The 72,089-nt window shown below is 34.6% G+C and overlaps 2 protein-coding genes and 3 long non-coding RNA genes across 5 annotated transcripts; 1 reads left to right on the top strand and 4 right to left on the bottom strand.

Moving 5' to 3' along the window:
* Positions 1-19,018: 19,018 nt before the first annotated feature.
* WRKY43 (WRKY DNA-binding protein 43) lies at positions 19,019-20,847 on the bottom strand. Its single transcript, XM_090307546.1, has 2 exons — positions 20,496-20,847; positions 19,019-19,371 (listed from the first exon to the last, which is right to left on the bottom strand). The coding sequence occupies exons 1-2, from the start codon at positions 20,825-20,827 to the stop codon at positions 19,176-19,178; spliced, it is 528 nt and encodes a 175-aa protein (XP_090163672.1). The 5' UTR covers positions 20,828-20,847; the 3' UTR covers positions 19,019-19,175.
* A 1,737-nt stretch (positions 20,848-22,584) lies between these two features.
* On the bottom strand, positions 22,585-26,676 carry LOC150038210 (alpha/beta-Hydrolases superfamily protein). Its single transcript, XM_090318006.1, has 10 exons — positions 26,311-26,676; positions 25,092-25,228; positions 24,824-24,997; positions 24,326-24,559; positions 24,090-24,190; positions 23,886-23,958; positions 23,740-23,808; positions 23,538-23,645; positions 23,160-23,285; positions 22,585-22,975 (listed from the first exon to the last, which is right to left on the bottom strand). The coding sequence occupies exons 1-10, from the start codon at positions 26,633-26,635 to the stop codon at positions 22,781-22,783; spliced, it is 1,542 nt and encodes a 513-aa protein (XP_090174132.1). The 5' UTR covers positions 26,636-26,676; the 3' UTR covers positions 22,585-22,780.
* A 9,195-nt stretch (positions 26,677-35,871) lies between these two features.
* Positions 35,872-46,079, top strand: LOC150038209 (uncharacterized). The gene is made up of 3 exons (XR_016527810.1): positions 35,872-36,562; positions 36,632-36,667; positions 45,772-46,079. It is a non-coding gene; the product is annotated as an uncharacterized LOC150038209 (long non-coding RNA).
* A 2,015-nt stretch (positions 46,080-48,094) lies between these two features.
* LOC120082010 (uncharacterized) lies at positions 48,095-48,897 on the bottom strand. Its single transcript, XR_016527388.1, has 2 exons — positions 48,594-48,897; positions 48,095-48,532 (listed from the first exon to the last, which is right to left on the bottom strand). It is a non-coding gene; the product is annotated as an uncharacterized LOC120082010 (long non-coding RNA).
* Positions 48,898-65,538: 16,641 nt separating this feature from the next.
* On the bottom strand, positions 65,539-71,125 carry LOC150038208 (uncharacterized). Its single transcript, XR_016527389.1, has 2 exons — positions 70,758-71,125; positions 65,539-66,220 (listed from the first exon to the last, which is right to left on the bottom strand). It is a non-coding gene; the product is annotated as an uncharacterized LOC150038208 (long non-coding RNA).
* Between the last annotated feature and the right edge of the window lie 964 nt (positions 71,126-72,089).

Here is a 72,089-nt window from a genome sequence, read left to right as displayed (position 1 = left end):
TTCTTTTTGGGACGGACATCTAAATCGTGTAATATTTATAATACTCCTCCTTAGATACCTATTATATATATATATATATGAAATATGTCTCGTTAAAACTTTACTGGAAAAAGTTCAATTGGAAAAAATATTAGTGAAAGAAAAAGGAGTATATATTTCATATAATCTAATAATTCTTAAAGAATATAATATATTTGCTCCTCCTCATGGAAACATCACTTGAGATCTTCAAGTCGCATATTCCAATATTGTGCACCAATTTTTCAAGTTGCAATAGATAATGCGTTTTTAAATAAGTTTGTTAAGTTATCTTTCGAACAAATTTGTTGTATAGTGATGTTGTCATTTTCTTCAAGATCATGAGTGTAGAAAAGCTTTGGTGAAATATGTTTTGTTCTATCTCCTTTAATATATCCCTATTTGATTTGAGATATGCATTATGTGTTGTTTTCGTATAATATCATTGGAAGATTTTTACTAAAAGATAAATCACATGTTCCACGAATGTGCTGAGTCATTGATCATGATTTGAGGAAGTGGTTGTTATAGTATGTTTCATCGATCACCATGTTATAGCAGTTTCTCCTCATGTGAACAGATAGCCTGTTTGAGATCTAGTTTTGTGTGGATTAGATAAACATATATCCAAAATCTACAAAACCATCTAGATCATCACAATTTGATTTATTTGAATAAAACAAACTCATGTCAATCGTTCTTCGGTGATAATGGAGTATATACTTAATTTCGTTCCAATGCCTTTTTGTTGGAAAACAACTATATCTTGCTAATAAATTTATTGAAAATGCAATATCTGATCTTGTATTATTAGCAACATACATAACTGCACCAATTGCACTAAGATATGATACCTCAGGATTAAGAAGTTCTTCATTATCATCTAGAGGTCGAAATATATATTTCTTCATATCTAGTGAATGAACTTCCATTGGAATGTTCAATGGATTTCTTTGTCCATATAAAATATTTTCAAAACTTTTCCTGTATAAGTTGACTGATGAACAAATATCTCATATGCCAAATGCTCAATTTGCAAGCCAAGACAAAATTTTATTTTTCTGAGATTTTTCATCTCAAATTCTTTCTTGAGATGTTCTATTTCCTTTAAAAAAAATTTAGGAGTCCCAATTATATTTAAGTCATAAACATATACAGTTATAAGAGCAAATTATGACTGTGATTTCTTTATAAAGACACATGGACATATTGGATTGTTTTGTCATCCTTCTTTCAATAAATATTTACTCAAGCGATTGTACCCCATTCATCCTGATTGTTTCAATCCATATAATGATCTCTATAACTTTATTGAATACAATTTCTGGGAATTTGATTTATATATTTCAGGTACCTTAAATCCTTATGGGATTCTCATATAAATATCATTATCAAGAGATCCATATAAAAATGTTGTGGCTACATCCATAAGTTACATGTCCAAACTTTCATACACAGTTAGACCAATTAAATATCTTAATATAATTGCATCTATCATCGGAGAATACGTCTCCTCATAATCAATACCAGGTCTTTATGAAAAGTCTTGTGCAACTAGTCTTATTTTGTATCTTGTGACCTCATTATTTTCATTTCTTTTCCTAAAAATACTCATTTGTATCCCATAGGTTTGACACCTTCTGGTATTCAGACTACTGGTCCAAAAACCTGACTTTTTGAGAGTGAGTTTAATTCTGTCCCGATTGCTTCTTCCTACTGAAGCCAATCTTTTTTATGTCGACATTCTTCAATAGTTTTTTGTTCAGAATCCTCATTTTCAAATATAATATCAAGAGCAATATTATATGTAAAAATGTTGTCAATAACTACATGAGTCTGGTTCCATCTTTTTTTTTGTCATGACATAGTTTATCGAAATCTCATTATTATCTTTAGGTATTTTACCTTTTGAGTCACGTCATGAATTTCTTCATGGAGATTTACATCCTTAACCAGATCTTCATGACTATTAATCGTTTTTCTTTTTCGAAGTTTTTTATCTTTGGAACTCATTGGTCTACTATGCTTCTGATGTGTTCCAGACTTATTAGTGATAACTTGCTGTGTTGGGATATCAATTTTCAATGGAACATTTGCAGCTGATATATGTGACTTAGTTTCTTTCTTTGCATTTATAAATGCATCTGATAATTGATTTGCTATATTTTTCAAATCAATTATCTTCTTAACTTCAAGTTCACATTGATTTGTATGAGGATTTAAATAGGACAATCACGATGCATTATATGTAATTTCTTTTTCCAACTTCTTAATTCCTCTTCCTAATGTTGGAAATTTTGATTCCAATATATATTTCTAACCTCATTTGAGGACCCATCTTAGTACGTTGTGGTTGAGCAATTGAAACATATATTGCACATCCAAGAATTCTCATATAGGAAATATTTGGTTCCCCAATTTATTTGTCTTTTATCATCAAATTTGATTATGTTAAACTAATTTTCAATTTGTTCAATCGTTGTTATATATTTTCATTCCTCTTCTTTTTTAGAGTAAGTAGAGAATATAGCAAAATTTCAAGTTTTATTTGGATATTTGGAAAAATAAAAAATTAACAAGAATTTTAGCAAATTGGTTGGAAATAGGAGTACATATACATATAGTGTAGTTGTTAAGCATTAGTTATCAGATTTTAACCAGCTTCAATAAAATCTCAATAAACAAAACCCGTCTCTAATTTATCTCCTAAAGATTTTTTAATTAATCCTTTATGATTTATCTTTGTCACACCCTGCCCCGTGCCCGTACTCCTAAGTCCGAGGAGAGGCGTGAGGGACCACATATACCACCCTTTTGTGATATCTACTGTCCATCTGAACCTCTTTAATATACTGAGTAAACTTTAAGTCAAGGAGATAACAACAACTGATTTAGTAGGCCCATTTTATTACTGCAATGTAATGTTTATACAACTCCAAGACTTAACTACAAAGTTTACAACAACCACTCTTAAAACCCTCCAGAAGTGTAACTGTGGCTTATGGTAGATCTTAACCTTAGCAGCACCCTGGAACTCCTCACCTTTTGCTACCTGGGAAGAAAACATTTGAAAAACGGGGTGAGCTTGCTAGCCCAGTGAGGGACAAGAAAATTGATTCTTATGTAAAAGAAGTACCGTCATGCCTTAGGTACTTTTACTCAGATACCTTGTCAAAATGTCCTTCAGTATCGAGTTGCTCGGATACCTTCTCAAATGTCCTTTGGTATCGAGTTTCAAGCAAAACTAGTCATACAATGACTTTCTTTAAAAACATATAAAACATGTCTTTATCTGAAAGATCTTTCTTTAGAACATGGTTTCTTAAAACATTATAAATATTTAGTCACTCACCTTGATCGTTTAGGAACCTTTCTCTCTAGAAGTTCCTTAATAACCTTGGGCTCCCTTTTGAACACTAAGATCCAGATTCAATTTAAAGTTTAGATTACTCACAGTTCTAAGCTCTATCTTGAGATACTTCCTTCTGTAAACATGCTCTAAAATGTCTCATAAAGCTTACCTTAAAATATTAGATTAGAACTTCTCGTGGTTTGGCCGGAATCATCAAATCCTCAAGACTAGCCCAAGCTTACTCGACAGTTTGACCTTTATGTTGTTTCCTCACTTTCCAGCCCGATTCCTCAAAGATCCTTCTCCTGCAGCCCTACTCTGAAAACTAGACTCTCAAAGCTTTCAGGTGGCTTTAGAATCACTCCAAACACACGAGTATTCCGGGAGAACTCCTCGTTCCAAATTGATGCTACTTCCAGACTACTGTCCAACAACATCTCCTCTTCTTGGAACTTCATGTTAGTTTTGCTACCAACGCATGCGTTCCTTCATCAATGCATAGTATCCTCCCAATTAGTCCTCATATCCTCTTCCTAATGTCCTTTTGAAGAGAACTCGAGTTATGATCTGAAGAGAAGTCCTTGGTCTTATTTATAGGCGTCCAAAATCTCTCTAAGGCCGACACCTCCTACTTGGCCACATGTCCAAGTGTCTTTTCCCCACATTATCAACACAACCTTCATGCCATTGCAATCTAAGGTGTCCTCTTCCTTAGCCAACACATAATGCTTAAATTTACATGTCTTCTTATGCATCCACCTCATTTTCTTAAGCCCTAAGATTTCTCCCCAACACGCCACATGTCCAGATGATGACCTTGAATGCGTCCATTCAATCTCATATGCGTCCATCCTACCTCAATACGTCCATCTACCGCAAATGCATTCATATGCGTCTATCTACCACAAATGCGTCCGTCCAACCTCATTTGCGTCTATCCAATTGGCGCAGCATACCTATGTCCGGACACCACCAGTTGGCGCATACGTTTATTCAATCTTACCTTGTGCATCCAATTGACGCAACTTGGTCACATATGCTAGATGCTCGCAAGGCTCATTTTTGGCCGCATATCCTTCTCTTTCGCATGGCTTACCTTTGCCCTATGCGCTCAACTAAGATAATGACCAATAATCTTCCAACGCATACTATTAGCTTTGTCCTATGCGCCCACATGCCCTCGGATGTCCAACGCATATAGCAGGTCGCATAGTTCACACCATGCATTCAATGCCAACGCATAGTATTAGCCTTATGTACCGCAAGCCTTAGCAACGCAAGACGTTTCACTATGCGTCCACCATGGCTTGTCTCATCGCCGCATAGCTCATCGTCTAGTACCGCTGTCGCATAGCACCATCACATATCGTTGCCGCATAGCACCACACCGCATAGCACCATCGCATAGCATTACTGCACAGCTCCATTCTACCGTATAGCTCTTGCTCATCGTGTAGTGCTGACGCTCATCGTTTAGCGAAGCACGACTATCGTCTAGTACACACGCCCATTGCGTAGCGCCATCGTCTAATGCTGATGTCGATTGTATAGTGCCAATGCCTCATTGTCTAACGCTATCGCCCATCGCATAGCATTATCGCCCATCGAATAGCGCTATCGTTTAGCGCTGCTCATTTGTTACACGATTGTATACCCTATTGTGTAGCACTACTTATTTACTACACGATCAACCAGCGCACACAACTCCAACGCCCAGCACCCATGTCCGCACAACTTGAGGCTACCACATGCTTTGCCAACCTCTCAAGACATCAACTGCCACATGCTTGTCCTCACATAGCCTTTCCTCTCGGCCACACTTTAGCCTCTTTCAATACCCAAGTGACCTCTTAAATTCTAATGGCCAATGCATGACACAACACCAACGCTTAGCACAAGGCCAACATATTGTCAAATACTTAACCATTTTTCTAGCTTCCAACACATGGGTTATACTTAACCAAATTTCACTAGTTAAAGCTTATTTCAAAGCTACTAAACAATCCATTTAAACATTTGGAATTTTCCTACTCTTTAACAATAGGATTTAACTTATACTTAGTTAATTCTTTTTATTTCCCGCTTAAGTAGGGAAAATGGAAATCTGGGTTTCACAATCTCCCCCAACATTGCTTCAAATTTATCTTTTAATTAACTAATATACATTTTACACATACAATGTAATGGTAATAATGCTTGTGATAGTAATATAAAACTATAAGATTTAACTAATCTACATTTATGAATACAGTGTAATTATAATATAAATTATGAAGTTTTATGTAACGGCCTGACTTCTTTAGAATAGTTATTTTTCATCAAAAGTTTAATTATGGATTTCTGTCTTCATTATTTTGTGATAAGTTGTAGGTGGAATGAAATCAAATTTCGGTCTAATTTGTCTTTAGCCTCATAAGTTATGATTTAGCATAGTTTCAATAGTTTCAATTTTAAAATTTCAAATTAATTTATATAGTTTGAACTTAACTTCAATTTTGTACATATAGATAATGTACGAATTAAGGTATTTTTAAATATGTGTTTGTTATAAATAATTTGGATTACATTTTTCAAAACTTTTTTTCAAATTTCATCATCTAAAAGGATGGAAATTTTGAAAAAACAATTGTTTTACGTTTTTTCATGTATCTAGGTTTTGAAATGGAATGAAAATTATATTTAAAAAAAAAAAAGATAAAGATAGTTAATAAATATATTATTTTTCATATTGTAAATTCAATTAATTTTTGATAAATTAACAAATGTATTATAAATTATATGATACTATAGATAATAACTAACCAACCATATTCATAAATTAATTAATAGTATTTATAAACAACACTGGTATAATTAGTTTATGTTATAAATATTTGAATATTAGATATAGATGTGGATAGATGATATATCTCCAAATATATATTATTTCCAAATATCCCATTATCTTTTGTATATATTTATATTTTTATATATTGTAAACTCTATAAATGGTGATCTTCATTGGGACCTTTCTCCCTACTTTATTCTTTGTTCTATTGTTTCATAACACGTTATCAGGAGTCAATTAATTGGAATATCAAGAATGTTAGAGATCCACCATACTTTTCTCCCCATTCTTCGAAGTATTTATAATTTTAGTTTAAATATAGTGAGTATTTTAATTATGGTGATTTAGCTCCTATATAATCTTTATTCGTTAATTAGTTAATTAGTTTCCTCCCATTAATATTCAGTCTATTATATTAGATGCTTTGACAAAATTCTCTCTAAAATAGTTCATGGTAGAATTACACAAGCTTTTAGTTTTATTCTTTAACGCCTCATCACAATTTTGTTTTGCCACAATAATGATGAGCTAGTAAAAATTATTTTGTTGGGAGGAAATATGCATTATTTTGGTTTTTCTCTACCACTAGTTTTAATAATGCATGAGATAATTAAATCAATTGTTGCTAGATTTGAGATGATGTTATCCTAATTGGTTTATATTTAGAAATTTATTGGAAAATTAAATTAGTATATTTGCTTTGCTAATTTGATTGACTTTCCTAATAAGATTTTATTCCAATATAATATTAAGAGTATTCCATTATAATATTATCTACTCTTATTTTTAAATATAATCTTATATTTGAAAGATTTGTTTGAGATGTTTTTATAATTACTTTATATTTTTCTATAACTTGTATATATGAAAAATTAAATTAGGATATTTGTTTCTTTAATTCGATTTGAGTTCCTTTTAAATATAGTTAAAGATTCTCTTCTATTAGTATCATCTTTTATTAGTTAAGATTATTTTCTGATAATATTGTTTTTTATTCAAATATGAGAATAAATATGTAGAATTATCTTTATTTTTAATTTTAAAGGTAAGTATTGAAATTTATTTGATTGTTAAATGTTTAAATTATTCTCATATGGATAAATTTGTGAGCTTTAAACATTTTATATATTGTGATTATATATATTTGACTAAATTCTCTCATGTCAAAGTTTGAAAGTTATGTATAATAATCAATTACTCTTCCTAAAGCTAATTTTGATTTTATGCACCTGAAGTTGCAATCAATTAGTACTCATTGTTTTTGCCTTACATTTGTAGTTGTACACATTTTAAATAGCATATATTAACTTTCATATATCAAACATGCTTTGCTCTTATATTAAAATTTTGATAAAGTGAGTTTGAAACATTGGGATGAATATTTATCTAATATATTTTGAGGTTGAATAAAATATATGAGATCTCTTCTATGGAAAAAAAAAAAAAACAAGTTTCGACCATATAATTTAATTTCATTCTCTAAAATGAATATTATAATATTTAATAATTGGGGTCGGAATCATCTTAATAAAGGAAGAGGTATTTATTCTATTAGAACCACAAATATTTATATGAAAATTTTATTTTTCAAATGTGATGTAAAGAGATAATGTCTGAGACAACTTTGAGAATTTATTTGAATCTAGCCCTTAAATATGATTTTATTTGGATGCTACAAATTTCTTAAAATCTCCTGAAAGAATGATTACTATTTTTCACCCACTTGTATATGAGGATATTTGGATTTTTTTTAAATATCTTGAAGAGAGTAAGAATAAATAATATTTATGTTTTGCATATAATATATCCATGCATATTATACTAAGCGAAAAATCAAATATGATATTAAGTCCTGTAGACTTGATTAAAAATATTGAAAAAGAATAATATTTTGCCAAGCAAAACTGACAATTGATATACTTTATTCTCTTGAAAATCAAAGAGATTTAGTAAATTTGGAAGGTATACATAGTAATAGATATCATATAGAAAGATTGATAATAACAATAATCTATGATATTTATATACTATAATCTATTGTTTTCTATGGGAAATGCATATAGAAAACTTGCGTTTTTCCTTCTAAATTGTATTCACACATACTTGTGTAGTTGTAATATATGCAACAATAAACCTGAAGCTCATTGATCCAAATATATATTTTTTTACATGATGAGCCATTTTGGGTCAATAGTAGAAATAATTATTGGAAATATATGTTGCCATCCATTAAAGAACTAGAAAATTCTTCCCTATAATTAATTGTCAGGATATCTTGTTCTTAAGATATTAACTATCAAAATCTCAATTGAACCCCTCCTATTTTTAGAACGAATTCATGGTTGTATATCTGGATTTATTAATCCACCAAGTGAACTATTTCAATATTTTATGATTTTTGTTAGCGCATCCAGTTGATGGTCACATATATACTTATTATTTTGTTTTGATACTGCTAGTGAGTTTGTATCTCAAACATGTGATAATTGATTGGAATAAGTGTTGAATATCCTATAGCTTATATGTTTAAATAGCAAACTTCTAACATGTTATTGTATACGCTCTAAGTCAATGGCTTATAAGCTTAGGACCAAAAGCCAAATATATTTCATGTTTGAATTGTTCCACAATAATAATTAAAATCATAAAACAATTCAAATTAGTCTTCAAAAGATGTTATGAATCTATGTTGAAACTGATTTCTCATCAAGTAATAAATACTTATGTATTTATTATACAATTTGTTATTTATTATTAATGGAGAAATTTTCCAACGTTAAGGGAGGAATTGAAAAGAAGTTTGAATAATAAGTTGAATGAAATGCATAAGTACTGTCTCATAGTGATCATCATACAGATCAATTTGAACATAATTCATTTGCAAAATATTACAAATTAAATGCTAGATGCATTTGCAAAACATTTATTGTTGCAAGAAAGTGACTAAATTATATATAATGGTTGCAAATACACCATATACAATTGATATTCGAGTGCAACAGCTGTCAATACTAATGAGTTTGTAACATACCTGAAGCATGATAGACAAATGGGTTCCATAAATCCTAAAAAAAAGTAGTCAATAATTAAAATGAGCTAGTTAAGAATATAGATATTTTAGAAGATATCCTAAATATGAATACTCATAAGAATCTTGAAGTAAAAAAGGATAATAAGGAGATTTCAATAAACTATAAGTCATGACAAGAAAAAAATGGAACTAATAGTTAAATAAGTTGACAACATTTTTGCACACGATGTTGCTCACAATATTATTTATGAAAATGAGTATTATGTACTCAGATATATTTAAAAAATTGTCGCGACATAGAAATGATTGGCTTATGTGGGAAGAAACAAACCAATACAACTAAACTTCTTTTTGAAACGTGAGAACTAGTAGTTCAAATATTAGAGAATGTTAAACATGTGGGGTACAAGTGAATATTTGTAAGAAAACAAATAGAATGAGGTCACATTATATAATGCGGGTAAGTTCCACAATAATTCTCACAAAGAAATGATATTGATTATAATGAGACATATTCTCCTATGGTGGATACAATACCATGGGATATCTAATTTATATGGTTGTGTATGAAAAACTTAACATACATCTTATGAATGTAGTCATTATACATTTATATAAATATCTTAATAATTAATCCCTGGAGAATTAAATGTACCAAATTCATATAATTCAAATATTAAAGAATTATATATATATTAAAAATTCTTATAAAACATTCCTGACGAATGTGATATAATCATTTTATTAAATATTTGTTGATATGAAGGTATAAAAATGACCCGTAGTTATCCATATGCTTTTATAAAGAAACCACAATTTGAGATTTACTATATATTATTTATATATATGTTGATAATTTGAGCATAAACTCCTAAAAAGATTTTAAAGAAAAATAGAATTTATTAAGAAATAAATTTAGATGATAAGTTTTGCCTTAATTTGCAAATAAAACTTAAAGCAGATGGAATTGCATCAATTTATACATATAAGATAACTTATATGGACTAGGTTTACCATTAAACATTCCTACAATGGCTCATTCACTTGATGTGAAAAATTTATATCATCTGATATCAGAAAAATAATAAAGAACTTTAGGTCTCGAAGAACTATAATTTTTGGAAAATAAGTGCATTTATATCTTTATTTGTTTATACACTACCTGTCGTAGCATAAATATAATATTCCTCTAAAAAAAGATATTGGAGTAGAGTTAAACATGTCATGTTTTTACTTGAGAATTAGTTTACATGAATTTATTTTAAGAATTAGTTTACATGAATTTATTTTATTCTCATAAATCTAATTATGATCTAGTTGGTTGTGAAAATACAGGTTATTTATTTAACCCATAAGAACTAGATCTTAAATAGGTTAGTTAGTATATGGAGAAAATTTTCTATTATGGCAGCTTATGAGTCTAGGAGTCTTCCAATCATTCCTCCTTTCTCTCTGGGCTCTCTTCTCTATTTATAGAGTTGCTTTGTGAGCTTGGGCTTGGTTGGTCCATAGGCTTGACCCTTGGGCCCAATTGGTTGGGCTTGGACCTACTTTGGCTTTTGGGCCAAATTAAGCCCATTTTTGGGCTCAACTGGACTTTTATATAAATAATTATATCAAATTTGGTCAAATTAATCTTATCCGATTCAATGATCATAATGAAACCATGTGGGATCATTGGAATTTGTCTTCAACTTCAATTTTAGACACATATCAATTCCTAATTGGTCCCAAATTTGAAATTTCGTCATTAATTTAGTAAACGACGAGATAATTTGTGATTGGTCTAAAATTTCTTATTCAATAATTATATATCCCTAAATATTATTTCCAAATATCTTTCACATTATTTTTTTCTATATATTTACCTTTCCATATCATATAAACTCCGTAGATAGTGTCATTGGGACTTTTGAGAAATATAATTGAACAGAAAATACATTCACTCTACTTTCTCTTCTCCCTACTTGTTTTTTATTCTCTTGTTTTATAAATGTTTAATGATTTATAAATATAGGTTAAATTACCATTTTAGTCCCTATATTTTAAAATTTGTTTAAGTTTAGTCTCTATATTTTCAATTGTCTAATTTTTGTTCCCATACTTTCAATAAATTTTAAATTTAGTCCCTCAATTTTTTTTTTATCAAAATTGGTTAGATAATATTATAATTTTCATGTAAAAAAAATATAACATTTGAATATATTTTAAAATTTTATTGTAAAACTGTTAATAAATAACAAAAAAAAAAAAATCAACAATCAATTAGCTTTGGGGACTAAAATTAAACTATTGCAAGTATATAGACTAAATTAAATAAATTTTAAAGATGGACCAAAATGGTATTTTAACCATAAATATATTATCAATCACATTTTGCATAATTATTTAAATTTGAATCTAATTTCTGAATGTGATACAAAATATATAAATACATCCCTTCAATTTCTACAAACATTTAAAAAATTAAACTAAAATTTGAAAAAAAATTATTAATTTTCAATTTTTTGTTTTTGTTTTTTTAAGAGAATCCGACGAAATTCAAGTATTGTTTTAAGATGGGTGAAAGTCATAATAAAGAAGTTAAAAGGAAACAAAAAGAATATTAAAAATAAAATCGTAGTCAAACAAAACCTCATTTTGAAATTAAAAATTTTAAAGTGTCTATATAAAAAAAGACGAATATAATTTGACCAAAAAGTTATTGTACGTATGGTGTCCACAAATTATGGTGAGAAAACATTTAAAGCAACGTCCAACTTTCTCACATTGAAGTCAAGATAATAATAACAATTAATAATAAAAATAAATCCCACGTTCACCTTCTTCAATTATTCTGGAATTGTACTAAATAATAATAACAACAACTAAATAAATAAAAATAAAATAAAATAAAATAATTATTGAATTGTTATTTCTTCAAACGTCCCCAGCTACATCTTCTTCATTGTATGGGCCCTTTCCATGTCCATTCCCTGTTACGTGTTTGGGCCGATCATTTGAAAAAAATGAATGACAAGAAAAATAACAAATTTTAAAGTTTCATTTGAAAAAATAAAAAAGAAGGTTTTAAAATTATAAAAATAATAAAACGAATTTATATAATAAAAGATACTAAATAGTAAATGACAAAACTATCATAAAATAACAAATTAAGAATAAACGAGAATGCAAAGATACATTGTTTAAAAAACAACTCGAATTCCATAAATATACTTTACTTAAACATTTTAGAACCACAAATACACAGTATTTAAATATTTTAGAAGCAAAAATTTAAAATCACCAAATATGGTTCTTAATGGTTCCAACTGCCTATAGAACATGTGTATGTGATAGAAGATGACGACTAAGTGGTGGGGTCATTAGAAACTTATGGATGTCTACAACGATGGACTTCCTCTAAGGTGAGAAAGAGCAAAGTTGATTCTATTAGTGAAGTTGTTAACAAGTGAGTATTTGAAAGACTTACAACTTCAAGACGATATGACTATTTGAAATATTATTGTGTTTGACATCAAACCAGTTGTAGGGAGTTTTATCGTCTTCATTCCATGTGACCATTTTGCTCATAAGATCTTGAAAGTCAACTTTAAATACTATCAATCCCATAAGGTCATTGTTGAAAGTGTGATGTTCAAAGTAGAAACAAAAGTTGAAAGTGATGTTCAACTTTAAACACATGTGTGCGAGCGAAAAAGGTTGTCGACCTGGCAAGGATGGTCATTAAAAGCAAGCCAAGACGATGAAATTCAAGAAAGGGTTGCTAAACCAACGATCCTAGACATGAGATTGAAAATGAGTAAAATAGATTTTGGGGGTGACTAAGAGAAGAAAATGAAGGATATGAGATTTAGTGTCTTTTAACCTTATAATAATAATAATAATAATAATGATAATAATAATAATGATAATGATAATAATAATGATGTTGATGATGATGATGATGATAATAATGATGATGATAAAATAATAATAATAATAATAATAATAATAATAATAATAATAATAATAATAATAATAATAATAATAATAATAATAATAATATTATTATTATTATTATTATTATTAATATTAATATTAATATTAATAATAAACTGAACAATATATATGTGTATATATATACATGCACATGTTTCAAACATTTAAAGTTTAATTTTGATTTATATGTTTATTTTTAAGTACAATAAGTTATTTTTACATGTTTCTAAATGAAAAATTAAAAATATCAAAAATATGAAAAAAAAAAAAAAAAGAATCAAATTAATTTGATAACAATATGTAAAAAATAATGAGAAAATATTTAGATACAATTGAATTTGTAATAAATATTTAAACAAACTGAGAGTTAGTTTAGATAAAATCAAATTGATAATAAAATATCAACTCAAATACAAATTGGAGAGAAAAAATGAGGAAGTTTTTGTTTATTGTGATTAATTCAATAACTAGTTAGATAAAATATAATTTGATAATAAAATATAAATTCAAATATAATTCGGGAAAGAAAAATAAGGAAGGGAGCTCATTTATTTACAATTACACTGTATTCATAATTCCATTTTTATTTAAGTTTCATCAATTACATTGTATTTATAACTCCATCAATCACAAAACCTACAAAAGAAGCCTATGTAGAGGCATAATAAAAATAGCAATATTGCAAAAGTGAATACTTATTTGTTTGTCAAAAAAAAAAAAATTAATGGTATAATAATATAATAAGATGATAATGAATACACTAGAAGAATTTCAGGCTTTAATGTCGGTTTAAAACCGACATTAAAGGGTTTTAATGTCGGTTGAGATAGTGTTATTAAAGCCCTTTAATGTCGGTTGGACTTTAATAACACTGTCTTTAATGTTTGTTGAAATTGACATTAAAGCCCCTTAATGAAATTTGTAACCGAAATTAAAGCCCTTTAATGTCGGTTGCAACTGAAACCCAAGTATCAAATGAAGCCCTTTAAACCGACATTGAAGCCCATAATCTATCCGTTTTATCAATTATTGTCCATCTTTTTAAATTCCATTGCCGAATCCATTTTTTCGGTCAAAAAGTATAACATGACACATCATCATCGAACATTGTGGTTATGACATATTATTTATGTATGGATTGCAAATCTATTACATTTAATCCACAAATTATGCTATAAAATTATAATTTAAAAAGCCGTACGATAATTCAGCCCTTGAAAACACAAATTACAAGTAATACAAACATTATGAGTTTACTGTCCCTCTCCACTTGGTAAGTATGGATCCCTTTATAATTCTTCTTGAATAGACCCCCCAGCTTCAGCAGTGTCTGGTTATAGGCATCTTTGTCTGACCACTATTGTTCAAAGGATCACAAACAAAAAAGGTTTAAGATAAAGGATTGAAAGTGAAAATGTGATGAGAATTCATATTCAACTAATCGTGTTTATTGGAAATGTGTATAAATGGTACATTCAAGGCAAAATTCTTTACTAGAGTTCCCCAAGGAAAAGCATAAAGAGGTTGCGATACCAAATCTATACTCCTTTGTTGCACCTGCAAAACAAGAAAACTCAATAGTTGAATAAATGAAAGAATCTTCTTTTTCAAGATCTTGAAGAAGAGAAGTTTGGTTACCTAGATATGAGATACAGAGGCGATGGAAAATTTTTGGCAGCATAACAATGAAGTTGGACTCATCAACTAAAACTTATTAAAACTGTGAGTCAAACATTCTTTTAGAGTATTTAATTAGCATAATGCACATGTTCTCAAACCAATCAATCGTTTAGTTCCTGCATCTATCGCTTAGCTCCAGCGGCCCATCGTGTAGCTCAATCGTTTAGTAAACGATCTCGCGCATAGGCTATCGTTTAGCTACCGCACCCATCGCTTAGCACTGATGCCTTATTGTCTAACTCATCCGCCTATCGCTTAACGCCATCGCCTATTGCTTAGCATTCTACTAATCATGTAATGCGTCTGCTCATCGTCTAGTGTAGCACGACTATCGTCTAGCACTCACGCCCATTGCATAGCGCCATCGTGTAGTCTATCACTTAGCACCCGCGCATCGCTTTAACGCTCAACGCTATCGTCTAGTGCTATCGTCCATATTCTACGCTTATCGTCTAGTGCTTACACTAATCGTGCAGTACTTTGCCTATCGTATAGCCCGATCGTCTAACGCGTCACTCTTCATCGTTTAATGCCGCGCGCATATCTACACGATCGTTTAGTGCATTGCTTAGCTCCGTGCATCTGCTATACGATTTTCTACCTCATCGTTTAGCTCCCCGCATTGCTACATAATCGTTCAGCGTCCGCCTACACGATCGCCTACCTCATCGTGTAGCGCCGCTCACTTATTAGACGATCGTCTATCTTATCGTGTAACGTCGCTCACTTACTAGACGATCGTCTACCTCATTGTGTAGCGTTGCTCATTTGCTACACGATTGTCTACCCAGCGCCTTGTGCTCAACATTTCGCTTTCACTGCTTTTGCTCACGCATACCCAACGCATGAGCAACTATTGGCAACGCCTCTTACCAACACTTCAACAAATATATCATATACAACAAAACCATTAATCAAATCGAATTTCAAAGGTCAAAGACACATAAAAAGGCTCAAATCTAGGAGTAGAGAGATATATTGGAGTGAAACCGCAACTGGCTTTCATTGAGACATTTACACAAATAGTTGAGAGGCGTAAACGTAAGAACAAAAATTGCTTGTGAGTTTAAGAGAAGAAAGAGAAGAACATACTGATCTGGACGGCAGCGCGGTGGACAAAGATGAATGGTGGCAGATCTGGAGACACGCAGCGAGGGAAAATCGAATGACGAATGGCGACACACACCACGTGGGAATATGAACTTCAGATTTGGAGACACATGATTAGCGTATCAAGTTTGGGTGCTTATTTATCAAACTGAGAGTATAAGACACAGAAAAATAACTGAAGAGAAAGCAACATACCAGGCTGTGGCGCTTCGACAGAACGAGCAGCAGATCCGGGCGACTGGGTGTGGCGACGCAGGCTGCACGACGAACATACCTGCACGGAAGCCAGATCTACACCACGACAGACTCTTCACCCACGATCGATGGACGAATGGCAAGGTTTTGGAAGAGAGAAGTGAGAAAGAAGAGAGTCTGAAGAGGGAAGTGTGAGAATGAAAGGAAAAAGAAAATAGGGGGAGAGTGAAAAGGGAAAAATGAAAAAAATGAGGGGAAATAGAAAATAGGGGGAGAGTGAAGAGGAAAAAATTAAGTGGGTTTAAAGGTACCCCTACAATGTCGGTTTAAAACCGACATTAAAGATCCGCTTTTTTTAAAAAAAAAACAAAACCGACATTATACATCCAATTTTACTTTTTTCAACAAACATTAAAGCCCAAAATTCTTGGAGTGATAAAAGGTGATAAAAAATACAAAAAATGATAAAATTTTAATGAAATATACCATTTGTTAGATGATAATATGTATAAAATATTAAGTAAAATCCTAACTAGGACAAAAAAATTTAATCTGAATTTAAAATAATAAAAACAGAATAAAATAATGTAAAATCTAAAGATATATTTTAAATTAAAATCAAAATGGTGGTAAACAAATTAAAGATTGAAATTGTGAATATTTTTTAAAAGTGGTTAAATCAAATCAAAACATATAACTAATTTGAATTAATTAGGGGAGAAAACAAGGAAGAGATTGGTTTATTTTAAATAGTGGAGTTGTTATCAAAATCTAATTTGAATATTAAAATTAAATTCCAATTCCAAAGGAGGACATTATGGAATGATGCTTATTTTCTGTTTTGAAATTGATTCTGTTAGATTATAATATGATTAATTTGGTTATTAATCAGGCTCTCCCATTGTATTGTATTTATATCCAGATTATTAATCAAACTCTCCATTTACACTATATTTAATATTTTGGACATACGAACCAACTAAGGACAAATAAGATATTATCAAAATATCAGCTAAAATAATGACTAAATATGAAATATGTATAATTGAATCTAATAACATATACAAAACAATTTAAACCTTAAAAATATGGAAAAATATTCATTTAGTTTATCAAGAATATGTATAAAATAACGAAAAACAATTCAAACATTTGAAAAAAATTTAAAATTTGATTAGATAAATGAAATTGATAATAAATGGATATTTAAAATATAAATTTGATAGAAAAATCTTGATATTTAATTTGAGTGAAATTAATTTGAAAAGTGGTTAAACAGAGTTTAAATTAATCAGCATTGAAACATTAACTACTTGAGGAAAATCGGAAAGGACGATTGTTTTGAGTTTGAGGAAGATGGTTATTCTTAGTTTTTCCAATGAATCAATTAGAGGGAAAGTTGAGAACTAAGACATCAACAATTATCCTGTATACAGAATCTCATCATTGTTTATGATTCTATACCTACCATGTATTTATAGTTTCATCAATAACAAAAAGCTGCATGTCATGTGAGTTGCCATAAATTTTATTATTTTTCAGTTTTCCCATTTTTCAAAAACCAAACCCTAAATCTGCCATATGCTCCAATTCCCTTATACATATATATATATAATTATTTTTTTATAATAAGACAAGAAAAAGAGATACATTTTTTGTTCGTTTTGAGTATGATTTCTATTTGGTCCAAAATATTATATTTTAGTTTACAAGTTTTGAGAGTGATCTCAATTTAGTTCCTAAGTTTCAAAATGTTATAATTTTACCATTGAAATTAGTGTTTGGTTTCAATTTGATCCCTAAGATTTAAGATTACACTTTTAACCTCGATTTTTCACTAAGTATTCACTTTATGTCTTCCGTGTTAATGCCTGAGCTCCAAAATTGGCTTGGTTCCAAGATGTAGAATCCATAATTAATTTAAAAGAATTCAAAGGAAATACAATGTATTAAATTTCACTATTTTCATCACTATTAAAATTAAATTTAAAATTTCATTTCGTAATCATTTCAAGTTAATGGAAGTTAATGCCAAATACTAAAGGTGAGTATTAAGTAAAAAAAGTCGAGGTTAAAATTGTTAAGAAAAGTAAAAAATAATAATAATAAAAAACAATCTATCATTTGCTTTTTTAGAGTCTGCTTTGTTTACATACAACTTGTTTACCATGAAATTTGGTCCAGCAACATTGAATAATTTTTTTATTAAATGGAATATCATAATGTGATAAACACTACGAGATTGTTAGAAATTTTCTCTTTTATATGATTTTTATCTTTCCTAACCAACCAATTTGCATTCTCAACAAACTCTGAAAATTAAAAAAAAAAAAATCATTTTTTTACTTTTCAAAACTTGACTTGATTATTGAAAATACACGTAAAATGTTGGTAACAACACAAAAAAACCAGTGAATTAGGTTGGAAAAATTCCCCACGGGGCCTCGACCCAATCGGGACGGGGATGGGGAGGGTATCCCGCCCTATCCCCATCCCTGACCCCGTCCCGATAAGAGTTTTTAAATATATATATATATATATATATATAAGAGTTTTTAGATATTTAACCTTTTACATTTAGCCTAGTTTTTAATTTAACCCAACTAAAGTGTCAAAGTCCAAACCAAATAGAATTCTAGGAATTTTTTTTTAAAAAAAAAAGTCTCCGTGGGAAAACAAAAGGGAAAATGGGGAATGGGTCCGCGGGGATCTGTTTCCCCGAGGGGGAATCCTTGCCCCTGTCCCCGCCTTTAAATGGCAAGGACGGAGGCGGGGATGGGGGTAAAATCCTCCAACAGGGACGGAGACAGGGAACCTTAAGTATGTAGAATTTATTTGATTGGATCAAATCATGAAATCGATAACTGTTGTATTGAGCTACATAAATAATTAACCTTGTAGCAATTAATCTTAATTAGTATCATAGCACTATATATTGACTTTTAGCAATTAAAATAAACAAACAAAGCATATATATGTTACTAATACATAAATAATTTAGAAAGTGGAAAAGAAGTGTGAATTTGTTTAAGAAGAGGAGTTAGGGTTTGCATGAGGATGTGAGAAGGATGGTTGTGAATTCCCTCATAAGTAGTCACAACAATGCTTTTGTCTTTTGATAGCCTTTGAATTTGTTTCTTCACATTGCATGTGAGATATGTACACCTATAATAGCTCCTTCACCCACACAATAAAAAATAATAAAAATAATAATTTAGTCTATACACTTTCACTTACGATAATAGCTCAATTATTAAAATTAAATACTTAACAAAATTCGATCTCAAGTATATATAGTGATTGATTTTTAGTTTATAATGATCTCTATAACATATATAAATAGTCGATAGAGATCATTTTTCTTACAAATTTAAATAAGTAGACTAGAACATAACTTCACAATAAATTACAAAAACTAAATTGTTGTATATCAAATAAGTCTTTATTGATCTAATGAAAATATAAAGATAAATATTTGTTTTTCTTTGTTCAACAATGGGTATGAAAGGATTTGGCCCTTAAATGAATAGTCTTGGTCGACGAGATATATACTTTAATTAATTGAATAATATTGAGGGTAAGACAATCAAAAGTGTTTATATCATCTTAAAATTTATGAAATGACTTTTCAATAAATAACTACATCTTTTAGTATATGATGGAAATTATTAATTTATTTGGTTAAATTACAAGTTGTCAAATATATTATATTTCCAAAATTTAAAATTTATTGAAAAATATTTTCATATACTCTTTATTTTGATTTGTAATTTAGGTGTACTCAAAAAAGGTTATAACTATACTTTCATTAGCAAAAATTTTAGGAGTCAAAGGTGGCCGAACCTATCTGATTGTGCAGCCCACCCAACACTCGAGTCATTTCCCTTTTATTATGCTAAATTAAAAATAAAGAAACGAATGGTTTGTTTTTATAATTTTTCTAAAAATATGGATCAAATTTTCCATAAAATTAAGATATTGATATTTCATCACCATCTATTTTTTAAACCTTAGCTGTACCTAATCATTTTTCCTTTTATTATGCTAAATAAAAAATAAAAAATCAATTTTTTTTTTGGATATTTGGAAAGTCTCTAGTATTTAATAAATTTCAAAACTTTTAATTTTTGTGTTGAATATATTCTTAAAAATTTAAAAGGAAAAAAAATTGTAGAGATATGTTGTACGTAATGTCGAGAAGTACACTCTTCATAATATGTTGTACGTACGTAATGTAACCTTATTTATTATTATTTTTTAAAGAAACCTCAAAATATCATCAATATTTCAAAATTTTATACCTTGGATAGAGGCTGTGTTTGACAGATTTCTGTCCGTACTTCCGCCACCGATATCCATCGTCAAGAATATCTTCAGAACTTCTCGTCCGAAACTCAAACCTCCGGCGGCCGGCGGGCCTTCTCAACCGGCGGGCGCCATTCTTCCTCCGGTTTCCTTTCTCCTCGTCCCATCTAATTTCCGATGGGTCAGAAATTGTTGCCGCCGGCGTCATGTCTCCGGTGACCTGGCCAGAGAGAATCGTGATCCAGTCAATTTCTAGAGAGGTAGCATCAGGATCCGAACACGGCAGCGGCGGCGGCGGCGGGTATTGTAGTTGGTCATGTTCCTCCATTTCTTGGTGGGTTGTGAAAGAAGAAATGGTGATGTTTGAGACTTGGAGTTTATAAAGAAACAGAGAGAGATGTGGGAAGCCAACTATATTTCAACTACTTCGACTCCCATTTTAAACCATACTTTTTTTAAAAAAAAAATTATTTTGAATTATTTGATTCTTCTATTTTGAGCAGAGAAAATGTAAATTGCGAAAGAAATAGAGTTTTTTAGTTAAATTAAAACTAAAAGTTTAAACACATGAAATACGATATTTTAGAATATTGTTTTTTCAGTTCCTATATGCATTTAACATTAAAAAGTGTACTTTTAAGTACTTTGATTGTGCAATAATTAGGTTAAAGAGACTTAAACCAATTAAAAATTAAATGCGTTATCTTTTTAGTCTCTGAATTTAAAAAAATATACATGTTTGATCTCTAAGTCTTCATAACATAATTTTTTAGTCTCCAAACTTTTTATAATAGGTATCATTGGTCTCTAAACTTTTTAAATATATCCTTTTAATCTTTCAGTCTTTAAAATTAGGTTTTAAAGACCCCTACAGTTTGCATTAACATTTTTTTTAAAAAAATTAATTTAATCTCTCAGTCATAATTATATAAAATAATAAAAAGTTATTTTTAAGAACATTTAAAATTTTTCCCTTCCAAGAATATTTTAAACTTATCCAACTTTGAAAGTAAAATGGTACATTTTGAAAATTCAAGAATCTGATATATCTATTCTAAAATTCTCGAAGACTAAAAAATATATATTTTGAAAACTAAGGGACCAATCGCTTATATTCTTCGAAATTCGAAGACAAGAAAAAAAAAATCCTAGATTGAAATATCATTTTAGTGGATACTTTGAGTTTTGTTTCAATTTAGTTCATGTATCTTCAAATATCCAATTTTAGCATCTATACATTTTTACTTTTGTTGGCATTTTTTTTATAAATTACTTTCACATAGTGTATTTTTCTTGTGTGAAAATTATCATTATTATTTAATCTGAAATTAAATTTTGAAGAATTAAATTTAAGATTTTTCAAAAATTAAAATTGGACAAAGACTAATTAAACTGTGATGAAATTTATAATACAAGGACTAAAATGATATTTTTATTTAATTATATTATTCAAGGTTAAATTACCAACAAACCTGGTCAAAAAAGTAGGTCTTAAATTACAAATAACCTTAAGAAAAAGGTTATTTTCTGTTAACCACAATATTGCTAATAAAAATACTGTTGACCAACCATGCAAGGGAGTTAAACCACTTCACAGTATTTAACAATTAACATTGCAATTTGTTTCCTTGGCTAGATTCTTTATAATTTATAATTTAAGGCATACCAAATTATATATTCCATAAATGAAAAAGGATTTTATGGGAATTAATCTTAAATAATTTACTCAAAACATTTATTAATTGTTAGGATAAAATTTCATTTAGTTAACTAAGATATTTACTCCTTCCCTCCCCTTAACATCCCAGATTCAAAATCTCATCCACATTTATTACACTTTTTTTTAAAAGAAAAAAGTCTAAAAATTAGAAAAAAAAAGTTTTGAAGTGAATTTTGAATTCTTCTTCTACTCAAGTCCGACATAATGAATATGGTTAGTCATAGACCAACGTGAACATAACTCAATGTTTTAAATATCTGTTTCTTTTCTTTTTTTTTTTTCTCTCTCGAGGTTAGAGGTTCAAATACTCCGTTAATATCTTTATTTTCCCATATAATTTTCCCATATGATCATTGATACATAAGTAGACATAAATTAATTCTCTATTTTATTTGTTAATTTACTTTAAAAATGGGAAAAAAAAACTTATCTAGAAGAAAGGATTAACTAGTTTACAATCTCCTGATCTCATTCACTAACAACTAACAAGCTTATTGAGGAGAAAATTCGATAAACTCATTCCAATAATTATGAAGAAAAATAACAAAGATGGGAAAAACCTCAGAATAAAGGCTTCTTTCCATTTAACAATCCCATCAAGTGATCCAGAACTTGGGGCCCTGCATCACGCAGACCAGAATGCATAAATTCATTAGTAATCCACAATCTTATTCCTGCTATTTGGGAAGCTGTCTCCATGGTCAACTTGAAGTTCACAAACATATCCTCGTAATAGACCGCAGCTGCCACCGGAACCTGTGATCATAATCCAGAAAATATGTTATTTTTTTTACAACAGAAAGGCCTCAATGTAATCCTAATGCTCGTTGGGACTCATAACAAGTTGTTATGGTAAAATTGACATCAGTGTAAACAATATCTGAGAAACATAAACTCATTTTTTATCACTTGCAGATGTAGAAGCATCTGAACAGACTACCTTGTTATTCTTAAGAGCAGTAATGTCATATAGAGGAGGCCAGTCCTCCTTATCAGCCAAGATATGTGCTGCGTCTTTGAATGGTCTCAAGGCATGAATCTCGTCAAACATCCATGGGAAGATCATCTGCAGAAGCAATACAAATGGAGCATAATTCTTTTTTCGAGATTTGAACATTTGATGTTTTGGTCGAGAATATAATACTTCATTAACCCATGAATGAGTAGAAGTTCCAATGATGTCTTCATACTGCATTTCTCCAAAGTCAAAGCATAGCCTCATAACCTCAGATGGATGTTTATTCAATCACTATGATGAAAGTCTATTCTACAAATACTAAAAGACTCCCGATAGTTAATGAGTTTGCATTGCACCTACCTCTCCAGTGAAATACACGGGACTTCCTTCTTTTACAGCTTTATTTGCATCGAACTTGTTTTCCACTTCATTCTTTATTCTTTCAGCAGACCACCGAGATGAGGCGCCCTTTGGGGAAAAGGAAGTGGCAAAAAATTATCTCGATTGAAAGTTCTAGTTGACCAAAATATAATTCTAAAAGGAAAAAAAAAAAGAAGTCTACCTGGCAATATATTGATTCGTGCAAGAGAACATAGAGAGGATTTGAATCGAGTGAGAGCCAGTTATCAATCTGCGAATGTCTGACCGTTTAGAATCATTCAAGAAGTTATAGTCATATTTGACTATTAGAAATTGTAGAATACTAACAGCATTGAGGAAGAAAAAACTGATCCGTTTTGGTGCTCCAGTAACTAGTATAGGATCCCACACTCTCTCAAACCTGCCACAATATAGGGGGGAAAAGAGAGTAATTAGATTACAGAATCTTGAATAGCCAAAAGAATTTTCTTGAGTTGGCCATTCACTTGTCCAAAAGTTAGAAACCAGAAAGAAAAAACTAAGACGCCTTACAGATAGTGCATGCGCTCAAAACCTGTACTAGATCCCAAAGCAGAAAGACCAAGAGTTTGCAGTCCTTTAGGTGTCAAGAAACCACCAGAGGGAAGAAGAACCTATACAAAAACAAGGAAAAAGGGTTTTTTAAGGGAAGAAGATACCACCCGAGAGAATTTTCAATTTTAAGCATTTGGTTCTAGTTTTTAGCAATATGATGATACACGACAGGAACTATAGACAAACGCACTCACCCCGCCTCCATTCTCGGCCAAGTATTTCACAACTTCACAGACAATTTCAACATCTTGCGGATACCGCTTGTAGTACTTTTCATTTTGAATTATAACCTTTTCGAAGCATGCTCGATACACAGAATCTGCAGTGCATCCATTCCCAATTGGAGGGATTCCTCCAGTTATGAGAACTTGCTTTAATCCTTGTGGTGCAAAACTCAAATACGTAACTGCACAAAAACCACCATAGCTCTGCACAGGGAAAAACAGAATTTGCTTGAATTTGCAGTGATGCAATTACTACAGACAGCGAAAGCCAATAACTTGTATAAAGCAAAGCCACATTCAGAAATGCCAAAGCCAAAAAATCTGCTAAATGTTTCATGTAAATTCAACATGTTGATTCCAAAGACTGGAAGGGACGTCATCTGACAACGTAAGGATGAGTAGAGAGCACTAGGCTCAACATGTTGATTGCAAAATCTGAATCTATAAAAGAAAAAGTGAAGTAAATACTTGACCCAAAATGGTCCAAGGTGCGGCATCAGGAACAAGACGGGTCCTAATAAATTCGGCATCATTAACTATGTTGTCAGCTCGAAAATATTTCAAGTAGTTGGCTAAGTCCTCTGGACTTTGAAATTGCGACATGGACGATGGAGTCAAAGGAGTTGATAATCCTGTTCCTCGCTGCAATGATATATATATAGGTGGAATAAAAAATCAAGACAACAGTTGTTCATGTTTCAAATGCCTTCATTCAAAGTGGTCAACAAAACCATGCCTGATCCATCAATATAACACGAAATTCTTCACACGCTTTTTGTATCCATCCACTTGCTTCAGTTGGTCGGGCACACTCAAATCCAGGTCCACCTTGTAAGTACAAAAGGTATGGCATTGGTTGCTCCTCTTTCCCCACTGCAATGCAGATTCTGTATTTGTTAAGGATAAAAAGTACTAATATCATAATTGGTTTATGAAAATATAACTGCCGAAAAAGAAACAACGACCCATGTACATGTAAGAACTGAAAATAAATCAAAGTTAAAAAAGGGATGGACTGCTAATAAAGCAATCATAATCAGAAAACTTTCAATACTTGAAGGATTTGGTCAGAACATCATTGAATATTTGAGGAGTTCCTAAATCAATAGCTTCAGCAATACTCAACCTCTAGACAATGCAAGAATCAAGATGATAACTTTTGTTTTTACTAAGATGTCCACATATGCATTCTACAGCCCTTTCAGTGATTAATGGTTCATGAATTTGAACTCCTCATTTGGTTAAGACATATATCTTCAATCAAAATATCAAACATTCGAATCTCTGCCCCCATACGTTGGTTAAATTCAAAAAAGAGAAATTATTAATAGTAGAAAATTTTCCCATTTACCAAACACCATACAACCCATGGACCCCAATAGAAAGTTACAATTACTACATACGTAGAAAACGAGATATAAAATTTTCAATTTATTAATAATAATCTTTCCTACGAAAGTATCCTTTGTCTATGTAGCTCAAATAAGATGATCACATATAACAAAGAAAATTACATAATATATGAATCGAAACCACTCTCAATGAGAAAAGGGTGTCCTTTACGAAGTAATACAGCTCTCCGTTTCAACTTAATAATCATTTGTACAAAAGCATGATAGAAGAATTAGCATCAATGAATAACAGGTAATGAGACATAACTCAGCACCATAAGGAAACAAATTATGATAACAAAACAACAACCTTCCATTAGATTCAGATTAACTAATCTCATTGCTCTACCCTAATTCTAATCAACAACAATGACATCCATCTTAATTACTTCTCTGATACTATAACTTCACTTAATCAATCGACGAATAGAAAATAATCTGCAATTAGTCAACAACAGTCACCACTTGATTACTAGTTATAAGTTACGGAAAATGGGGCCTAATAATCGATTATATGAAAATGAATCGAAAGTAAAATCAAAGTCAAATTAAGATTCGATTTACCTGAAACAACTTCTCGGGCAAAAACGGAGATCTTAGGAAAAGAAACCTGATCTAGAGAGTAATTGAGAGGCACAGAGAAGTAATGGTCCCGGAGACGGAGCTCCGGCACGGAGTACCACGTGCCAGCCACGTGCACTGGCGGCGATTCTCCATTAAGGGGATTGGTTCCGGCCATAACTGTCGATAAACGGACCGATCTCCGGCAATGGGCGGCGGAGAGAAGATTCGGGAGTGGAATTAACGAAAGGAAGCGGCCGGGTAAACAGTGGAAATGAAGGAGTGGCTTAATCAAAAGTGGCGGCGCTGCCGTTCGAGCTGCGAACATTTTTGGACGGTGGGTGGAATAGATTAACTATGGTGGGGGGCGAAATATGGGAAAAAAATAACAATAAAAATTATAAGGACACGTGGCGTAAATCGGAGGCATTTGTTTCAAATTGGGCTTACGTGGAGGGTCGTTATTATGCATTCTTTTTTGTTGATTGATTAATTATATATTTTAATTCACGGTAAAAAGTGTTCAAGATCGACGGTTCAATTTTTTTTTTAAAAGGAAAGTATTATAAAGCAATTAATCAGAGTTCACAACACCAACCTCCTCAAAGATAGCGGAGGAGAACCAAGCCGGCAACACAAAAGAGTCCTCGAACGCATCTTTAGAGAGGGAAGGAAGGGGATTAACAAAACAAGTCCAGAAACAACCAAAAGACACCGTTGCACGAGCAAGATGGTGAGTCACCCCATTCTCTGATCTCAGACACCAAACGAAAAAGGAGACACAAGCGACCTCAGACAAGGAAAGGATCTCATCTATGAAACCACTAAAATAAGAAAGATCGGTATCCTCAAGATTAATAGCGTTAACAAGATCAGAGCAATCAGACTCCACAACTAAAAGGGGAGAAAGAAGACCTACTCTGGCCAACAACATCAAAGAGCCCTTTAATTGCAGCGAGGGCTTCTAAGTTTTTTATGCTCCACTACACCCCCACCCTTTCACATCCCGTGAGAATAAGAGAGCCCGAGGAGTCACGAATGATCCAACTGATCCCCCTCCCCCCCCAAAGCACCTGGTCGAACCAAGTCGCATTAGCATTAAACTTCCAAACGCCCTCCGAAGGCGGGGACCAAGAAACCTACCTCAACTGGCTCTCCAAACTGCAAGAAAAATCCATCGAACAAGCACCAACCTTGAACTCCTCAGCATGCACCTGACTTTGTGTAAAAGGGCATCACCATTAGGTGTAGAGTCGCTCGATTAATAAAGTTACGGTAGTTCCACACATCCCACATGAGGATGGTTGTGATCTCCCAATCCGATCCCTTAATGTGACAACACAAGCTATCCCAGTAATCTACTATGTTCCATTCATCCCTACAAGAATCCAAAAAAGCATATAAGCAAGGGAAGAAGGAAAGCTAGATACCTTTCGAGAACTTACAACCTCAAAACACATGCCCAACCGTTTACACGTTTTTCCTATAGAAAAAGCAAGATGTTCATGGATCTACAACATACACATATACCTCAACATCATGGTTCTACAACATACTTGTATACCTCAACATCATCAAATCAAATACAACCATGGAAGCACATACCATCTCATACTAGCATTCAAGTGTCTATGTACATAAATAAATAATTCGGATCTCATAACAGAACATACTTTAATCATGTTATGATGTTGAGACTGTGCAAATATCCTTACTGAGACTGTGCAAATATCTTTACTAATTAGTTAGATGCCCATTACAGTAGGATAGGACTCAGTCTCCTTCTTGTTTCATGTGCATATGTGTCCCATGAGGATTAGAGCAGTTTATATATTTTACCAGAGGTGGGTATCTAGAGGACATAGATGCCCAGCCTGACCCCAGTAGTGGGGTTACTTACTGAGTATTTTATACTCATTCTTTCTCATGTTGTTGTTTCAGGTAAGGGTATGCACCGACGATGGACAAGCAAAATTCGTGATCGAGCCATTGGGACTAGTTTTTACGCTTCCGCTAATGAGATTTAAAGTTCTTTTCATGTTTCTCTTAATTTTTAGTTTTGATGTTTAAAACTTACTTTTAAGAATCATTTTTTAGATTTATTTATTATCCTTTATGATTTATGGGTACCCTACTATTGATTTAGTATTTGAATTTAATGAAAATCCTTTGAACTTACCTTATTTAATTAGTATTTATTTCACCATAACCGAGTGTCGTTTTGAGTTCCATGCATGCATGTATTTAGTAACGGCCTAACTTTCCTAGGGGTTCGGGTCGTTACATGGATTGTTACCCAACAAAGCATGAAGAAAATCCCCATCTTTGAAGTATCTCCCTTCAAGACTTTTGGGAGAAGGCTATTGAGGTTTCTCACAATCCTCCAACATTGTTTAGCCAACATGGCCTAATTGAACAACTGAATATCACAGAATCCGAGACCTCCTACATCTTTGCTGTACAAAGCTTCTTCCAACTCATCTAGTGAGCTTTATGCTTCTCGCCAAAAGAGCCCCTCCAAAACCTCACGTATACTCTATTGAAACCCTCACAAAGACCTTTAGGGAGACAAAAACAACTCATGGTGTAGATTGGAATAACTTGCGCTATGGCTTTAATGAACATTTCCTTACCACTAAGAGAGAATAGACTCTCTTTCCAACCTTGAAAGGTTTTCTAGAGCCTATCACAAAGCCTATAGAAAAGCCGAGTTTTGTTTCTACTATTGTTAGCTGGCATCCCAAGATATACACCTAAGGAGTTTGTCTTTTTAACCCCTAGAGCTCGAATGATATCATTCGCCATAGACACACTCACATTCTTATTGATCATGTATTCGTACTTGTCAAGGTTGATCTTTTGACTCGAAGCTTCTTCATAGACTCTTAGGACATGACGAATTCTCCTGCATTCACGAAACAAAGCCTTAAAGAAGATTAAATAGTCATCAACGAAAAACAAATGAAAGATAATAGGACAATGATGATTAATTCTAATATCATGAATAAGAGATAGAAATTTTTCCTTTCTAAGCAGCGCGAATAAACCTTCGGCATAAATTAGAAATAAGTAAGAAGATAACAGATCTCTTTGGCGAAGCCCTCTCTGAGATGCAAACTCTTTCCAAGGATAGCTATTGATGAGCACCAAAGACCGGACAAATTCAACATAATTCATAATGCTCCGAACCCATCTTGAATGAAACCCTAGGGAGATAAGCATGACACGCAAGAAAGGCCATTCAACTATATCATAGACCTTATCATGTCAAGTTTAAGAGCTACCCAACCATCTTTCTTATTTTTCTTGCTATTGATTGCATGGATATACTCAAACCCCATTATAACATTGTCAATGATAAGTCTCGAATTCATTCTTTTTCTTGTGAGAAGCCTTAGAATGGAACCACGTCGTATTCCTATCCTCCCATTTCAACCCGTCCTCTCTAGACATGCATTTCCAATACTGTTCTTCTTCATCTAATAACTTTTCAAGATCCTTTCCAGCAGACGATTCAAAAGTTGTTAGATCAAGTTTCATTATCTATCCTAATTGTTTAAAATATAAAAATATAAAAACTTTTAGAAATAAAAAGTTAATTTTTTAAAAAATGGCATCAATCGAATTCAAATTAAAATATTGCTTTTTACGGTTATTTTGTTGTTATTTTTAAACTTTCATCAATTTTGTATAGTAAAATAATATTGTTATTCATCAAACTTATACATATCTGAAAGACTCTACGTATTTTGTGATTTTTTTTTTAAAATTATGAAATAATTTTTAATCAACTAATAAGGGTATTATTTTATTTCAATGATGGATGCACTCTCACATGTAGGTCTTGTATTGTTATTATTATGATGATATTGATGATGGATGATGAGTTTGTTTAATAAGTCGGCTTCCGCTCTATCATATATAAAATACAAAGATGTGGTGTGCCTCTCTCGTGTCCACAAATATTACAAGTCATTTTTCAACACCCCACTCCAATTTTTTCAAATATTACAAATATCTCCTTTATATTTATAACTATTTTTAAATATAGAAAAATGAACTCAAATATTTATAAAACATATTAAAATTTTAGAATCTATCCATAATAAATATTGATAAATTTCTATGTCTGTCCGTCTATCTGTATATCTATATATAGAGAAGTAGCACTAGGAGAAATTTTATATACTTGTTTTACTCTCTCACTGAAAAGGATTTGACAATTGTATACCCTCTAAAAGTTGCAAAATTCATAGTGACTTGAGACATGTTTGGGCATAAGTTCAAAAATCACTTTTGTCATTTTCAAAACCACCAGGTAAATATATTTTTAATTATTAAAAATTATTTTATTAACACAAAAAATATGTTTGAAAGTTTGAAATTAAATATTGAATTGACTTGAATTTGAGCGATTTAAGTTGTTTGTCATAGTAATTTTAAACATAACAAAAGTGATTTTAACTACTCTAAAATCACTCTCAGAACATGCAATTAATAGGTTTAAATCTCATTTTGGTCCACGAACTATGAACTTTGTTCTATTTTGGTCCCTAAACTTTCAAAATATCTATTTTAGTCCTTAAACTCTTAAAACATGTCTATTTTAGTTCATGCTGTCAATAATCTGTTAAAATCTTATAAACTTTTTGGTTTGGATTGAATATTAATCTCAATTTCCTAAATTGCAATTTATTGTTCTATTCTGGGTAAATGAACAAACTCAGATAGAAAAAAGAATATATCATTTGATTTGATTATTTTGAAGTTATAGATTTTGATTTGGTGGTTTGATTTTATTTGGTGATTAGAAGAAACCATAACATTCTTTGCAATCCAAAAAAGTTGAATGTTATAAGTTATATGATTAAACCCAAAATATAAAAGCAATTTGAAGAATTGCATTTCTACCAAGGAAGCCGCAAGCAATTTCTCAATTTTAAAGCAAAGAAGCAAAGATAAAAGATGTAGTTGAATCATATGGCAGTAATAAGAGCAAGGAGCTGCAGTGAGATGATTTAAATGTTACTATATAAAGCTTATTTGGTAGCACATTATGTAGATGGATGCTGAGATAGGAATGACTATATTATCCATTCTATTAAATTTTTGACAGATATTGACGTAGGGAGTAAAATAGACATGTTTTAAAAGTTTAGGAACTAAAATAGACTTTTTGAAAGTTCAAGGACTAAAAACGAATAAAGTTAATAACGTTGGAGTTGGTGACCTAAATTTTGTGGTTTCATAGTTTGTAAATTATTTGTACAAACGAATACAATATTATTTTATTTGACATTTAGTTGCATTAACCTGAAACCAATAAAGTAAAACTCTAGGTTATTTAATGTAGCTTAAACATGTATGTGGGGTGATATATAAGTGGATCATGTTTAAGTAATAACCTGAAAGGTCTATAGTAGATGGATAGGGCTGGGTACTTTATCTTGGTGACACTACGGATATGATCCATTTTGTAATTGTTACAATTGTTGTAAAGTGTTACAAATGAACTAATCCTGATCATCCATATGGAAACATATGAGTAAGGGTATCCTATATACAGAGTTTGTGTAAGATCGGACCACGAAATGATTAGTCTTTCTTTATAACAACGTTACTTGAAGAAGCTTACATTTCACTAAGACGATCATAGGTAACTTGACCTTAATCCTAAGTGAGTTGTGAATTTCTACCTATAAGGGTGATCCTTTGATCTGTGTTGATGAGAGTGACCAAATTCGCCGACTCAATATGCCTACCATTTTGGAGATTCGTACGAGTAGGGAGTTGGGAATATAGCTACACAAGAAGGAATTCACTTGTTTCCATTGTTAAGGTAAGTAGATAAATCACTCCCTTAAAGGATGATTCCAGGTCTTGAATATTGAGATGCCTTATCCTTTCACTAGCCATGGAGGGGTCTAGTTATAGTTGAACTATAATTGATTGTTCATTAGAGGGACCAGTGGTACTTGACGAGTTAGATATAACTACAGGGATAAAATGATAATTTTGATTCAGTTGTAATTATGAGCAATTTTTGAATGGTAACTTATTTTTTATTAGAGTGATCAACAATTAATGAATGTTGATTAATTTTATTAAAGAATTTAATTAATTAATTAATCATGTATCATTAGAGCTTTTAATCTATAGATCCATAAGGCCCCTTACTAGTTTAATATGGGTTAATGAGAATCAACTAATTTCGGATTAATTTGAATTGTTCAAATTATTTAAAGGTAATTAGTTGTATGAGATACAATTAATATAATGTATTTGGATACATTATAATATAAATTTTTATTGAGAGAGATAAATATTTGGATATGATTCAAATATTCACTACTACAGAAATTGGATTACTTGACATTTTTCCAATGTCAAGTAGAGGTATACTTGATGCTAATAAAAGCGTCGTCTATTCAACTGTCAAGTATAATGTCATAACTTGATACTGTAAAAACGTCAAGAGAAATAATTCTTGACACAATTTTCATGTCAAGAAATATAATACACTTGACACTAATGACATGTCAAGTGTATTAATTCTTGACACTTATTATTGTGATTACTCTTGAGATTTTTTATTTGTAAAATATATTTTTATCTTGACACGAAATAATGGTCAAGTAATCTAATTCTTGACACATTTCTAATGTCATCTATGTTATTTTTTCCAAATTAAACATTCAAATTTAATTTCCTTTTCTCATTTCTTGCATTACATTTGTTTCAATAAGACAATTCCATCAACTAAACAGTTGCACATATATTTTAGATCTATATATCAGCCCAATACATTCAACGTAACAATTGAGAATACTAAAATAAAAAATTCAATTCTTTTATTACTCATGTCTACATGAACGGTTCCAAAATTTACAAGACGAATCGTACAACAATACCATAATTCCAAAAATTTACATTACTCTATCAACCTACCCCAATATATGATAATTCCACAATTGTAAGACCAATCTATATGTGCTATGTATTCCAAAAATCACAAGACTAAAATTCTATCCTCCACCACACATTTCTTTGAAGTATATAACCTATAATGGTTAAACAAAACATTTACACAAAAAAGTTATAGGCATTCCCATGTAGCCACATACACAATTTATAGAAAGTCCATTAGATATAGCAACCTAAATATTCAGCCCATTCCACACGTACTTCATCCAATTTAAGTTGCGAGTACGAGCTCCTCGTATCAATCTATAAAATATAGAAAGTGAGATATACATATTTATTTACTATTTACACTATCTATAATGTTACAACATATATAAGTAGTTTAAAAACATACCGCATCTGTTATAATATTCTTCTCTTTAGTCACAATTTCTTGCATATATCTCATAACGTAATGCCCACATTCGACAGTTCCCACTTGTAAAGGACACTACAATACAAAATCAATAATTAATACACCTATCATACAGATGCATTAAATAAATATCATTCTATTAATTTTTTCAACGCTCTTATACTTTATCTTTACTATTTTCCAGAATGTGGTTTTTCGAGTCTTTTGCAAATTTTTTTTAGACTAGAAATGGTCATTCCTCTACATTCGTCAAAGAGTGTAGTATAATATTCAGAATGAAATAAACTTTACACCGAAAAAAAAAAATCAAGCAAAATTAGCTTACATATTTGTTATGTATTTGATATCTTCTCGTGAACTTCTTCTCAATGAGTCAAGATAGTACATCACGTCATCATACACATTGATAACAATTAATGACCAATGATCACTAAATAAAATACACAACTAATTAGTATGGAACATGAAGGTAGCTCATTACATTAAGGTGGAACAGAGTACAAAAATCTTTCAAGTACAATGATCCCAACACAATTCTATATTGGAACAAAATAGGAAAAGGTAGAACATGAGTATATGGTTTTGAGCATGAGTATAACTAATTATAATTACCCGAGATTATAAGGAGCAATAACTAATTGACCGTATTCAGAAGCCATTAATCTACTATAAAGGTTCCGAACTCTAACTTCTTGAGTATTTTGGCCCACGGATATAAGAGATGGATCTACAAAAATATACTTCGATCCTTTATTTGAATCAACAATGAACGAATGTAGGTATCTATAATAATAGATCGAACACATTAACTTAATACTAATTAATAAAGTGATAATATATCATAAACAAATAACATTTACTTACGCGATATAAGCCACCATTGATAAAGTCTTCACTTTTTGCATGCTACAAAACTCGATCACATCTTCTCGTAAAACATAACTCTTTCGGCCAAAACCAAAGAGCTCAACAGGTAGTTGGAAGGAAATAATAGTCCCATCAACCATTACCTTTTCAGGGTACCTAAGAATAGACTTCAAGGATATTGATAAATTGGATGGTGCACTAGTAACTTCATTCTCTTTCGGCATCGTCTTTGAAGCTTTTTCCTAGCACAATGAAGATAGAACATGAGTAAAATGTTCATTCCTAAATAAGATAGAAGAACATGGGATTTATACAATTCACCTTCAAGATCGGTGGTACACTAATAGCAATCACTTCCTCATCCTTTCCCGCATTCTCTGAAACTTTCTTCTAAAACCACCAAGTTATAATTTTATAAGTAACTAATAGTAGATTTACCTCATAATACAATTCACCTTCAAGATCGGTTGTATAGTAATAGCTTTCATCTCCTTCACCTTATTCCCTTCCCTATGTGTGGTTGATATACTAACAACTTCCTTCTCCTACGATATAAATATAACAGTACAAATTAAACAAGTTAAAAATTATCATAACTAATAGTTGTAACCTTAATGCATCTCCTTCACCTTCTTCCCTTCCTTAATCTTTCGGATTTTATTCTTGAAGCAACTACCATGCTTAGATCTTGGGTTGTTTTGAATTTGATCTTCTAACTCCTTAATACACTTACGAAGTGCATCATTTTCATCAATAATCTTTTTGTGTGTATCCTCTCTTTTCGCTGTATGGAAGTAAACGGTATGTGTAATGAAACCACCCACCCCACGTACACGTCCACCATATTCCAGAGCACCCAAGGCTTGAGTCAAAACATCATTCACCTTTCCACAAGTAAAAATGTGGACAATTCTCAAAGATATTCTAACTAGAGTTTAAGGGTGTGCTTGGAATACATTTTTAAGTATTTAATTTTAAAAATGTCATTTTGGGAAAAAATTGATTATTTTACAACCACTCAAAATAAGTTTTGAAATATATTTTAATAAGTTTTTATCAAAAGTGCTTAAATAAAAATCAGTCTTTTTTTAAAAAAAAAATCTAAAGCCAATCCAAACGGATCCTAAATTGAGTCATTCATTAAAGTATATGAGTTGAATCGATACAATTATAAGTTTCACGTATAAATTAATACACTTAAAATGATACAATTCATAAAATTTAGAAGTATAAATTGATATTTTTGGAAAAAGAAAATCCGGTAACAATGTGAATAGAAAAAAGAGAATTACTTTAGCGCTGCATGCATGTGATTCTACATTTGGCCACGTATGGATTAGACATGGAATGATGTCTCAATTCTTGAGCGGGTCGTGTCCAGTACATATATTCACTCATCACTCCATCGTTTCATTTTTTTGAATATATTTATATATTATATAATTTCCAATTTTTTCAAATGGTGCATATTGAACCAAGTCTCTCTTTTCTCTAATTTGCGTTCCCTAGTTTTAATTAATTTGCCCTTGTCTCTTCAGCTCCAGTAAAAAGTAATTAATATTCCCCCAAATTTAACACATTCTCTTTTAAATATATTTTTCTATGATCCCAACGTGAGCCGCGTGTTCATTCTCTCTTCATACCCCTTTTCTTCAATTTCCTCTCCCCCTTTTTGTCATTTTCTTAATTATTAAAATTAATTTTCTGATTTTAACCATTTCAAAAAATATCTATCTATATTTATGTGTCCGTGTGTGTAGTGTGTAGAGAATAGTATAGGGGTGTGCTTAGATATTGAGATTTGTGAGTGAGTTTACGTTGAACTTCTCTGTCCATTCATTTTTCCATTCATTTTCCTATCTTCTATCCAACCATTCTCATTACTTTCATTTCCCTATATAACTAACTAACTTTCCCTCCCCATCTCATTCTGTCACACTCTCTCCAATTATATATTTCCCAGCCCTTTTCCCGTTTTATATTACTATACTTTCATCATTTTCATTTCCTCTCTCCTTGAAAGTGACACCCCCTTTTCCATTTTCCAAGGTAAAATCATATTATCTCATTTCATATAGCTCGTTTACCTATATTAATCTCTTCGTTTTCTCTTTACAGAATATTTCAACAAGTATGGTACACACTCTAAACCAGGTAATTTAGTTTTCATTTATATAAATTGAACTATATTCGAGTTGACTTTCTTATATATTAAGAAAATGACAGATAATATAATATAAAAGTAGTGGAGAAGGATAGCGTAGCTAGATTTAGCTTCTCTCTAGTTTTTTTTTTCCAACTACTTTTGTTTATTTACCAGTTTGTGTCTCCTTCGGGATTCACCAGTTTGTGTCTCCTTCGAGATTCACCAGTTTGTGTCTCCTTCGGGATTCACCAGAGGTAGTGGGCATACTTAACTACAGTAGGATAGGACTCAGTCTCCTTCTTATTTCATGTGCATATGTGTCCCATGAGGACTAAAGCAGTTATATGTTTCACCAGAGGTGGGTATCTAGAGGACATAGATGCCCAGCCTGACGCCAGTAGTAGGGTTACTTACTGAGTATTTTATACTCATTCTTTCACGTGTTGTTGTTTTAGGTAAGGGTAAAGATGCGCTAGTGATGGACAAGCAGAATTCGTGATCGAGCCACTAGGACTAGTTTTTACGCTTCCGCATCATGAAATTTAGAGTTCTTTTTATGTTTCTCTTAACTTTTAGTTTTGATGTTTCAAACTTATTTTTAAGAATCGTTTTTCAAACTTATTTATTATCCTTTGTGATTTATGGGTACCCTACTATTGTTTTAATATTTGCAATTAATGAAAGTCTTTTGAACTTACCTTATTTAATTAGTATTTATTTCACCATAACCGAGTGTCGTTTTAAGTTCCATGCATGTATGTATTTAGTAACGGCCTAACTTAAGTCCTAGGGGGTCGGGTCGTTACAGTTGGTATCAGAGCCCATGTTTTGGGTTCTGTAGACTGACTTACTATGTAAGTCTAGATTGTCCCTGTGGCCCATGAACGGATTCCTCGTCATCGCCAGGTAAGTTTTATCAATTACAAGTTTTATGATAGTTGTGCATTAAAATATTTGTTTAGCTTAAATGCACCAGATATGTTCTAATGCTAGGTCAGTGACTCGTTAGAAGTTATTATAAGAGGATTATCAGGTACGACACTACAAAATGAGAAAAGTAAAAAAGAGTAAATTATGAGGTCACTTGGTACTAGTTTATCTCATGGAAATTATGTTAGGAACGAACAAATATATGTCTCAGTTCAGAGATGCTAAAGATTGATGAAACTATGTAGAGTTATGACAATTTAGGAATGAAGGTATTTAAATGTTTAAGTCAATGAATAAAATTGTCGAGACAAAAATTGATCAAGGACTAGTGTTATGTTTTTGTGTTGGATAGTGCAATCGGTGGTAGTATAAATACACAGGCCAGTACTCGAGTATAAGGTTAAAAGTTGTTTTATGAATAAGGAGGAAAAGAAAAAGAGTCTATAAATTTATTGAAGGTTTTGAGGTATTAAGAACCCAACATTTCGAGAAGAATTTTAGAAATGATTCATAAGTCATAATCATTTGGGTAATATTACAACTTGATGGACTAGGTAAAGTATGTGTAATGATATGAAGGATTCTTTTGGAATATCTGACGAAGTAGATCATTAAAGGAAGCTAAAATAGTTGGACATGACCTTGGGTTTAAAGGGGTTAAAGCAAGGTGTTATTTGTTTAGGTTGAAGGATTATTTTAGTATACCTACACTAAACCCTGCACCTTATTGTGATGAGGAGATCCATGTTACGCAAATTTGAGGAAACAAAAGTCTTTTGGAGTTTAAAAGTATGCAAATCGGCAAAGGAGAATTCTACGAGATGGAAATTCTTAGTGAGAAAGATAAGACTTATAGAGGAGTTAAGTAAAATATAACTTAGTAAAGAGATTATGTTCCAATTGGACAGTAAAAAAAAAAGTGTCTTGAATTTAGTGGTTTTATCAAAGATAAGTGTAAAGGAGAGAGAAGTATCCAAGGAAGTTTACTTTTTGGAAAGAGAAAGGAATTTAATGTGTTCAATACTCCTAGTTAAGTATGGCTTGGAGGCAGGATATGAGGGGTTACAAGGTATTTGTTTTGGTGTAAAAGAAAAATATCTAATGATCATGTGGGACTTTGGGACAATATGTATTAGATGGAAAGATAGCTTACATAGATGATTTGGTATAGAATTTTGTTTTAACACAAAAATCTGTTGCCGAAATAGAAGGTCAAGAAGGGATAAGCTAAAATGGAGTTACTAGTAGCAGTAGATGATCGAGAGCTATTGACATGGTATGTTGAGGCTTCATTAGTTAAGAGGTAAATCATTGAGGGTATTAGTAAGATTTAAGGTATTTTGAGTTTGTGTGCTAGTTGGAAACATGAACTAGAAAGACCATCAAGTTGATTGAGAAAAGAAAATAATTCAACTCGAGGTAGACAATAATGGTATATGCATAAAAGTAAGTAAGTTGGATCTTCCAATATAACCATTGGTATAAGGGATAGACTTGGCAATAAAGTTGAGTTGATAGTAAGAAGTTACTAAAAGTGGGTTTGGAGCATTACAAGATAGTATGTATTCTCTTGCATGGGCAATGAGTTAACTAGCTTTAGGGAGTACAAGTAATCCAAGCTAGAACTTATGAATCAAGAAGGTTTTATCGTTAAAAAAAATGACTTCAAGGATCAATTACAGTTATTATGAGGTTATGGAAATGTGTTATCAATTGACTGACGCTTTAGCATCTAAGGACTTCAAAACCTCATTTTCAGAGGGAATTTTAGACTCATTTGCAACAGGATCTAACTAATGATATGTGATTGTTTTAAGGCTAAAGAATAATATGAGGATTGGCTCAAGCAAGTTTTATAGCCCATGACAGCATAGAGCCTCATGATGAGTTTCTCATGAATGTGAGACTTAATTAGACAGATTTATTCTCAGACATGTAAACCCTAGGAAAGACATCACAGTTGGTGCTTCTAGAGTAGAAGCAGTTTTCAGTTGACTAGATTTGTTCTGGTACGTATCTTCAGATGACGCATTATATAGTATGACCAGTTTCTTCACTGCACATATGAAGTTTTCCCAGTGACAAAATGGTAAGTTCAAATGTATGTTTTTAGTGGATAAGACTTTCTTAACTTCACGACCATTTTTACAGTTCTCAGCTCGGACGTGTAGAAATGTTGTTGATTTTCAACATCTTCAGTTTCATGATTATTTATGGAAGGGGTTGTTACACCTATTTTGGTACTATTTTTAGCTATGTCAAACGATGACCCTCGTTTTGCATTTAGTTTTTTTGAAGAGTCTTCAGTTAGCATTGAGTACTCGATTGGATTTTGGTACAATTTTTCACCCATAGACTGATGGTCAAATAGAACGTCTGAACCTGATATTGGAAGATATGTTGTGCGCTTGTGCACTAGAGTTTTCAGAGAGTTGGGACTCTCACCTGCATTTAACGGAATTCGCATATAATAATAACTATCAGACAGCCACTGGCACATTGCCATTTAAGGCCCTATATAGAAAGAGTTGCAAGTCTCCAGTATGCCGGGGTGAGGTTGGTGAGAGGAAGTTACTAGGTCCTGAGCTAGTGCAGACCACGAATGAGGCAATACAGAAAATCAGAGCTCGTATACAACCAGCTCAGAGCAGACAGAAAATCTATGCTGATGTGAGACGTAAGGACCTGGAATTTGAGATTGGTGATAAAGTGTTCTTAAGGGTGGCACGTATTATGAGGTTTGGCAGGAAAGGGAAACAGAGTTCGAGGTTCATTGGGCCTTTCGAGGTCTTAGAGCGAATTGGCCCTGTAGCTTACTGATTGGCATTACCTCTAGCACTGTCTTCAGTTCATAATGTCTTCCACATTTCTATTTTGAGGAAGGTGTGTGACAGATCCGTCCCATGTAGTTAACTTTAAGTCATTGCAGTTGAATGACAACTTGAGCTATGAAGAGAAGCCTGTAGAATTTCTCGCTAGAGAGGTAAAGAAGTTGCACCGCAGGGAGATTGCGCTTGTGAAAGTCCTGTGGAAGAATCACCAGATCAAGAAGGCCACTTAGGAGTGAGAGAATGAGATGAGGTCTCAGTACTCGGAGCTTTTTTCAGGAACGAACTTTTGAGGACGAAATTTCTTTGAGGAGGGAAGAATGTAACACCCCCGGAGTTTTTTTTTTTTCAAGAATGAACTTTCGAGGACAAAAGTTCTTTGAGGAGGGAAGAATGTAACATCCCACATATTTTTTTAGTAATAATGTAATTTCAGTAACTTTATTATTTGGAATTTCAGTAATTATTATTAGTTTGAGGGCATTTTTGGAATTTTGGACTTCAAGTACAAGTGCGGGAATTTCATTGTGGGTGTGAAATTATTCAATTTGAAATTCAAATGGAAAACTAATGGCAGGAATTAATTTTCTTTTGAAATGAAAAGGAATTTAATAGTATAAAACGGAAAGGAATTAAATGTAATTATATTTACTTCCTTTTTTGTTTTATTTTTATTATTATTGCTATTGTTTTTTTTTATAAAAAGTCAAACCCCACCCCCCTTTTCTTCCTCACATTCGTGAGCCTTTCCAACACCGCCCAAAGCCGACGCGTCAGTTTCTTCTTCATGACCTCCATCCACCACTGCTCAACGTCGTTCGCTTTTGTCGTCACTGGATCTATCGATTTGGGTATGATTTCTGTCGTTTGGGTTTGTTTTTGGTTGATTTTTGAATACTCATTTACTTTTGGCATCAATTGGTTGATACCCATTGTGTTTCAACTTTGGATTTAAGTTTTGAAGGTATTGAGGTGTTGTTCAGTGAAGTTGGAGTTTGTTTTAGCGAGTTTTGGTAAGTTTTATGTTTTTATTACCCTCTTGTGGATTAATTTTGGTTGTTGAGAAATTTTGGTAAAGTCATTTGGAAGTTTTGGTCAGAGTTGGACTATGACTTATTGCTCATTAAAAGAATTAATGGTACTTAAGGAGTAAGATGTAATTATAGGGGTAAAACGGTAATTTTGACCCACCTATACTTACGAGCAATGTGTAAAGAGTCAACGTGTCGTTGATTGGTTATATCCAATGGACACAGAAATATATCTGTAGTTCAAAGAGTGCAACTTTTGTTTTTAGTGGAGTGACTGACAGTTAGTCCATTTCTCCTCAGAGGTAAGCAACTCTAGAGATGTATGACGACATCTATTCAAGGTATACACTGTGTAGGCTGCAACTTCTACCCAATAATTTTCACTTAGGATAGCATCAGAAAGCAAACATCTAACCCTTTTCATTATGGTTTTGTTTAACCTCTCAGCAACCCTATTCTGTTGAGGTGTATACCTCACAGTTCTATGCCTAGTTATACCATTCTCACTACAATATTTGCCAAAGTATTCATTGCAAAACTTAAGCCCATTGTCGGTTCTAAAGTATTTTAACCTTTTAAATGTTTGGTTTTCACCTCCTTATAGGCTTCGGGTAGAGAGTTCAACAAGACAAAAGCTTCATTCTCATCGCCAATCTTTTCGTCGAGGATCTTAAACTCAGATACTATCTTCTTAAACCCATCTAGATTGTCTGATAGTGGTTTGGCATAATCCATCTTAAAAGTGAAGAACTTTTCCCTCAGATACATCTTGTTGGGGAGATCCTTGGTTGCAAAAAGACCTTCCAGCTTGACCCACATCTTCTAGGTCATGTCTTGATCAATCACCTATCTCAAGATGTTATCACAGAGATTGAGAACCAAAGTCTTATAAGCTGTAAGTTCCATGTCTTCCCTTTCTTGAGCTGTTAACGTAGGTGGCAGAGTCGACGGGTCTAAAAGGGTCTTGTGAGCTCTCTATTGTCTAAGAATAGCTTTGATTTTGCCCTTCCACAGACCAAAATCACCCTTCCCATCGAACTTCTCTATTTCAAACCTTGCAATAGCCATCATTGATCTGATCGAGTATCGAGACAGGCTTTCTTGAGTATCTTGATGCTCTAAGAATATTAACCTTGATGATCTTCAAATGCTCTGATACCACAAATTGTTAGGTTATTCAATCTTCTCTAGACCTAAATACTCAAGATGAACACTGAGAAAATGAAGAAATAGCTAAGAAAGACTCTGTCAAATCCTCGATTCTAGATACTCGATGCTCGGTAGGTTTCTACTGGATGCTCGATGCGAATTTCCTTCTTTGTCTAACGAGTTTTTGTTGATTCCTCGATGGAACTTGATTAATGTTGAACGATACTCGATCTTACTCTATAAGTCTTGATCTTTACTCGATGCGACTCGAAGGTGAAAACGACTGACTCGAAGCGACTCAATAGACAAAATCGATGCACAATTTAACTCGATACTCTGGAATTCGATACGATTTGAAAGCAAGATTGTTTTGCGTGCGATTTGTAGAAAGATTATAGTCGATTCAAACAAAAAAGATAAAGACAAGAAGAAGAAACACACAGATTTACGTGGTTCGACCAAGATGCCTACGTCCACAGGAAGATTCAGGTTCTTTTAACTAAGAAGATTGTGTACAGCTTTTATTTGCTTACAGAAAAATAGAAAATGATTCAGGTTCTTTTGTTTTCTTATCAGAGGTATTTATAACATACCAACTGACCGTTACAACATAAAGTTAGTTATAAACAAAAAATAGCTGAGGTATTTGAGTCACAATTTCTTCACAATCAAGATAAAATGGGAAGTTTGTGGAAAAGAAGTGGTGGTGTTAATCAATGGCGGCACAACACATAGTTCTATATCGGAAGAAATAGTGGCTGTGTTTAAACTTCTGCTGTCACCATCCAAAGGCTACAATATGGTTTTGGAGAGTGGGGAACTGTCTACACAGTGGACGTCTGTTGAGGTGTGCTTTTAACTATCTCCAAATTGTCGATTATGCATGATTTTCTACCTCTACCCTTTGGCAATGCTCATGTGGTATTGGGACTTACGTGGCTGGAAACTTCGGGGAAGATTCATAAGTGGACTTTTGGATAGGGAAATGGCTAGTGCATTTGTGTGGAGTTGGTGCATTTGTTTGGAGATCAGAGTCTGGTAAAATCACAAGTTTCGCTTAAGTCGATGATGAAGTCTTTAGCGAAGGAGGATCAAGGTATGTTAACTAAGCTTAGTTTTCTGGAACAACCAGGAGATGATGACAAGAAGGAGGAAAGGCTACGTGACTTTAAGAATGCATCGAGTGTAATTCATAAGTTATTGCAAAAGTTTTCTATTGTATCTGAGCCTTCAACAACATTGCCATCAGAAAGACCACACGACCACGCCAGTGACCTCCAACCCGGGGCTGGCTTTATTAATGTGAGGTCATACCATTATCCATAATTCCAAAAGAATGAAATTGAAGGATTGGTTAAGGATATGCTGGGTGCCGAAGTAATTCAACCTAGTCAAAGTGCATTTTCTAGCCCGGTGTTGCTAGTTAGAAACAAAGACGAGAGCTGGCATTTTTGTGTTGACTATCGAGCATTGAATCATGTGACAATTCCAGATAATTATCGGATTCCTATTGTTGATGAATTATTTGATGAATCATTTGGGGTTGTGGTTTTTTTTCTAAGATTGATCTAAAAGTGGGTTACCATCAGATTAGAGTGCGACCGTTCGATGTTCATAAGACGACATTTAGAACACATGAAGGCTATTATGAAGTTTTTGTCATGGTTTCGGTCTGAAGAATGCCCCGACGACCTTTCAAGCAATCATGAATGATATTTTTCGATCGTATCTGAGGAAATTTGCATTGGTCTTTTTTTACGACATTTTGATTTACAGCTCTTCATTGGAAGATCATTTTCAACATTTGGAAACAGTGATGGGCTTGTTGCAAGAGAATCAATTTGCAGCTACAAGCATTGAATATCTGGGCCATAAATTTCAGTCGCAGCCGATCTAGCTAAACTGGAGGCGTTGGTGAATTGGCCATCCCCCAAGAACAACAAAGAACTACCTGGATTCCTCGATCTCACGGGTATTATCAAAAGTTTGTTGCCAATTACGGGTCCATTGCCTTACTATTGAAACAATTGCTTAAAAATGAGGCTTTGCATGGAGCTTGGAGGCAGAGGAGGCATCCCAACGCCTAAAGTCAAAGATGATGTCAATCCCCGTGTTAAGTATACCCAATTTTTCTCAAACTTATGGTGGAAATAAATGTGTTCGGAGAAGGTGTAGGTGCCATGTTGATGCAAAATCAACGCACATTGGCATACTTCAGTCAAGCACTCCCTCCGACCCATCATTATGAAGCAATGTATGAACGGGAATTCATGACAATTGTCTTTGCCATTAAAAAATGGCGAGCATACCTCTTGGGAAGACGTTTTGTGGTTTGAACTGACCAAAGCAGCCTTAAGTTTTTACATAAGCAGCGAGTAATCCTAGATGAAAATTAATGGTGGATTGCTAAATTTAGGGGCTATGATTTCACCATTGAATAAAAGAAAGGAGTGGACAATTCGGCCGCAGATGCTCTGTCCAGTTTACTGCCGACATTGAACATTATTGTGGGTGATATAACACGTTAGTGTTTGCTAATCAGGTTCGATAAGACGATGCTTTTAATGGGATTTTGCAAGCCTTACTTCATAATAAACCAGCGCTTGAAAGGTATGCTGTCAATGATAATTTGTTAATGTACTGTGGGCGATTATTAGTTACTTTTATTAGCTGAGTTCCATAACAGCCCAGTAGGAGGCCACCAGGGAGCATTGAAAACGTATCAACATTTATCTCCTAAAGTGTATTGGACAGGGAGAAAGCTCGAGTAAGGGCATTTGTGTCCGAATGTGCTACATGTCACCGATAAGGGAGGATTTTTTCTTTTTTTTGTAAATAAAAAGTAAGCAGGGGAAGGGAAGTTATCTTGGAGTATCATTTTTGTAATAGATCTCTCTATTGAGAACTTGGGAGAGATTGGGAAGCTACTTCCCCAGTTATTGATAAATAAAATTGTAGCTGGGGCCTAACAAATACCTCTATATATACTAATGAAGTAATTAGAATATCTTTTATTATCTTAAAAAATAACTCTACCTCCATGCAATTCCATCTCTTTCTATTTCACATTCTCCATCTTCAAGCCCCAACTCACTGGTTATTTTGGTTTCTTCCATTTTTATTTTAATTAATTTATTATTTTGCTTGATTCTTTATCTTCTTGTCCGCGAACAGATTTTGAAAGAAGAAGTTGTTGCACACAATGGGGAAAGAACAAATTAATGTAAAACTAAAAGAGGTTTTTTACTTTGGGTTGCTGTTAAAGAGAAAAGCACAACAAATTTAGGTTAATTAAGGTGGGACGATGAGATTGATACACTTTTGATATACTTGATAAATATATTATTGGCAAATTTGTCAATTATGTACTCGTTTATAATAGTGATAAATTTGATACACTATAATGACATACTTGATAATGGTATATTTGACAGATACATTATTGATAAATTTGATAATAGTACTCTTTTATATTGTTGTTACACTTAGACTTGAATAATGTTAGATATTGATCTCCATCGTTTTCATGGCGCAACTCATGTGTAGTACACTCATTTTTCACATTTTACGTGTAGCATACCTATTTTACTCCCGATTTTTTTTAAAAAAATTATACTTATTTAGTATATTTTTCTCTTGAAATTCAAAATATAAAACTGGTTTGACCCATTTAGCCATTTTTTAGTAGTTTTTTATTTTGACTTTTTTCCTAAATACAGTGCAATTTTTCTTATGCTTTTTAGTGCGGCCAAAGTTGTACGTTTAATTTAAATTATAATTTATACATTTTAATTATGTATAGTATACCTATTTTACTCTACATATTTTAAATTGTATACCTATTTAATTCATTTTTCTCTTAAAATTGAAATTATAAAACGGAGAGGAAATCAACTTTGTTGGAATGGTAGATCATTTTTCAAGAAATTTTTATCTCAGCATTTTTTTTCCAAAATACAGTCCAATTATTAAAAAAATATAATAGTAAAAATTGCAAGTTGACACATTTTTATTAGATATAGCCCAACTGTATCTAAGTATTTTCCTTCAGCAAGGAAACTTATTAGTGCAAGTTTGGTTGCACCTAATACATGCTTCCCTTCTCTTTTATACACATAGAAAAAATAAATATATAAAAAGTGTCATCTAGTACGATATGTTGGGTGTAGCTTGGGGCTACAAAATAGATGGGTACAACTTGGCTACATCCAAGTATTTTTGTTCAGCAATTAGAAGTGATTAGGCATAGTTTTCTCTTTTATACACAAACAATTAAAAAAATCATTTTTTATTAGTACAACATTAGTTGAATGGGGACTTCGCACCTAATACATGCTCCCATCTCTTTCATAAAAAAAAAAATAATAATCATCATCATTTTTAAAATAAAAAATGAAAAAGTGACACATGACACATTTTTATTGGATGCAGCATTAGGCTGCAGTTGAATTAAGTTGGCTACAATCCAAGAATTTTTATGCAACAATGTGTAGGGATTAAGTGCAGGACATTTTTTAATTGGGTCCAACCCTTATCAATATTTAATTTTAAAGTTAGAGATGTTTTTCTTTTATCTTGTATATACAACTCAACCATATTTTAAATATTTTATTTTAATATTTTTTCCATGACAATATCAAATCAATGTAATCTTCCATTTTTTTAAAAAAACTCACCCTTAATTTTTCAAAAAATATTAACCATTCTTAATGCACTTCTGTTAGGGTTTAGGATTTTTTTTTCTTGTTTTTCATCAAATTGATTAGTTGGAAGTCGCGGTCTTCGCGATGAATCTCATCGTTTCAACTTAATTTCCCTTCCACACTCTATATTTTTCAATTTTATCCAATTGCCCTCTTCCCACCCTAAAACATAGACCCGTTATTACTTTTTCTTATTTATTTATTTATTTTTAATATTGGTCTTTCTTTCTTCCTCTCTGCTGCGCATTTTCCATAATGTCAGGCCTTGATCTCCATCATTTTCACAACTTATGTGTAACGATCCTAATTTCTAGTATGTTTCTAGGACCCTAATTTCTTGTATGTTTCTAGGACCCTAATCTATGCATACATATGCTTGACAATACATTTCTCGAAGAATATTTAAATAAAAGAGATAAAAATTTTATTTCATTAAATAAAGCTCAAATAAATAAGGAAGAGAATTCCTAAAAAAAAAAAAATAACAATTTACCGTTCGAGGTACTCTTGACCCAACTTTAAAATAAATAACAATTAAATGAATCAATAAATGAAGTCAAGGAATGTTCAAAGGTTTAAGCAACCCACTACAAGGCCCACTCCATGATTTGTTAGCCTTCCCATCGGGACACAAGTGCACAATAGCATCCCATTGAAGGCATGCTTTCATAAATAGTGATTCCGGAGGGCACAATTATAAACATAAGTGGTGGTCCGAAGGGGACACCATATATAAGCATAATGTGTGGGCCCGAAAACTCACAACATGCTATGTGTGCTGTGCTAACAGTCACTACAGCTAACAGTCACTACAATCTCATACAAACATAAGCATACAACCAAGGTCATAAATCATGTTCACAATTTACCAATCCATCAAACCCTCCTAGAACATATCATAGGAACATTCCATGACATATGCATGAGCTTCCAAAATTTTCAACTAACCAACAGGCATATCAAGATATCTCATACTAACGGTTCAATACAAGCACGACAGCAACGAAAACCACACACTCGAAATGATCTCCCAACACTTCAAATGAGCAATCTGACCTACCCATACAACAATATCAATGGTTTGAAACAAATCATAGCAGCACAACCCATCCCACAACTGCATTGAAACTGCATCCACTTAGCCTAAGGGTATCGAAATGCCCCAAACGAACCTTCACTCAGTTTGGAAACTTTCTTCACCATCAAGGGTTTCTGAATTCAACCACAAAATTCTATGGGTAAATTAGCTTTGGTACCAATGACAATAGGCATACCAACAGAACCCGAAATTACCCCGAATACCAGAATCCGAAGACTGGCAGAGCTGAGGAGGAGCGACGCCAGAGAGGAAATGCAGGATGGACCGGGTCGGATGGCGTGGCTGACATGTCGACGTAGATGGGCGGACTACAGAGTCGCGCGGTTGGGGGCTGAAGACGAGGAGGCGTGGCACTGGGCGACGGCTAGCTGGGACGTGACTCAACGGCGATGCCTTTCGGTGTGCGGTCGGCAGCAGCTATCGCTAGGCAGCGGCTCCTTGCGCGACTGGAAGAAGAGAGAGCTTTTTTTGGGGGGGGGGGGGGGGGGGGGGGGGGCGGGGGGGCGGCGCGCGGAAGGGAGGGGTTCTCGTGCTGCTAGGGGGAAGAAAGGGTTTTCCCCTTTTTTCCTTTTCTTGGTTTTTTTCTCTAATGTACACTTCCCAAGGCCATTAATTCCCCTTTTTAAATCAACAAAAACCCTAATTAATAATATATATATATATATATATATAATTTCACTCTTTTAATCCTAATTCCCCAAAATTTGAATAAAACAAATCTAAAGGACATTGAATCTCAACCACATAAATTTGATTCCTTACTTATCTGTTCCAATAAAAAGGATCTCAATTAAAGATGTTTAAAAAAATCCAACCTCAACCAACATAAACCCCAAATAATTTAACAAAGTTTTACCTAAAAACAATTTGGGGCGTTACATTCTTCCCCTTAAGAAACTTTTGTCCTCGAAAGTTCTAATCTCAAAAAAGCCCTAGTGCTCTCACCTCATCTTCTCGCTCCCAGGTTGCTTCCTCAAACTGATGATTCTGTCACAGAACCTTCACCAGTAGCACCTCCCTGTTGCATAAAACTTTCACTTCCTTTTAAACAATCTGGCAGACTTCTCTTCATAACTTAAGTTTTCATTCAACTGCAAGGACTCAACGTCCACCACATGAGATGGATCCGTTAAGTACTTCCTCAACATAGAGACATGAAAGACATTATGGACTGCAGAAAGAGGGTGGTAAGGCCAGACAATAAGCCATAGGACCCATTCATTATAGGATCTCGAACGGCCCAACGAAGCGTGGACTCAACTTTCCTTTCCTTCCAAACCTCAGAACACCCTTCATAGGTGTTACTTTTAGGAACACTTTATCACCTACCTCGAACTCAAGCTTTTTACGCCTAACATCAACGTAACTTTTCTGTCTACTCTGCACTGCTAGATTCAAGCCCTGATCTTTTGCATGGCTTCATTTGTCATCTCCACTAGCTCAGTTCCCACCAGTTTTCTCTTACTAACCTCCCCCAGCAAACAGGAGACCTGCAACCTTTTTCGTATAAAGCTTCAAATGGTTACATGCCAATGGTAGTCTGATAGCTATTCTTATAAGCAAACTCTGCCAAATCCAAGTGGGAGTCCCAACTCCCTGAAATCTCCGACGTATAAGCATGCAACATATCCTCTAACGTCTAATTCAAGCATTCTATTTGCCCATCCATCTAAGGGTGGAAGGTTGTACTGAAGTTTAACCGTGTCCCCAAGGCTGCTTGAAGACTCTTCCAAAAAATGGAGGTAAAACGAAGGTCCCTGTCGGACACAATTGACACCGGTACACCATGCAACCTTACCATCTCCTTCATGTATAGCTGAGTCCACTTACTCACCGCGTACATGGGCTTCCTTGTAATAAAATGCGCTACCTTGGTGAGCCTGTCTATCACAACCCAAATCACTAAGAAGCCTTTCGTTGTCCTAGGCAAACCCGTAATGAAATCCATAGACACGCTCTCCCACTTCCATTCTGGCACATCTAATGGTTGTAGTAAGCCCGCTGGCTTCTGCCTTGGGGCCTTCACCTGCTGACAGACTAAACATTTGCTAACATAGTCAGTTATCTCCCTTTTCATATCGGACCACCAGTAATATTGCTTCAAATCTTGGTACATTTTGGTACTGCCTGGATGTATCAAATGGGGAGTTGTGAGCTTCTGCCAACAATTCTTCCTTTAGGCCATCATCTGCAGGTACGCACAACCGTTCCTGATACAAAAGGCCCTGGTCCAAGGATACGACAAATTCACTGACTTGGCCTGACCTTACCTGATGAAATTTCTAAACAAGGTCTGAATCACCCCGTTGCGCATCAATAATCCTCTGCCTCAAGGTCAGTCATACCGTCAACTGGGCTAACTGCGGGTAACTTCCCCCACTGCCATTGCAGTCTCCGCCCGCTTCAGGTCATCACGCAATCGAACCTGCTTAGTGATCAAGGCAGCCGAATGAGCAGTCTTCCTGCTTAGGGCATCGGCCACCACATTCACCTTAATTGGGTGGTAAAAATCTCGCAGTCGTAATCCTTTACTAATTCGAGCCACCTGTGTTGCCTCATGTTTTACTCCTTCTGGGTGAAGAATTATTTCAGACTCTTGTGGTTGGTGAAAATTTGGATCCTTTCCCCATACAAATGATGCCTCCAGATCTTCAGGGTAAAACCCACCGCTGCCAATTCCAAGTTATGAGTAGGATAGTTTCACTCATAGTTTTCAATTGGTGGGAGGCATAGGCAACCACTCTATCGTGCTGCATAAGTACACAACCCAAACCTTTCTTAGAAGCATCACTGTAGACCATAAAACTCCCGGAGCCATCAGGTACTGTGAGAACCGGTGCTGAAACCAACTTCTATTTGAGATTCTGAAAACTGTCCTCACAAGCTTTGCTCCAAACAAATGAAGCTCCCTTTCTGGTTAACTGGGTCAATGGTGTGGCCATGTTAGAGAAGTTCTCTATAAACCTAGGATAGTACCCAGCCAACCCAAGAAAACAACGCACCTTGCTGATTGTTGTAAGGGCGGGGCCAATTTGTAACGCCCTCAATCTTTGTTGGATCCACTGAAACCCCGTCCTTCGACACCACGTGCCTAAGAAAGGACACCTTACATAGCCAGAACTCACACTTTGGAAATTTTGCACACAGTTTGTTCTCCCTCAACATTCCTCAAACTTTTCGAAGATGTTCCTCGTGTTCCGCCTCTGTCTTGGAATAGACCAAGATGTCATCAATGAAAACAATTACAAAGGTGTCAAGGAAATCACTGAACACCCTGTTCATCAAGTTCATGAACACCGCTAGAGCATTGGTTAAACCAAACAACATTACAATGAACTCGAAATGTCCATATCTAGATCAGAACGCTATCTTCGGGATATCATTGTCCTTTATCCTCAGTTGGTGGTAACCTAACCGTAGGTCAATCTTGGAAAATATAGTAGCTCCCTATAACTGGTCAAACAGATCATCAATCCTGGAAAGCGGGTACTTATTCTTGATGGTTACTTTATTCAACTCCCTATAGTCTATGCATAAGCGTAACGATCCATCCTTTTTCTTTACGAATAACATCAGTGCACCCCAAGGAGATACACTGGCCGTATGAACCCTTTATCAAATAGTTCCTGCAACTAGACCTTCAGTTTTTTCAATTCGGTCGGAGCCATTCTGTACGGAGCTTTGGATATGGGAATAGTGCCTGGCTCCAACTCGATTGCAAAATCAATCTCCCTGGGTGGAGGAAAACCTGGAAGTTCTTCTGGAAACACATCAGGATATTCTCTCACAACTGGTTCTGAGGTTAAAGCAATCTCAGTTTCCCTGGTGTCAACTACGCTAGCCAAGATACTCCAGGTACCTTGGTTAATCAACCTCTTAGCCTTCACAGCTAAAATCACCTTGGGCAAGACTACAGTCTTGGCCCCCTTGAACTTAAAACTAGCTCCCCTAGGGGGGGTAAAAATCACCTCCTTACAAGAATAATCTATACTGATATGATTGGCAGCCAACCAATCCATGCATAGAATTACATGAAAGTCATGCATGTCTAACACTATTAGGGTAACATCAAGGGTGCAGTTCGCTATTTCCAACTCACAAGCTTTTATCTTTCCGCTTGCTATCATAATTTCTCCTGACGAAGTAAACACTGATAAAACATAACCTAAGGGTTATAAAACTGGCATAGCATGCTTTACGAACAACGATGAAATGAAAGAGTGAGATGAACCAGAGTCAAATAACACCAAAGTATAGTGCCCCAAGATTGAAAGCGTATCTGTCACTACTGTTCTAGACTACTCAGCTTTTCGACAATTGGTGGCATAGACCCGACCCTGCTGCTGCTATCAATTTGAACTACCTTGATGCGAACTTGGGGGCTGACCCTCTACACTCCTAAAACCACTACTAGGGCATTGGTTCGCCATATACCCTGCCTGCTTACATCTAAAGCAAGTCCCCATGCCAATCAGATAGTGTCCTCAATGACACTTTCCACACGACTTGCACACCGTCTATCCCTCTAGACTGCTCCTGAGGGACAGCCCACACGTGTTGCCGCTCGGAATGTTGTTGCATAGGTGGGAGGCTCAAGAGCTTGCACAATACATCGCACTCTATCCCGAAGTCCCTACACAAATCTTTCAAACCTCTTTCCTTCAGTAGACACCAGATCAGGGGCAAAGCAAGACAATCTGTCAAACTCTTCCTCGTACTCTTCTACTTTTATGGTCCCCTGCTTCATATTCATAAACTCAACCTACTTGTTGTACCTCACGTGAGTAGAGAAGTATTTCTCGTAAAATCGCTCTTTGAACTAATCTCACGTTGCTTGGCCCCCACTAGCTTCTATAATCCTTTCAGCAAAGTGCCACCAGCGGTTAGCATTATCGACAAGAACAAAGGTAGCACACTGTAACTTTAGCTCTTCTGGGCACTTCATGTACTGAAAAATTGTGGGGATATTACAGTAATTTTATTTAGTTTTCAAAATTGTGGGGGTCAAAAAGTTATTCTTTTTAAAATGTTCTAAATTTGAAAACTAAAACTTCAAAAAGACTATTTCTGTCAATTGCTCTTTTTGAAGTTTTAATTTTGAAATTTAAACCCTTTTTAAAAAGATTGTTTTTTTTACCTCCACAATTTTGAAAACTAAGTAAAATTACTATAATGCCCTTCACATTTCAAAAGTCACTCCAAACCTCACTCTCACAATTTCCCTCGCCATTTTCCCCTCCATTTCCCCCTACCATTTCCTCAACCTCACTCCATTTGTCTCGATTTCCCTTGCCACTTTCCTTTTCATTGAAGATTATTTGAGATTTTTCATCTAATCAGGTATGGATTTTCATTTTTTTCGCTCAATGTTAGTTTATCTTAGATGCTATAAAATGATTGTTTTAAATCTATGTTAGATCTATGTTGAATATTAATTTTTTTCCTAAAAATATCATGTTCAACCTTTTCTGAACAATTTTGGGGCCTAAAAATAAGTTTCCGGAAAATGGTCTTACCCGGTCGGGCTTCATATGAGGGTGACCGAGTATGTGATCGGGCGGGGAAAATTGGGGAAGATTTATGGAAGATTGGCGCCTGGTGCTAAACCGACTGGGCCCATGTACATTTCAACCGGGTATGGGCGGGAAAGAGAGGAAAAGACGAGGGGGAAGAGAGCAAAACCAGGTAGGGGTAGGGGTAGGGGTAGAAAGATTGGGGAAGATTGGTATTTGGCCGAGTACGAAAAGGGGAGGGGAACGCATAGACTCGACCGGGACTAGGTAGAGGCAGGGGGCACCCGACTGGGTCTGGGATTGGGAAGGGTACGGCCGAGCGGGGAGTTTCACCCGTCGCTACAGAATTTTGGCCCGGTCTTGGGCCCGGGCCAAAATCTAGAAGCGAAAGGGCGCGAGTGGACTGGACCAGGAAGGGGGCAAACGAGACCAGGTAGGGGTAGACTAGAGCTACTGGTTTTTGGCCCAGTCCCGTACCGACTGGGTATGGGGCTGAGCCAATTTTTTTTCTTTATATTTATATATAATTTTTTTCTTTTTAAGCACTTTGATGCATTGATGTGTTGTCTTTTAATTTATCTATTTCATGAAAAATATAGGTTATAATGAAACTAGATATTAAGGTTTATTCTAATGATCATTTTCCTGCAGCCATTTCATATTGTGCCCATATAGAAAAGGCTATCCCTAAAATTAAGAAAAAACTAACTCCGACACAATTAGCCATGTTTAGACAAATATGTTTTGATCCTCTCCTTGACACAAACATCATCTTCAATGGACCACTAATTCATTATATTTTTCTTTGAGAGGTAGAGGAACCTAGAAGGGATGTTATTAGCTTTAATCTTATGGGGAATAAGGTATCCTTCAGCCAAGTAGAGTTTAACCTTATTACAAGACTAAAACATCAAACTAGAACTGTGAGGGGAGAAAATTCTTTTGTTAGACTTAGAACTAAGTATCTAAACGATAATGAGGGCATGAAGGCATACGAGTTGGACTCTATTTTTCCAAGACTTGAGTTTGAAAACGATTTTGATGCAGTGAAAATTACATTGTTTTATTTTATTGAGTTTGAAATGGATTTTGAAAATTTAGCAAGATGATTGGAATAGATTTTATAATGAGGACTGGAGAAAGAAAATTTTTGCGAATACAATTAAACGATTCAAACAAGGATTGAAAGATAAAGCACATGCGTATAAGGGTAATGCAGATGGAAAACAACAAATGTACAATCTTTACGGGTTTTCCCATGCTTTTAAAGTAACTTAATTAATTTGATTTAATGAATATTCATAAAAGTACACTACTGATATACACGTACATTTCATATAGGTATAGGGATATAAAACGATTTCAATATTATCCGGACGCATTGCAAACAGATTGAATAACAATACGATACCACACATTTTGAGATGGTTGTGCTCACATTCTCCTCCATATGGAGTGATTAGATATGAAATCTTCGAGTGAGATGCAATATGTTCCTTTTTAAGTTTTTTGGGTTATTCATGATTATAATTTTTTGTAGGTAAGGATTACATTGCAACTCGTTCCTTCTAAGGAAGAGATTCAATTTATGAATCATGTTATGGAGCCGCCCATCCCTCCACTTGCACCATCTGCACCACCTATACAACTAGAACTACCTCTACCCAGAAATGATGGCGATGTTGTTGGACCTTCGAACACTATAGAGGTTGATGACAGTGATAATCAACAAAGGCATGACAGAAAGACCAATAAGAAACGGAAGAAGTACCACAAACTGATTAAGCTAGTCAAACGTCTTGATCGTCACGTGGAAAGTTTGGAACGTGACCTAAAAAGCATTAAGAAGTACTTGCGACGATTATCAAAAGTAAGGATATACCATTATGATCCTTCTTATCTGTTCTCTACATAACTAAGCATGCAAGGAAAAGACATTGATTGCACTAAAGGTGGGGACCATGAAGGTACGCATGATCATGCTGTGACAAACGATGGTGATAAGGATGGTCATTCTCCTGGAGTTGTAGGTGTTGTAGGTGGTGATATTGTACCTACAGCGGTTCCAAATGGCGATGTTATAGGTGAAGGGTCCGACATTGATGGACGAAAGGATGAGGTATGACCTTATTGAGAAGTTAACAACCAAAATTGTTGATGTAATATTGTCGTTCAGAATTTAGGATATATCGCCATGTCCCTTGTTGTCTGTTTTTATCATCTATGTCTTCCTATTTGTATGAAATTTTGAATAATAATTGTTTTTCCTATATAGTCTGTTCTTATCGTCTTTGTCCTCCTATTATTGTAATTATAAATAATAATTGAAATTTTATTATTTATTTGATTGAATAACTCTATAATTGACATAGAAGTATAGCCATCATCTATAAGTTCACAAGAATTTTTCGATGGATCAAACAACACTATTCTTATAAGTTCACTACAAATTTTATTGTGTAAGTTGTCGCTATAAGTTCACAAGACACGAAAAATGTAAATGTAATAGAAGGTCGCGATGGTCGAATGAGGAAAATTTCTTGGAAATTAACTACATTGTGGAAGGACACAAGGAAGTATGGGAAAAGGCAAAAAATGCAACAGAAGTACAATGCCCTCGTTGACATACCTGAAGATCTTAACATTAAATTTCAAAAGTGGATGGACAACGTAGGCCCTGTTGCGATGATTCGAAGGAATGCATATGCTTAAATGGATAAAAAAATGGTTTAATAGTCTGTTAACACCGTTCGAATGGATGAATGACGAGGTACATAACCTTTAATAAAGATTCTCGTGTGTGTATATGTGTCCCTATTTAATTAAACACTCTTATCGTGCAGGTAATAGACACGTTGTTTATGTTCATAAAGACGAAAACGCAAGCCCCACTGAACTCGTGTTGTCGAAAATTTACCATAGCTGATATTGTAGTTACGGTACATTATCTGACATTGTAGTTACGCTATACATTAGTCCATAGGTGCATGCACTCAATCTTGTTTGATTTTCTCATTGCTTTAGAACTTCCTAAGATGTGATCGTCATACTATCGATTGGAGTAAGGCGATGAACATACGTTCACCATAAACACACTGACTACGATGTACCTTGGAGCAACGTCGATGTTGTTTACATGCCTTTCAACCTCTATGGGATGCATTGGGTGCTTGTTTGTGCGGACTTCCAGGTCAGAGAATTAATCGTGTACGATTCACTAATCACATTACATTCGAATGCAGACTTGGAACGTGAAATGAGATCAGTGTGCGAGAATTTTCCCGATCTACTTATTGCTAGTGCGGTAATGGAGTCTCATAATCTTCTAGTTGATCGTTGGACTCTACGCCGAGATAGTTTCGTGCTTCAACAACATGAGAGTGATGACTGTGGTATGTTCACATGTAAATTTTTCGAATATGATGTAACAGGATCCAAAATGGACACCTTAACACAAGATAGAATGCAATATTTCCGTAGACAATATGCCATTCAGATTTGGACAAACAGAGCATTATTTTAGAACTTTGTAAACTTTTTTGTAATTAATGGTTGAAGTGATGAATGAAAATTTATAGTTGGTAGTGGTTTGCTAGTCGAAAAAATCATCAAAGTATACCAATTTCCGACCCGACACATGCAAATAAGAACCAATTCCCAGTCGGACGCATGAAAAAAATAACAAATATATACTAATATCCGGCCGAACGCATGCAAATTGGCACAAATTCCCAGTCGGACACGTGCAAATAAGAGTCAATTCCCGTCCGGGTACGTGCAAATAAGAGCCAATTCCCGACCGGGCACATGAAACAAAACACAAATATATACCAATTCCCGACCGTGCACATACAAATTGGCACCAATTCCCGACCGGGCACATGCAATAATAGTCAATTCATAGTCGGGCACATCCAAATAAGAGTTAATACTCGACCAAGCGCATGAAGCAAAAAACAAATATATACCAATTCCCGGCTGGGCGCATGTAAATTGACGCCAATTCCCGACCAGACACATGCAAAAAATCATAAATATATACCAATTCCCGGTCAGGCGCATGAAAATAAGAGTCAATTCCCGGTCGGGTGCATGCAAAAAACAAAAAATATATACCAATTCCCGGGCGGACGCATGCAAATTGGCGCCAATTCCGGTCGGACACATGCAAATAAGAGTCAATTCCCGACCGATCATATGCAAATAAAAGTCAATTCTCGATCGGGTGCATGAAACAAAAAACAAATATATACCTATTCCCGATTGGGCGCATGTAAATTGGCGCCAATTCCCGGTCGAGCGCATGCAAGAAAACCACAAATATATATCAATTCCCGATCGGATCATGCAAATTGGCGCCAATTCCCGATCGGGCGCACGCAAAAAAACCACAAATATATACCAATTCCCAGTCAGATGCATGAAAAAAAAAACATTAATATATACCACTTCTCGGTTGGGCGCATGCAAAAAAAAATCAAATATATACTAATGATTGCAAAATATCATCCAAATTCACAAAAATATCATGCAAAATTAAAAAAAAAAATCCATACATCACTTGACATTATTAAAAGGTTGATTGCATGTCGTTTTGTTGTGACCCTATTGCCCACATCTAGAACACCTGTGGACTTGACGAAATTCACCTACAGAAGGAAATCTTGTTGTTCATGGGCGACCTACTCTTGAAACTTTTTTTGGAGACAATGTTTCAACATCGACGAAGGCCGATGATTGTTTCCACTCCGAAAAGGCGGCCTCCCAAACCTCCATCTGCTCCTACGCCTTAAGGTTCTCTCTCGAGTTGCCCTGAGCGATCTCCGGCACCACCACTCTTCTCTTACTCCGCCTTAAAATGAAAAGGAAAACTATGGACAACGGCGTGAACTTATGGAACAAAAGATTGTAAAAACAGTGAACCCTTTCTCTGAAGAATACCCTTGGTATTTATAGAGAATCCACGGTGAAAGGCAGCTTCTCTTTCATAGTTGTACAGATAGGACAGCTTTAATTCCTGACTGATGCGCCGAATAATGGTCACCAAAAAGCTGAATGTACATTGTGACCGTTATCAGCTGTCAACTTAATTTGGATTTGACTGTCATCAGTTTTCTGTCCCATCGCACTTAATTGGCCTTTCACCCAGATGCGCCCACCATATTGCGCTGACCAAGTTGCAGCGATCCTTCTTGGACAAATGTTTGCGAGCACGATCATCACAAAGCCTTGCGGTGAAGTTGCGCTCGACCAATGATTTCCTATGATCGCAATTCTTACATTGCGTCAATGCATATTTTGCACAAAAATAAAAAAAATCAACTGTTCTAATGCGATGAACGCATGCGACCGCAATATTATGAAATTGATGCTTAATGACCGCAAATTAACATATTTCATCAACGCAATCCAACATTATTTAAGAACTTAGTACTATGATAACGTGCATTTCTGCCCGTTTACACACCCTCAAATTTAAACAATGTTTATCCTCAAGCATCAGCTAAAGATTCCTTTAGCAAGTCAATCGTAATGTTCTTTTCCTAGATTTCTCAAGAATACTTCGTTCAAATCCTAGGGACTGCAAACTTACCTTTCAAAATAACTTGACTAAATTCCGGAACATCGCATGATTTATTTCAAAAAGAAAATTTTCTATCGAGGTGTCAAATGATTTTATCCTTGCACATAAAAATTTTCTTCATTGATATTTTTTTCTGACCTTGCGCTGATCCAAGTGTCTTGCCTTCGTTTTGGCTTGCCCCCACGGGTGTCATGCGGACATCCAACTACGAGCAATCCACTCTTTCTCAGACTAAACTTATACCTATTTAGCAGTGGAGTTTACGGTCATTTATTTATGCATTGATCCTAGTGACTTACTTTCGTGTTGGCTTGCCCCCACGTGTTTCATGCGGACATCCAACTACGGGTAAGTGCCTTTAACAACTGAACTCTTATCAACATGGGTTTCCCATTACGTTGACAGTGAAGTTGTTATTCTCAAACTTTTTTTTTTTTTTTTTGAAATGGCAAGGTCGAAAATAAATACCTCACCCCCAAATTTAAGATGCGGCAATGTCCTCATTGCTAAAAGATTAAAATAAGTCCAGCGATGTTCTTAGAATGCGTTGTAAAGAGAGTTTGAAAGAAAGCTAGCAAACCCCTAACTTCTAAAAATATTTTATGAGATGACTATCTTAAGATTAAGTTGACTTTAGTATATACAAAAGAAATATAAGCATATTTTTCATCATTGAAATCATACTTGACAAAGAAACATTATGCGATAACCTACTAAATTTATCTACGTCAAATGATTGCGGTAATCAAAGAGGATGCGGTGATAAAACTGTGAAAGCTAAAATGCAATGTGATAGTGCAAAATTTGAAATAAAGATAAGGAAGAATACACCCCCAAATTTTGCGTTGTCGCCCACATTGTGTATTGACGCATCCATCTTTGCGGCGATCTCTCTTCTTTAGATTGCGGTGATGGAGTCAGGTAAGAGGCTTTTTCGCGTATCATCTCCGCAATCCAGCGCCTCGATCGTTGTAAGAAACAAACAGATAGATGGTCAAATTATTTTAAACAAAACAAAACTCACCATCACAATCTCCATTTTTTTTTTTTTTTGTGTAGAAATAAAGATAGTGATAGTAAAATAAGGATAGATTGAAAAGATATAGTGAATTCCGAGTAGTGGAGAAGAATTGAAGAGTTGATGCTTCCCAAAACTTGCGTCCCTGATAGATTGCGATCATTTGATAACGTAAGGACCACCTACTTCCTTCTTTATTCAAAGTTCTTTAGTTCCACGAAGTCGACTTAGCGATGCCAGCCTTCTCCATGATATGCCTTTACTGTCTGCCCATTGACTTTGAATATGTTGGTTCCGTCATCATTTGATAATTCAACCGCGCCATGTGAAAATTCTTGTCCAATTATGAACGGTCCGGACCAACGTGACTTTAGTTTTCCCAGGAAGAGCTGCAGACGTGAGTTGAAGAGTAAGACCTTTTGCCTAACTTGGAGGTTCTTACCGCATATGCGTTTGTCATGTCAGCGCTTGGTGCACTCTTTATAAATCTTCGCATTTTCATATGCGTTGTTCCTTCATTCTTCTAGCTCGATCAGTTGCATTTTTCGCGCTTCTCCTGCTTTCTTCAAATCAAAATTCAGCTTCCTTACCGCCTACAGTGCCTTATATTCCAGCTCCAAAGGCAAATGACACGTCTTGCCAAATACCAACGCATATGGGGACATACCTATTGGTGTTTTAAATGCAGTCTGGTATGCCCACAACGTATCGTCAAACTTTGTTGCCCAATCCTTCCATGAAGGTCTTACTACCTTCTCAAGTATCAGCTTAACTTCTCGATTGGACACTTCAGCCTGACCATTTGTTTGCGGATGGTATGCGGTGGCCACTTTGTGGAGGATATTGTACTTGCGCAGCAGCTCCTTGATATTGTGATTGACAAAGTGGGATCATGCATCACTTATGATGGTACGAGGAGTGCCAAAACGAGTGAAAATATTTTTCTTCAAGGACTGGGAGACTACCGCCACATCACTTGCAACGCATGCTACTGCCTCTACCCACTTGGAGACATAATCGACGGGCAATAAAATGTAATGCTTACCATTCGAGGGAGGGAATGGCCCCATGAAATCAATCCCCCATACGTCGAATAACTCATGCTCCAAGATAGTGTTCATTTGCATTGTGTTTTTCCATGAAATGTTATCGTACGTTGGCATCGATCACATTTCATTGCTGCATCCTTGAATAATGTAGGCCAAAAGAATCCACTTTGCAAAACTTTGGTTGTAGTGCGTTGCCCTTCAAAGTGCCCACCATATGGTAAGTCGTGGCATTGTGACAATATGTATTGTTGAGTAGCATTTGATACGCATAATCGAATAATCTGGTCTGCATCTCTTTTATACAGATTTAGCTCATCCCAATAATAGTGTCTGCATTCATTCTTGAGCTTCTTCTGTTGATGGTAGGTGTAATCTTCAGGAAATTGCTCACAAACCAAATAATTGACTATGTCAGCATACCAGGACAATTCCTCTATGTGGAACAGTTGCTCATCTGGGAATACGACACTCAACTCAAACTCATTGCGGTCAACCTCCGGATTTTTCAGTCTAGATAAGTGATCCGCAACTGGATTCTCTGTCCCTTTCCGGTTTATTATTTCTATATCAAATTCTTGAAGGAGGAGAACTCATCTGATCAACCTTGGCTTTGCGTCCTTCTTTGTCATTAAGTATTTGATCGCCGAGTGATCAGTGTGGATGAGCACCTTGGTTCCCAACAGATATGCCCGAAATTTTTCCAACGCAAAAATCACTACCAGGAGCTCTTTCTCTGTGGTGGTATAATTTGTTTGAGCAGGGTTTAATGTTTTACTCGCATATGCGATAGGATGCAAAATTGTTTTTCTCTTTTGCGCTAAAGCTGCTCCCATCGCATACCCACTTGCGTCGCACATGATTTCAAACAGCAGTGTCCAGTCCGGCGCAATCAATACAGGTGCAGTAATCAGCGCATCTTTTAATTTGAGCACGACCCGAAAAGGTCGCCCTAGAATGATGGGCACATCTTTGTCAACCTCATAGTCTAAAATGATGAAGTCAGCTGGCAAGATAAATTTGTAAATTGTTATCAGCACATCCTTCACCTTTCCTTCTGGATGAACCAGAGATCTGGCGGCCAATTAGAGATTAATTGATGTGGGCACAAGTTACCCCACATTCAATTGTCTAAAGATTGACAGAGGCATCAAATTTATGCTAGCTCCCAAGTCACACAGTGCTTGCCCGATGTACAATCCTCCTATGGAGCAAGGAATAGTAAAGCTCCCAGGATCGCTCATCTTCGGTGGAATTATTGATTTGGAACTTTGGTTAACGCCACCATGGCAAATTTTCTAGCTCCCCTCTTCTTAGTTACCATATCCTTCAGAAACTTGGCGTAGGTAGGCATTTCCTCAATCGCTTCACTGAAAGGAATGTTAACATGTAATTGTTTTAACATAGATAAGAAGCGTTGGTACGGTACTGTACCTCTTCGTTCTTTTTCTTCCTTAGTCTCTGTGGGAAATGGGGTAACTGAACTTTCACGGTTTCCGTTTCAATTGGCTTTGAGGTCGACGCAACCTCCGGTTCTACTGCTTCTTTTTCCCTTTCCTCTTCTTACGTCACCGCAATCTCAGGTTCAGCCACAATGGAAATTGTTCTAATAAGCTCCTTCTTTTTTTCCTCCACAGTCTTCCCACTGCGCAATGTCACAACCTGACATTGCTATTTACCTAATCCCCTCAGGTTGCGTGGAAGATCGGTTGAACTTGGCAAAGCCCCTTACGGTCTACTCTTCAGCTCACTCGCAATCTGGCCGATCTGTAATTTAAGATTGCGGATGGACGTAGCCTGACTTTGAAGCACAGTTTCGTTTTTCTCTATGTATTGCTTCAATAGGCTCTCCGAAGAAGAGGATTGTGGTGATTGTTGTAAGCTACTTGCGTTATTGCTCGTTTGACCGTTGTTGCGTGGAAAGAATCCTTGTGGCCCTTCTTTTTGCGCCACAGGTTGGAAATTTTATTGTTGATTCTTCCAAGAAAAATTGGGGTGGTTTCTCCACCCGGGGTTATAAGTATTCGAATAAGGGTTATTCTTTACAAAGTATACAGATTGTGGATTTTGCGCGCAATCTTCCATCGCATGCCCATCACTGCAAGTCACACACCTTGCAGTGTTTTGACTGATTGCGTTGATTAGCCTAGTTTGCAGTGTTGGGCTGCTGATCGCAATTCCTTGGATTAAATTCATCATTGCAGTCATCTGGTTTTGCAGTGAAGCAATAGCACCATTATTTGTGTCAGTGTCTTTGAGTCTCAATCTATGGTTGCTCTCTCTCTAGTCTTCATGGTTCTTAGAGATGCGATCCAAGATATTCTTCGCCTCATCATACATTTTATCAAGCAGACCACCAGCGGCTGCCGCATTGGCAGCGATCTGCAAAGCGGGATTCAAACCATGATAGAAAATCTCCATTTGAAGGCAGTCTGGCAACCCATTATGTGGACAATCCCAGACCAACCTCTTAAACCTCGCCCAAGCATCGCTGAGCGATTCGTCCATGTCTTGTTCAAAATTTGTAATTAGTTTCCTTCGTCTGGCGTTCTCGGTAGGTGGAAAATACTTCTTCATAAATTTCTCCACTACCTGTTCCCAAGAAGTGATCTCTCCCAGCTCGAGAGAATATGCCCATTTCCTAGCCTGATCACAAAGAGAAAATGGGAACAATGTTAGTCAAACTTCTTCGGCAGAGATGTTTGGGAACACAAAAGTATTGCAGATTTCCATAAAATTTCGGAGGTGGACGTGCGGATCCTCGCCACGCCTTCCTCTGAATTGACCTGTAGTCTGGATCATCTGTAGCATCACCAGTTTCTTCGAATCTGCTTCCGTCGAGGGCATGATTCCTGGAGAGAAATCATAGAGGTTTGGCGATGCATAGTCCCTAATGGGCCTATTGCGATCGTTTGCCAACAGAATTTGATTCACCATGACATTATTATCATTTGGTGCTCCATTTCCAGGCTGCTCCGCCATCTCTTCTTTATCGGATTGTGGTTTCTGTTGGCAATTTCTCAGTCTTCTTCTGAAAGTCCACTCAATCTCCGGGTCATAATTCTCCAGAGATTGAGAGTCTGCAAAGAAATCAAAAAAATTACCGTTAGCACTTTATTTTGCCGAAATCCCCGGCAACGGCGTAAAAAACTTGATGCTTGGTTTTTATAAAGTGGAAATATGGATGATATGCATTGATGAAATTGCGTTGTGCACTCAAGTTTCCCCAGCAGAATCCAAGTGTAAATTCCTCTGAGTTTCCTGGTACGTCCAAGGTCGAACACAGGGACTTGTGAAAACAGATTGTGTTGGTAATTTTTGTGAAGAACTTTGCGGTAACCGGATAAATAAATAAATTGTTGGGTTTGTTGTTTGCGTTGATGAAAAATAAATAAATGTGGCGGAGTTTGAAAATAGTTGATAAACGGGAGATGCGATGAATATGCGGTGAACAGGTTGAGAAGGATTTCGACTAACACTTCCTAGAATGCGTTCATGCTTTGCGATCATGCAACATGCATACAATAGTAAACCATCTCTCAACGCGAATGCTACAGCTTCTAATATTAGAACGCATGCGATATATGCGATAAGTTTATAAGACCTACACATAAGCCTCTATTCTTATTTATGCGATGACAGGATAACACACACACAAATAAGGCGACCACATAATATCATTCCTATCTCTAGGATGCATGCGATGCAAGTTGACAAACAAAGCTTATCTCTAAGTCTCTATCTCTTGTTTATGCAAGTCTAATCTTGCTCTTTCGAGTCCAGATTCTAACCTAGCTCTCTAGAGTCATTAGGTTCTTTCTTTAGACTCTCTCTTAAGTAACTCTAAAGGGTATTTTGCACAGCATAAAACAAGACAATCGCAAGCAATGAACTTCCTAGGTCATATTAGCTTAGTTCTTCTCAACCCATTCGACTTGTTTAACTACTCATGCATATTATGAGAGTGAACAGATATAAAAATAGAACTTCCATTGTATAAATATGAAGACAAAGTACAAAATAACAATGCAAGTATAGAATAAAGAGCCTAGTAGCAATCTTTTGCTGCCAGGCGTTTACATTGTTTTTCTACTCGTGCTCAAAATGATAATCTCGCTCTCGCGAGAGTCGGCCCGCTCTCTGCTCCTACGCCTCAAGGTTCTCTCGAGTTGCCCTGAGCGATCTCTGGCTCCACCACTCTTCTCTTGCTGCGCCTTAAAATGAAAAGGAAAACTATGGGCAGCGGCATGAACTTGTGGAATAAAAGATTGGAAAAACGGTGAACCCCTTCTCTGAAGAATGCCCTTGGTATTTATAGAGTATCCACGGTGAAAGGCAGCTTCTCTTACATGGTTGTACAGATGGGACAGCTTTAATTCCTGACTGATGCGCCGAATAATTGTCACCGAAAAGCTGAATGTACTTTGTGGCCATTATCGGCTGCCAACTTAATTTGGATTTGACTGTCATCAGCTTTTTGTCCCATCGTGCTTAATTGGCCTTTCACCCAAATGCACCCACAATATTGCGCTGACCAAGTTGTGGCGATCCTTCTCGGACGAATGTTTTCGAGTACGATCATTGCAAAGCCTTGCAGTGAAGTTGCGCTCGACCAATGATTTCCTATGATCACAATTCTTGCATTGTGTCAACGCATATTCTGCACAAAAATACAAAAATCAACTGTTCTAATGTGTTGAACGCATGCGACCGCAATATTATAAAATTGATGCTTAATGGACACAAATTAACATATTTCATCAATTCAATCCAAAATTGTTTAAGAACTTAGTACTATGATAACGTGCATTTCTGCCCATTATCATCTACAAATGAGTGATTGGTAATTGTCGTGCATCTTTTAACACTCCGTTTATGCACTCAGCGAGATTTGTTGTCATTTGATTGTACCTTCTATTGGTACACCCTAGCCCACCACTCAAGACCAGTATCTTCTAGGTATTTGCGTGCACCTGGATACCCTACAAATTGACTCCAATGGTAGTTGAACATAGACTCACGACTTGTCTTGGCTACTTTGTCGAAAATATCCAAAATATCTTTATTCTTAAAATTAACTAATAAATTAGCTTTCAAATGATTGATGCAGATACCATAAAATGCTTTTGGGAAGACCGTGATAATTGCCTTTTTTATGCTAGCGTGTCTATCTGATACGATGACCAAATCATGAACTTGCCCAATTGCAATCTTAATTGCTGAAGGAACCACACCCAAGATTCATCAGTTTCTCCACCAGATATACTGAACGCGACTGGGTATATTTGATTATTTCCATCAACCCCAGTCGCAAGCAGGAGTTTACCACTATACTTACCCATTAAATGTGTTCCATCTACAATTAAAACAGGGCGAATGCAGTTCAGAAACCCTCTAATGGAAGCACTAAGAGCCATAAAGACGTGCTTGAAATATTTATCTTCCTATAGATCATATTTAAATGTTGAACCAGAATTTTCAATTTGTAAGGCTTCACCAAATTTAGGTAACTTCTTATACGATTCTTCTATGACCCTCAAACAAACACTAACGCTTCTTCCTTTGCCCTCCATGTTTTTTCGTAACTTAAACTCACACCATACTCTTGTTTTATATCCTTCACAATGTCCTTCGGTCTATATGAACGACTAACATCTCCAAACTTTGATGAAATTAAATGTCCGAGAACCCAACTAAAAACTTGTCTATGATCGTTAGTCAATATTTCATTTCTACATGTGTGGACATTGCCATACTTAGAGATCTTAAATATTTCACAATTTTTCAATTTAACAGCTTGAAGTCTCCATTTGCATTCTTCAACTAAGCATATAACTTTGTATAATGTTGTGGTCAACTTTTTCACCCTAAACTGAAAGTTACCTCTAATTGCTAACATAGATAACTGCATCTTTAAATCCTTCTTAGATATAAATATGTCACCAACTTGCACATCTTCAGAAGAATAAGACTGACCTAGCATGGTGATTGTGCTACTAGATGGATGTGACAAGTCACGACCCGTTGCATGTGATGAGCCTCCATAGTCTTCGATTGTTCGTTCTTCTACATGAGGTGTATGATGGGTATTAATCTTTGGTTCCTCTCCATCATCTTTCTCCCTCCAAGACCATCATTGAAATATTGACCTTGGTCTAAATCATCCCCTAAGTTATGAGTCGCCAAATTACTAGGCAACGAAGTAAGTGATGGGTTAAAATATGTGGGGGAAAATGGACTATTTGACTCCATCTTCCAATGTAGTGGCCTAGATATTAAAGGGATCTCTTCAATTTGTCGAATATATGAATTTTTTGGATGAAATCCTTGATTTGTTAAACACTTTGAAAGCGTGGATACGTAAAGAGGTATTACTGAGACCTCTTCCCATGTAAGGAATGTGTGTAGATCTTCATCATTCCGAATTACAAATGCAAGGGCTTTGGATCTCAATTGAAGTATACATCTTATAACAAGATTATACTCATCTGATATTATACCACTTATCCTATAAACTTCGATCAGGAATTCATTATAGGTCGTGTCAACCTCAATGTCAAACCCCTACAACTCTCCTCCATCGTAATCATTTTCCTTTTATTTCAAACGCCACCAAAACAAATCCAAACACGAGACATTTTCATACAATTTATATAAAAAATGTACTAATATAATGTAGTTAAAGAAAAAGTAAAATAAAAAAAATGATTCTATTTTTTGGCCCGGTCGTCCACCCGACCGGGTAGAACACCGGGCCAAAAAACATAATCATTCCTTTTTGTGCACCTGGCCGGGCTAGGGTTAACTCTACCTGGCCCGGACCCAAGAAAGACCCGATGAAGTCTGGCTGGGTCACCCGGTGAAGCCCGGCCAAGAATCAAACTTATTCCAACATTTATTTTGTTCCCGGTGAAGTCTGACCGGGTAACTTGAACTCATTTGCTTTCCACCTAGTGAAACCCGGCCGGGTATCTTCAAATGATATATATATATATATAATGTTTTTTTATAAATTTATAAATAAATATCAAATGTAGGGCATTATTAAAAAAACAATCAACAAAGTAAGCATAAATTAAATTCCAAAAATGTCATTTAGTTTTGTCAATTTTTTCAGAAATTAGTGAACTATTGAGAATACATACAAAAATGAAATACATATCTTCTTACGACAGAGTGTACAAAATTACAACTTCGTGAAATACAAGTTTTGGACTTGACGAATTTCTTTTTTAAATAATTTGGTGAAGAGAACTTTTTGTGGGGTTGTAAACAAATCAAATTTGATGGAAAATTTCTTGTGTGAATAATTTTTTGTTAATGGTTTTTGTCAATTTTCCACAAGATTTGGATCTTGTCCTTGTCTTCTTTCTGATACACAAGAAACTAAGCCGGAGCTAAGGCTATTTTTGTCACTGGCTCAAACTTGTCAATATGTATTCTTGGTCATTGCAAATAATTTTTTTGCAACATGGGTAAATATCAATAAAATTTATATTATTTGACACTATAAATTTGAAGCTATTTTTTTTCTTTTTAGCAACATTAAATTAATCTCAACACAACTACTATAGTGTTTTCGGTTCCGACAATCTTCTTAGTTCTTATTCAATGCTTTAATGTCATCCCCCAGTTTCTTTTGTTGCATGACTAAAGATTAAAGAAGATTGAAGCAATATACAAAACATTAAGATTTCTATTCGTTTACAAAACTTGAGATTCTATATGCAATTTTCAGTCGATTATGTTTTCGGCCAGAGATTCTAGTAAAATCATCTTGTTAGAAACTTTTAACTAGAACTTAGAAACTTTTTAATCATACATAGAATTCATTAAGAAAAGAGAGTGTAGTCCAATCTTGGTACTTGAAGAAGAAAAAAGGTTGCAAATAATAAGAGAGGATCGCCTAATCTCTATAGCAAAGAACCATGGATTTGTTCTAAGGGCATCCCACACTAACACAGATTCCTAAAGATTATAAAATGCCTGATGAAAAATAATATATATACACAAAATGTCAACTTTCACACAGATTCCTAATATGGCTAGTAAAAAAATTACCAAATTCACAATTCAAACACAACAATTTTCTATTGAGAAATGGCAAGTGAACCATTTTGCTTAAACTATAAATCTCATGTCCACCAATCTTCAATGGAAATGAAACTGGCTGCCAACAAAGTATTGGTTTGAATTTACTGAAGTGAAAATGCCACTGCATCTTCTCTTAATTCAGAGTTGACATTTAATTAGAGGTGTACATTGGTTGGGTTGGATTGAGTTTGTTTTTTGAACCAACCCGAAAATTCAGGTTGATTGGGTTGGAAGGACCCAAATAAAGTTTCTAACCCAACCTGACCCTTATATTTTGAGTTGGATAGTCCGGGTTATTCAGATTGTCGGATTATTTGAACACCCCTACACTTAATGGATGTATGAAGCTACATCGAGAGATGTGTATTTGATGGTCAAGGAGTGTTTTCACTCGCCTTATCGCAAGAAGGGTCGGTAAACCACATGGTGGGGATAGGGGCTTTGGTTGGAGAGGAAGAATAGCGTCCGAAAGGTTGGAGAGAACCAAAGACTAGAATGCGCGTGCTTTTGTTAGATTCCATGTCACTCTTTGGACTTTGGTTGTTACATCCTTTAGTAATTTCCAATCATTTTGCAAAGTCGGTATCATTTTAGTATGTCTGCTTTTGTTTGGAGTTGGTTTTTTGTGTCCCCTTTGTACTTAGTTTTTTGTGTCCCCTTTGTACTTCTTCAGTAACATAGCTACCGATACGACATGTCGCACTAATGCACAGAACTTCCAACTACTCACATAAGTATTCATAATAGGAGCCTAACAACAATTACCCATTTTCACCTAGCATCAGGCCAGTGATGAGTTCAGTCACAAACGAACCTTTCTTCAAATTCAATCACACAGTACACAACTTGTGGTTCAAAAGACAAAATGTAATAATCAAATTTCAGTTCACCGGCAAAATTTTCTTCGGAAACATACAAAAGTTATTTGAAGAATACAACATCCTACTAAACTCAACAAACAACGAAGCTATTCAAAGAAACGAAACAAATCAAAACCATAAATGAAAGATCAGAAGCTAAAACAGACCGAAATTTTCAACTTCCACAAGGTGTTCGACGAAATGCCCCAAAGAAAAACAATGGAATTCTACAAGAAAGCTTACCTTAAGCGAATTTGAGCAAAGCGGGGAAAGACGGGGAGCCGAGACGAGCGCGGCAGAGCAGCGAGTGGCTTCCGTTTCAATGATTTTCCAAAGGACCCATTATTCTCCTGGTCTTGTTGCATCAAGTTTGTGATGCCCATTGCATAAACACAATGAATATTAGAGAAGGATTTATAGATATTCGCAGCCCTTAATTTTGCCCAACGTAAAGCTGAATTACATCAGTACAAGAGGTTGTTCATAGGAAGAAGAGAGATGCCAAATATTGAAAATGGGATGTGGATTGACAGAGTATGTTTGGGAAGGAAGGGTTTTTGCTTTTCCAAAAAGCCAAAGCAAGAAAATGATGGTTACTTCTTTATTGAGTACTTTTGGCTTCAGCATATATATATATGTATTTCATTCCTGAATTTTCAAAATATATATTTTTAGTGATCAATTTAAAAGGTTCATTAAATAATTTGTTGATTAATTTAAATAGTTATTTTGAATTTTTATTTAAAATGATAAAAAAAAAAAAAAAAAAAAACTGGAGAGTGCACGTATTCTATAAAACTAGAAGGTTAAAAAGGTAATTTTCTCCCAAAAAAAATTATTATGTCTTTCTTCTATTCACTCTTAAATCTCTTTTTCCCCTCACTCTCGTGGTTCCTTTTCTTAACTTCTTTTACTAAAAACGCACATATTCTTCTAATTAATCGATTTTACAATTTTTTTTCACCATTATTCTCTCAATACATTTTCTCTCTAAATATATAGCAATATTATTTTCTTTAATAAAAAATTAAAAAAAATCAAAAAAAATTAAAAAAAAAAAAACCTTCTAATTGAGTCATTTTATTTTCTTAGACATGAGAACTAAACAACAAATTGATTTAGCACTTTTGATAAAAATGCTTGTTTGAAAAGCATTCCCACATACATCCAAATGAACAAACAAACAAGTACTGTAAATTGGATGGGAAAAAAAAAAAACAAAATAAAAGTTGAGCCGTACATAAAAAACAGAATCTCTCTATCAAAAAATTTAAAGAAAAAATGCAAAACACAAATTAAAATTTTGGATGCAATTATACACATATTGATGTTGAATGGCTACCATTTATCCTTACCAATATGACCCAACTGGCATCAACTACTAAAGAAAAATTCCAAATCCTCATTTTTTTCTATTAAAAAAAAAAAAAAAAAAAAAAAAAACTGATTCTCCACCACCATTGTTGTCCTCGGACAAGCATTTTGAAAAAGAAGCATATTCTTCGTCTTCCTCCATAACCATTTTTTCTTCAACCTCTGCTTTTAATCTCTCTAATTTCCATCTCTGTCAACGCC

Source organism: Benincasa hispida, chromosome 1, assembly GCF_027475165.1.
Source record: "Benincasa hispida cultivar pf3 chromosome 1, pf3_genome.v1.1, whole genome shotgun sequence".
Classification (NCBI taxonomy): Eukaryota; Viridiplantae; Streptophyta; class Magnoliopsida; order Cucurbitales; family Cucurbitaceae; genus Benincasa; species Benincasa hispida.
This window is presented reverse-complemented; position numbering and strand designations above follow the sequence as displayed.

Coding starts and splice junctions, on each gene's coding strand:
- WRKY43 (XM_090307546.1), bottom strand. CDS start 20,827: ATGGAGGAACATGACCAACTACAATACCCGCCGCCGCCGCCGCTGCCG. Junction 19,372..20,495: donor AAACACAGCCTCTATCCAAG/GTATAAAATTTT, acceptor GTGTGGGTGAAG/GAGCTATTATAGGTGTACAT.
- LOC150038210 (XM_090318006.1), bottom strand. CDS start 26,635: ATGTTCGCAGCTCGAACGGCAGCGCCGCCACTTTTGATTAAGCCACTC. Junction 23,646..23,739: donor ACGAATCAATATATTGCCAG/GTAGACTTCTTT, acceptor TTTTCCCCAAAG/GGCGCCTCATCTCGGTGGTC. Junction 22,976..23,159: donor CTGCTCTTAAGAATAACAAG/GTAGTCTGTTCA, acceptor TTATGATCACAG/GTTCCGGTGGCAGCTGCGGT.